General features: G+C 41.0%; 1 protein-coding gene across 2 annotated transcripts; it reads left to right on the top strand.

Annotated features, from left to right (window-relative positions):
* The first annotated feature begins 23453 nt into the window (after window positions 1-23453).
* F9 (coagulation factor IX) lies at window positions 23454-59916 on the top strand. Of its 2 annotated transcripts, XM_068962094.1 has the most exons (8): window positions 23454-23565; window positions 29804-29967; window positions 30166-30190; window positions 34354-34467; window positions 44026-44154; window positions 46622-46827; window positions 55495-55609; window positions 57738-59915. In XM_068962094.1, exons 1-8 carry the CDS (start codon window positions 23478-23480, stop codon window positions 58283-58285), a joined length of 1389 nt encoding a protein of 462 aa, XP_068818195.1. In that variant the 5' UTR covers window positions 23454-23477; the 3' UTR covers window positions 58286-59915. The 2 variants fall into 2 exon arrangements, with proteins under 2 accessions (XP_068818195.1, XP_068818196.1); XM_068962095.1 differs by lacking the exon at window positions 34354-34467 and having other exon boundaries at window positions 57738-59916.
* The last annotated feature ends 1032 nt before the right edge of the window (window positions 59917-60948 follow it).

Genomic DNA, 60948 nt, shown 5'->3' on the forward strand with positions numbered 1-60948 from the left:
GGCATCACCAACTCAATGGACATGAGTTTGAATAAACTCCAGGAGTTGGTGATGAACAGGGAGGCCTAGCATGCTGCAGTTCATGGGGTTGCAAAGAGTTGGACATGACTGAGCGACTGAACTGAACTGAACTGAACTGAACTGACATGCTGAGCCATGAGAAAAACCTCTACACGTTATAAAATATTAAAACCATTCAGAATGCTTTTTAACTAAAATAGAATGGAAATTAATAACAGAAATAAACTAATAATAAAAATCAAAAACAGGGAAAAAAAACTGAGTGGGAATTACATAATACAAACAAAATAACCATGGCCCATGCATGGTCTTTAAGCCTTGGCTCTGCTTCTTCGAGTCTGCTCTGTAACTACTGGTTCAGGAGTCAGCCTGAGACTTCCCTGGTGTTCATACACAGAAATAGGAGATCCCTTTCTCCAACTCTCCCCTCTGGCAATTACACCTCACATTCTAGTCATGATTGCCTGGATGTCTTTCTCTGGTTCTCTTGGGCAGAAAACAGAACCATTTCTATCAGAATGGAAGCTGCCTTTGCTGCCCTGCCTCAGGAAACAACTGAGTGCCTGCCCTTGGGGCAAAGCTATGAAGAAGGAAACAAATAGCACAAAACTCATGCCCAGGCATATTGCTTCTCTGAATTGCAGGTCTCCTCCACAGTTTGTCTACTTATATTTTTACATCAGAACCCTCAGGTAGCTTTTATATCTTGTCAAGTAAACAGTTACCCCTTTCAGAAGTTACTGGTCCCATACTGTGATTTTAATTTGCATTTATCTGATGACAAGGAAGCAGGATGACCAGAGATTTCTCATCAGAAAATATGAAGAATATAAGATGGTGGAACATGCTTAAAGTGATGGGAAGGAAGAAAGGCACCTAGAATTCTATGTCCAGTGAAAATATCCCTTAGGAATGAAGGCAAAATAAATAGAAAAAGGAGAACTAAGAGGATAGATTGCAGTGTTCTTTACACTAAAGGGAAACAGTACTGGGGGAAAACCTGGATCTTCAAGAACAAATGAAAAGCATTAGAAGTGGTTTACTTCTTAAATTCTTGAAGTCATACATGATTATTAAAAAAAGTATAACACTTTCTTGTCTGATTTTCAATGTAGGTAGATGTGATATATGGCAATTATAACATAAAGGATGAAGTGGGGATTAAAGGGATCTATATGGTTAAAAGGTTTCTACATTTACATTAAATGGCATCGTATTAATTCTAAATAGATTGGTAAAGCTTAGGAATGTATATTTTAATTGCTAGGACAATCACTAAAAACTAATATAAATTATTATAGCCAAAAAGACAATCGATAAAATAGAATACTAAAATATGTTCAAATAATAAACATGAAAGCGGAAAACAGGATACAAACAACAGCCAAAAAGAAACAAGAGTCAAACAGGGAACAACAAAATGGTAAGCCTGAATCCGATTCTCAAAATGGTTAAAAAAACAAAACTGAACTATACACTGCCAACAAGACACAAACTAAGAATAAAACTCTGACAGGTTAAAAGTAAATCACTGGGGAAAAAAATACTATGCAAACTGTATTAAGCATAAGATGACGGGAGAGAGAGAGAGGTACAGTGACCATATATATTCTGTTTGCTTGGGATAGTCGTACCTTAGGCCTGTTATGCCAGTTTAATAATTAATATCACCTCCTTTCACTCTAGGAAGAGTCCCGGCTGTGAGAAGATATCACATGGTCACCATAGGCAGAATAATGACACAAATTCTAAGATTCAAAAGGTCCAGTGAACTCCAAGCAGGCTACAGGAAAAGAAATTCATGCCTAGACACATAGTAATGAAACTATACAGAGACAGATTTGAGGTATGTGTGGTGTGGGAGGATGAATTTAAAAGTAGGATAAAATAGACAAGTCAACTTCAGAGGAATAACCAAATAGATAGCTGACCTCTCAAAACCAGCAACAGAAGCCAAAAGACAATAGGCTATTTCAATGTGTTGAACAAAATTTTTTTTTCCTTTCTGTCCATACGACATGGCTTGAAGGTGTTAGTTCTTGGACCAGGGATCCCACCTGGCCCCAGCAGTGAAAGGTCCTAACCACTAAACCACCAGGGAGTACCCCCAAATAACTATCCACCTAGAATTCTACAGGCTACAGAAATATTGTTTTTGAATCAATACAAAACACAGACAACTACAGGCAATAATAATAATAATATTAATAATAATAAGCATTCAGTTCAGTTCAGTTCAGTCGCTCAGTTGTGTCTGACTCTTTGTGACACAATGAACTGCAGCATGCCAAGCCTCCATGTCCATCACCAACTCCCAGAGTCCACCCAAACCCATGTCCATGTCCATCACCCATGGTGATGCCATCCAACCATCTCATCCTCTGTCATCGCCTTCTCCTGCCTCCTTCAATCTTTCCCAGCATCAGGGTCTTTTCAAATGAGACAGCTCTTCACATCAGGTGGCCAAAGTACTGGAGTTTCAACTTCAACATCAGTCCTTACAATGAACACCCAGGACTGATTTCCTTTAGGAGGGACAGGTTGGATATCCTTGCAGTCCAAGGGACTCTCAAGAGTCTTCTCCAACAACACAGTTCAAAAGCATCAATTCTTCGGCACTCAGCTTTCTTCACAGTCCAATTCTCACATCCATACATGACCACTGGAGAAACAATAGCCTTGACTAGATGGACCTTTGTTAGCAAAGTAATGTCTCTGCTTTTCAATATGCTATCTAGGTTGGTCATAACTTTCCTTCCAAGGAGTGTCTTTTAATTTCATGGCTGCAATCACCATCTGCAATGATTTTGGAGCCCAGAAAAATAAAGTCAGCCACTGTTTCCCCATCTATTTGCCATGAAGTGATGGGACCAGATGCCATGATCTTTGTATTCTGAATGTTGAGCTTTAAGCCAACCTTTTCACTCTCCTCTTTCACTTTCATCAAGAGGCTCTTTAGTTCCTCTTCACTTTCTGCCATAAGGGTGGTGTCATCTGCATATCTGAAGTTATTGATGTTTCTCCTGGCAATCTTGATTCCAGCTTGTGCTTCCTCCCACCCAGCGTTTCTCATGATGCACTCTGCATATAAGTTAAATAAGCAAGGTGACAATATACAGCCTCGATGTACTCCTTTTCCTATTTGGAACCAGTCTGTTGTTCCATGTCCAGTTCTAACTGTTGCTTGCTGACCTGCATACAGGTTTCTCAAGAGGCAGGTCAGGTAGTCTAATATTCCCATCTCTTTCAGAATTTTCCACAGTTTATTGTGATCCATACAGTCAAAGGTTTTGGCATAGTCAATAAAGCAGAAATAGATGTTTTGCTGGAACTCTCTTGCTTTCTCAACGATCCAACGAATGTTGGCAATTTGATCTCTGGTTCCTCTGCCTTTTCTAAAACCAGCTTGAACATCTGGAAGTTCACGGTTCACGTATTGCTGAAGCCTGGCTTGGAGAATTTTGAGCATTACTTTATTAGTGTGTAAGATGAGTGCAGTTGTGCGGTAGTTTGAGCATTCTTTGGCATTGCCTTTCTTAGGATTAGAATGAAAACTGACCTTTTCCAGTCCTATGGCCACTGCTGAGTTTTCCAAATTTGCTGGCATATTGAGTGCAGCACTTTCACAGCATCATCTTTCAGGATTTGAAATACCTCAACTGGAATTCCATCACCTCCACTAGCTTTGTTCATAATGATGCTTCCTAAGCCCCACTTGACTTCACATTCCAGGATGTCTGGCTCTAGGTAAGTGATCACACCATTGTGATTATCTGGGTCATGAAGATCTTTATTGTACAGTTCTTCTTTGTATTCTTGCCACCTCTTCTTAATATCTTCTGCTTCTGTTAGGTCCATACCATTTCTGTCCTTTATCGAGCCCATCTTTGCATGAAACGTTCCCTTGGTATCTCTAATTTTCTTGAAGAGATCTCTAGTCTTTCCCATTCTGCTGTTTTCCTCTATTTCTTTGCATTGATCACTGAGGAAGGTTTTTTTTTTTTAAATCTCTCCTTGCTATTCTTTGGAACTCTACATTCAAATGTGTATATCTTTCCTTTTCTCCTTTGCTTTTCACTTCCCTTCTTTTCACAGCTATTTGTAAGGCCTCCTCAGACAGCCATTTTGCTTTTTTGCATTTCTTTCACTTGGGGATGGTCTTCATTCCTGTCTCCTGTACAATGTCACAAACCTCCATCCATAGTTCATCAGGTACTCTGTCTGTCAGATCTACCATTAGTGTATACTTTTACTAAAAAGCATGTACTAATAAAGATTTATTTAAAGTCAAAAGAAAATATACCAGATGGAATATCTGAGGTGTAAAAAAGACTGAAAAATAAAATAATAAAAATTTGGGCAAATATAAATGAACATTAACTATAAAAGCAATAATAATAATGTCTAGTGGTATTAAAAACAAAAATGAAATGCAATAGATTTTAATACCAAAAAGTATATAAGCTTGAGGTGAGGAGGAGAGGACAATATATAAATGAGTTCCAAAATTCTTACAGTATCTGGGAGTAGGATAAAGGCTTAGACACACTTTAGAATTTGATGTTATTTATGCATGTTATAATTTACAAGCTAACATCTAAATAAATAGAGTATATAACTTTCTAAGTGGCAGAGGGAAAATAATAGAGTGATTAAAAATAATAAACTGAAAGAAAGGCACAGAAGAAAAGAATAATACTATAAAATAATAAGTTTAATCCTAAATATATTTGTAAATACATTAAATATAAGTGAGCTGAATGTTCCAATCAATAGACAAAAATGGTCGGATTGGGTCTTTAAAAAAAAATCAATCATTTGTGGGTGGTGTTATTGTGATGGAACTGAGATTCAAAAAGATCGATTAATTTGCCCAAGTTTACCCAACCATTAAGTAGCTAAGCTGAAATCTGAATTCAGGTTGTCTAAAGTCCATGTTCTTTTCACTACTACATGCTGCCTTCTCATATATGGATTTGGCTGTAATCAAATGTGTAATGTTCAATTTTCTATGCACTAAGCCACAGAGCCACAGCTTAATCTAAGATATAAACATCCATCAGTTGGTGGTCAGACTTTTTGGCCACTAGATGTCCTGATACCCTCATGCACATCTTCATATGTGAGAAACAGAACATAAAATTCTGGTCATAAAATTTCATAACTCACAAGGTTCACCTCTACAGGATAAAGAGTATGTCATGAAACATTTTCACATTCATTCTTTCAACACTATATATCATGAGATATATAACCATTATCACCCCCACTTGTTATAGATGAGGAAACTAGGATCCAGCAAGGTGGGGCATCATACCCAAGGTCCCATACAATAACAGATCTACAAACTCAAACCCATGTCTTCTGTCCCAACAGTATGCCTTGAGTTCACTAATACACCAAAAGTTACGAGACCTGTCACTACATGGCATGTGAAAGAGAAGCTGTTCCAACTCACACAAAAGGTGTAAGGAAAAAGGCAGTTGCTAGGTGTGAGTAGAAAAATCACTCTCTAACGGTTCTCTCCATGATAACACAACACCTTCATCACATCACAAAGATGGTTGAGTACTCGTCTATGTATCATGATCTATAAGCAGTACAAGTTCAGACAGGAGCCAAGAAGGACCACTGCAGTGAGCTAGTCGAGGGGAGAAGAGAGCTGTGAACAGGCAAAGGTCTAGTCTCTGAACAGAGTGGTGGACAGTCCACTACACATAGCCCAAAAGCTCATGTGGGGAGCTATGATTCTCAAGTGTGGCCAGCTTCCATAGGGTCAGCACCTGAGAAGTGGAAACTGAGCGGCTGAGATTGTAAGAGCCAGGTCCAGGCTCCAGAGAAAGAGTGGGTCAAGGATTATAGACTGGTAGAAGATGGTTTAGAGGAACATGGAGAACTGGTGGACCAGGTGGAGAAAAACAAGGCAACAACCCAGTCACACGGCCTGGTTGCATGGGTTCATCTCAAGCAAAGTGGATATAAGCGTGGCAATAAAAGTAGGTCCAGACCCCACCTGATGGTAGGGATGGAATGATTAATATCCTTTCTGCTTCATGGTGGATTGGGGCTGAGTCCATGGGCTAGAGACTGAAGTAGGCAGAGGCTGACAATCAGAGCTGTCTTTGGGCAGAAAGAATGCTCAGCAGTCTATTGAATAGAAGAAACTAATGTGGTTTCTCTACAGGGTTTGATATATGGGGTTGGAACAATTCTGTGAAATTCTTTTGAGCCCCTGTAACACAAACTGATCTCTAAAAACCAGTGCGATGACTTTTTAGACATCTCTCTATTGTTTCTTGTGGCTGCTTCTGTTCGAGAAACACAGGAGAGTGTTCTAGCAGATACAAACTTGGAGAGAATGCTGGAAGCTTTGTCTATGAGTGAGGCAAGACACCGAGAGAAGTAAAAAGGATGAGATGAAATTCTGCCAGCAAAGTCGCTGGAGAGCATCCTTGGCATGAGATTCTCTTGCCCAGCTGCATAGACTCGCTCTTTGGGCTTTCATCTTCCAAGTATACTGGTTTGTCTTGCTAACCAGGAGGCCATTTGACAACAATAATTATATCCCTGGTAGTTCAGATGGTAAAGAATCCACCTGCAATGCAGGAGACCTGGGTTCAATCCCTGGGTCAGGAAGACACTCTGGAGAAGGAAATGGCAACCCACTCTAGTATTCTTGCCTGGAGAATTCCATGGACAGAGGAGCATGACCAGTCCATGGGGTCACAAAAGAGTTGGACATGACTTAGTGACACTCTTTCACACGCTTGTTGTTCAGTTGCCCAGTCATGTCCAACTCTTTGTGACGTCAAGGACACACTTAGAGGCACCCGAATGTTCATAGCGGCACTATTTACAATAGCCAAAATGTAGAAGCAACCTAAATGTGCATCAACAGAGAAATGGATAAAAAAGATGTGATGTGTGTGTGTGTGTGTGTGTGTGTGTGTGTGTGCAATATTACTCAGCCATAAAAAAGAAAAATAATGCCATTTGCAGCATGGACTTAGAGATTATCATACTAAGTGAACTAAAACAAAGATCATATGATATCACTTATATGTGAATCTGAAGAAATGATACAAATCAACTTATTTACAAAATAGAAATATACTCTCAATAGACATAGAAAACAAACTTGTAGTTACCAAAAGGAAAAGAAGGGGATGAATAAATTAGGAGATTGGGATTAAAAGATACACATTACTATATATAAAGCAGATAAACAAGTACTACTTTATAGCATAGGAAGCTATTGCAAAAATATAAGAGAATATAAAAAAGAATATATATGTTTATATATGTATAATCGAATCACTTGTATAATTGTACATCTGAAACTGACACAGTATTGTAAATTAACTATATTTTTTAAAAAAGTTTTTTAAATACCAATTTAACAATGTTGTCAGGTGAAAAGAGAATAAAGGAGAAAACTTGGAAAAGGCTCTACTATATGGTTCACATTCAGTAAATGAGCATCACTATACAGTTAAAACTGTCTTACTTATGCACAGACCCTGCAGTGAGTTGTTCACACACCCTGTATTCCAGGGAACCTCAACTACATGGAAGGCAGAATAGTGGTGGTTGTAATGCTGGCGATAGCAGCTGCCCTTTATTGATCTATTTATGTATACTGCTCTGCTAAGTAGGTACCTTACATGTATTATCTTATTTAATCCTGACCACAATTTTAAGAAGTAGGCAACAACATAGAAGCCAACCAAAAGGGTTTTGAGATCAGAAAGTGCTGGATTTGAATTGTGGCTCCTCCACTTAATATCTGCATAAGCTTGAACAAGCCTATAGAACCTGTCTGTCATGGAGCATCAATTTCCCCATCTGTAAAACATATCATTCCTACTTCATGGATTGCAAGGATTTAGGGGGAATCACATATATGAAGTTCCTGGCATATGCAGGTGTGTAATGTTAGACTTTCTTCATTTAAATTTAATAAGAAAGGAGCAAATGAATGAATCTGTACATTACCTTATCACTCCTTAAATCTAAAAATGAAACCAAGATTTGTAGGAAGCAATTTAGTAGAGAAAAAAAGAATAAAAATCAAACCGTCTTGGAAGAAGTGTGCAGTGGGGCAGGGAATGGAAAGAAAGCTAAAAGGAGATTTTTATCTTAGCTTTTTCCAATACTAGTCCTGAAAATAGAGCTATTTTTATTTGAATGATGTGTTATTTCTCAATTTTACTCACTTGACAACTGCTTCAATAGTTCTTCGTGGAGGTCGTGGTTACTGGAAGAACGCATATTGTGACATTTGAATAAACCATTTTTAGCAGCTCTTTTTTGGCCAAATAGAGACAATGTAGGTGTCAGGCCCAGTCAGAAATCAATCCAGTGGCTAACTCCATCTTAATGGCAACAAGCCACAACTGCCAGTTCCCAGAAAGTTTCTAACTGGCCTTTTCCAGGAAGATACAAGGTGTAGGCCTGTATAGAACTTTAACAAGTGGCCCCTGAAACAATCTGCCAAGGGCCCAGTGGATACAAACTTATTTCTTCAACACTCCGCCCACCCCTCCTCCACTCCCTACCTTTTTCCCCACTCTGGCTTCTTTTATCCACTGGGCCCCAACCATTTCAAGTCACCCCTTCAACAGGACAGATAATCTAGTCCATCCAAACGTTCAGCCCCAGCTTCCCTCCTGGCCAAATGTTTCTATCATCTCCCCTTCTGGCTCAAGCTGGTAACTTATAGGGTAGTGCCCTTTGTGGACCAATCTGGCTCCATAGAAATACTCTGTCCACACAATGCCCCTGCACACAGCTTCCCAAACCTGTTCTGTCACAGCTGGTGTAGAGCCCTGGCCTGATAGGGATGATTAAGAGAGGGAACCCAAGAATGATTCCCAGCAACCCAAGAACCATCCCTGCAAAAAGTCTGAACTTGAGGACAAGTAGGATTCTCATGAAATAAATCTTTCTGCTAGGGCCTCTCCATCTCTGTTTCACCCTTCCTCCTGCATTGTACCCATTCTGCTGCTGCTGCTGCTAAGTCACTTCAGTCGTGTCCGACTCTGTGAGACCCCATAGACAGCAGCCCACGAGGCTCCCCCGTCCCTGGGATTCTCCAGGCAAGAACACTGGAGTGGGTTGCCATTTCCTTCTCCAATGCATGAAAGTGAAAAGTGAAAGAGAAGTCACTCAGTCGTGTCCAACTCTTAGCGACCTCATGGACTGCAGCCCACCAGGCTTCCTCCATCCACGGGATTTGCCAGGCAAGAGTGCTGGAGTGGGGTGCCATTGCCTTCTCCATGTACCCATTCTAGTTCCTCTTTAAGAGCAATCTCCACCACCTAAACCTCATGCCTCCTCTCTAACTCTTGCTAGCACCTAGCCATGTGGATTGGTATTCCCATCAGCCAACACAAGTGGCAGTCACAGAAGAACTATCTCTGAGTCATTACTGAACACACCAGTCTCTTCAGTGCATTCAAATGCTTCAGCACAACACCTATCCTTCCATTTAAGAAAAATGGCTCTTGGCTTCTATAGGCACAACTCAAAGGCTCACTCTGAGACTCCCATAGCATTCAAACCAATTATTGATATTTATACTCTTCCTTATTACCAACAGGATTTATATGATATGACTGATTTTTATTTATTTTATTTCATGATAAAATTGTAGGTAAAAAGAAGGTAAAAGGTCAGGAAATCAGAGCAAGGTGGGAAGAAAATGGTAGAAGGTAAAAACAGGGTCAGGAGTCAAGTTAATACACAAAACACCTATTGAAAGTCCAGAACACCTGGCAACAGCATGCCAGTCATAAAATCAGCCAGTGTGAAGGAAGAAAAGCAGCGACAAGATTTACAGTGCCTCCAAGAAATAAGCCAAACAAGAGAAGGACAGGTATTTCTGGTACTAAGACTAGACATTACATTACACAATCCATGAGCAACATGCTTCCTAGTACTGTTTCCTATAGGATCACTTGCTGTAGGCTGATGACTTCAGGTCAAAGCACTTCTAAGGGAGCCAGAGAGATGGGACCAGCTCTGCAAAGGTCTGGCTTACAAAGGCTTTAGAATTTCTTTAGGAATGGGTAGTTGACATAACTTATGGGCCATTTTCCGTAAATATGATACCAACAACTGAATTTTGGTTTTTGGCATCAGCAATTCCTAGCAAATGTTCCCTGACAAGTCACTGAAATGGAGCTCCTTTAGACAACCAGCCAAGCACATGCTTTAGTAGTGAGTCCAGCTATAGTAAGTCAAACACTCATGTTAGTTATTTTAAAAACATAAAATAATCATGAAATATCTAGTCTAGGACAGCATCAATTTCTGGTATACAGTTTAAAATAAATCACAAGTGTGGCTGATAAGTAAATCATAAGGTTTCCCATGATACCCTCCTCCTAGGGGCCACCTTCTTATATAATCCCTTTACCCTGAGTGTGGGCAGGACCAGGGCACAATACAAGCTTAAAGAAGTAAGTAGCCATATTGGGGAAACCCATAAAGCAAGAAACTGTGAGCAACCTCTAGCAGTGAGGGCAGCCAACATAGTGCCAGGGAACCCTCTGTCCTCACACCACCAAGGGAATGAACTCTGACCACCACCCAAGTGAGCCTGAAAGCAGATTCTTCCCCAGTTAAATAATTACACAGTCTGGCTGAGACTTTGACTGTAACCAGCTAAGACCCTAAACAGAGGATTCAGCTAAGGTATGTTCACACTTCTGACCCACAAAAACTGTGAGATAATAAATGTGTTATTTTTAAGCCATTAAATTTGTGTTAATTTGTGGTGCAGAAAAAGGTACTCAATATAAAGGTACTCAATATAAAAAGACAAACTTGTTTGAAAATGTGTGCCAAAACAGCAGTTCATTTCTTAATTATAAAACAGTTTAATGGTGGGGGCCACCTACCAAAGAGAAAAACCTTTGGCTTTAGAATAAAACAGAATATCTTTCTGGCTGCAAATAGATAGCAGAGTTACTTAATGATTAAAGTTTCTCCTGGTTTCTGCAAATACAGCCATTTTATCCACACTGGCCATGTCCTTGCTGTGTGCAAGCACTGTTACCAGACTCTGGGAGAGCAAGAACAGGAAGAAAAGCCAAGATCCCATGCCCACGAAAGCTCACAAGCCACTCTAGGACACCAAACATATACAAGGGAAATTACTTTCAGGCAAATGCAAAACAACAGGTCACTTGTACTAATGCAAATTAAAGATGTAGAGAATTCAATCAGACAAATAATAAGCATCGTTAAATGCATTTCCACTCAGCTTTGGGTGTTTGGGCGCTTACCTTTGATTGTGGATATCCCTGCTGTTCTGAGAGTTCACCTAAAATACAAAGCAGGGGTGCCACCACACTGTGCCCATTATCCCCCACTTCTTCCCCTGCACTCTGGATAAAGAACAGGCTCATTCATTCTGATCAATGATGCAAGCTCTGCCTTCCTTCCACTTGTCTTGGAACAGAGGAGATATTCAGGGTAAAAGCTAAAGTTTAATGGACTTTTCTCCTTCCTCAGTGCCACTGTATCTGAGTCCATAAGTGCTAGCAGTTTTCTTTTCTTTTTTTTTTCTTATTTAATAAAGTTAGGCAGAACGAGAGAAAATAATAGCAGATGAAACAACTGACAAAGGATTAATTTCCAAAATATACAAACAGCTTATGCAACTCAGTAACAAAAATAAACAGTCCAATCAAAAAGTGGGAAAAAGACCTAAACAGACATTTCTCCAAAGAAGACATACAGATGGCTAATAAACACATCAAAAGATGCTCAACATCATTCATTAATAGAGAAGTGGAAATCAAAACCACAATGAGATATCATCTCACACCAGTCAGAACGGCCATCATCAAAAAATTTACAAACAATAAATGTTCAAGAGGGTGTGGAGAAAAGGGTACCCTCTTGCACTGTTGGTGGGAATGTAAGTTGATACAGCCACTATGGAAGACAGCATGGAGATTTCTTTAAAAACTAGGAACTACCATATGACCCAACAATCCTACTAGTGGGCATATACCATGAGAAAGCCATAACTGAAAAAGACACATATACCCCAATGTTCATTGCAGCACTATTTACAATAGCTAGGACATGGAAGCAACCTAGATGTCCATCAACAGATGAATGGATAAAGAAGCTGTGGTATGTATACAATGGAATATTACACAGCCGTAAAAAGGAACACATTTGAGTCAGTGCTAATGAGGTGAATGAACCTAGAGCCGATTACACAGAGTGAAGTAAGTCAGAAAGAGAAAAATAAGTATTTTATATGAAAGCATATATTGGATTCTAAAAAGATAGCAAGAGAATTCCAGAAAAACATCTATTTCTACTTTATTGACTATGCCAAAGCCTTTGACTGCGTGGATCACAATAAACTGTGGAAAATTCTGAGAGAGATGGGAATACCAGACCATCTGACCTGCCTCTTGAGAAATCTGTATGCAGGTCAGGAAGTAACAGTTAGAACTGGACATGGAACAACAGACTGGTTCCAAATAGGAAAAGGAGTATGTCAAGGCTGTATATTGTCACCCTGCTTATTTAACTTCTATGCAGAGTACATCATGAGAAACGCTGGACTGGAAGAAACACAAGCTGGAATCAAGATTGCCGGGAGAAATATCAATAACCTCAGATATGCAGATGACACCACCCTTATGGCAGAAAGTGAAGAGGAACTAAAAAGCCTCTTGAAGAAAGTGAAAGAGGAGAGTGAAAAAGTTGGCTTAAAGCTCAACATTCAGAGAACGAAGATCATGGTGTCCGATCCCATCACTTTATGGGAAATAGATGGGGAAACAGTGGAAACAGTGTCAGACTTCATCTTCTTGGGCTCCAAAATCACTGCAGATGGTGACTGCAGCCATGAAATTAAAAGACGCTTACTCCTTGGGAGAAAAGTTATGACCAACCTAGATAGCATATTCAAAAGCAGAGACATTACTTTGCTAACAAAGGTCCGTCTAGTCAAGGCTATGGTTTTTCCAGTAGTCCTGTATGGATGTGAGAGTTGGACTGTGAAGAAAGCTGAGTGCTTAAGAATTGATGCTTTTGAACTGCAGTGTTGGAGAAGACTCTTGAGAGTCCCTTGGACTGCAAGGAGATCCAACCAGTCCATTCTGAAGGAGATCAGCCCTAGGATTTCTTTGGAATGAATGATGCTAAAGCTGAAACTCCAGTACTTTGGCCACCTGATGCGAAGAGTTGACTCATTGGAAAAGACCCTGATGTTGGGAGGGATTGGGGGCAGGAGGAGAAGGGGACGACAGAGGATGAGATGGCTGGATGGCATCATGGACTCGATGGACGTGAGTCTGAGTGAACTCTGGGAGTTGGTGATGGACAGGGAGGCCTGGCGTGCTGCGATTCATGGGGTTGCAAAGAGTCAGACACGACTGAGAGACTGAACTGAACTGAACTGAAAAAGATGTTACTGATGAACCTATTTGCAGGGCAGCAATGGAGATGCAGACAAAGAGCAGACTTATGGACGTGGGGGGCGGTAGGAAGGAGAGGGTGGGACGAATGGAGAGAGTAGAATGAAAACATATACACTAATACATGTAAAATAGATAGCCAGTAGGAATTTGCTATATGACTCAGGGAACTCAAACAGGGGCTCTGTGACAACCTACAGGGGTGGGATGGGGTGGGAGGTGGGAGGGAGGCTCAAGAGGGAGGAGACATATATATACCTATGGCTGATCCATGTTGATGAACGTCAGAGACCAACACAAAATTGTAATTACCCTTCAATTAAAAATAATTTTTTAAATAAAAAATAAATTTAGGAACTTCCCTGAAGGTTCAGTGGTTAAGACTCCAAGGAACTAAGATCTCACATGCTGCATGGTGCAGTCAAAAACTTTTTTTAAAAAATTACATGCTCATTCCAAATATATATATATATATATATATATATATATATATATATATATATATATATACACACACACACACATATATATAAACAAGGGAAAAAGGAAAATAAAAACCTGTAATCAAAAACCAGGAAAAAAAAACACTGAAAATTTTGGAGTAATCCACTTTGACTGTAAGTGTGCTTGTGTGTGTTAACATCATTTACACACACAAGAACACACATATGAATGCAATCACACTAACATGCTGCTTTTTCCTCAAGTGACAACTGAAAGCAACTGTCCATGTCAAACACACTTCCCCATTATGTTTTTCTGTTTATCTTTGGCTGTGCAGTGTGTGGTATCTTACTTCCCCTGACCAGGGACTGAATCCATGCCCGCTGCAGTCTTAACCACTGAACCAACAGGGAAGTCTTAATATGTTGCCTTTTATAACTGGCTTCTGTCAGTTAGCATAATGTTTCCAAGGCTTACCCATATTGTAGCATGTATGGATTCTTTCCTTTTTGTGGCTGAATAATCAGTTGTATGAACTTACCACATTTCTCTTAAATGTTCATCTGCTAATGGCACATTTTAGCTATTATGAATTAATGTTATTAACATTCATGTACAAATTTTTGCGTGGACATAAATTTTCATTTCTCCTGAGTAAATGAAATTCTACCTAGGAGTAGAATTCTTGGGTCACATGGTAATTCTGTGTTTAACTTTTTTGGGAACGAAAAAATTGTCTTCCATGGAGGCTATACCATATTACATTATGTAGAGAGCAATGTATGAGGGTTCCAGCTTCTCCACACCCTCACCAAACTTAGTTTGTTTTGCTGATTATAGCCATCTTATTGGGTTTGAAGTTGTCTCTAATTGTGAATTTAATTTGTATTTTCCTAATGACTAATGAAGCTGAGCATCTTTTCAAGTCCTTATTGGTCATTTGTATATCTTCAGAGAAACATCTACTTGGATTGTCTGCCAATGGGGGGGTCTTCTGCCAATTTTTAATTGGGTTATTTGCATTTTTTAATGCTGAGTTGTAAGAGTTCTTTATATATCCTACTAAAAAGTTTCTTATCAGATATATGATCAGCAAATTTTTTCTCCTATTCTGTGGGTTATATAAATACTTTTACTCTTTCAGTAGTGTCTTTTGATGCACAAACATTTTTAATTTTGATGAGATTCAATTTATCAATTTTTTTCCTTTGGTTGTTTGTGCTTTAGGTGTCATAGCTAAGAAACTATTGCCTAAACCAAGATCATGAAGATTTACATATGTTTTCTTCTAAGATTTTATAGTTTTAGTTCTATTGTCAATTTCTGAGTTAATTTTTGCATATGATATGAGGTAGGGATTAAACTTCATTCTTTTTTTCCAACTTCGCTCTTTTTTTTTCCAACTTCATTCTTTTTCACATGGGTATCCAGTTGTCCCAAAACTATTTGTTGAAAAGACTGTTACTTGCCCCCATCAAATTGTTTCAATACCCTTGTCAAAATCAATGACCATAAAATTGAGGATTTACCTAAGGACTCTCTAATCCATTGATATGTATGGTAGGCTTAATATTGGCCCCCAAATAACCACAGATCCTAATCCCCAGAAACTATGACTGTCTTGCCTTACTTCTGGCAAAAATAGAGACTGCAGATGTGATTACTAATAAGAATCTTAAGATGGAGAGATTTTCCAAGATTATTCCGTGAACTCAATGTAATTACAAGAACTCTTATAAGAGAGAGACAATAGGATCATAATCAGTAGGAGAAATAATGATGGAAGCAAGAGGTTGGAACAATATAAGGAAGCGATATAAGCCAGTAATTTAGGTGGCATCTGGAAGCTGAAAAAGACAGAGAAAAGGGACTGACTATTCTCTCTGAACTTCCAAAAATAACCAGCCCTGACAACACCTTGACTTTAGCTCACCGAGACTGATTTTGAATTTCCAACCCACTTCAGAAGCATAAGATAATAATTTATTTTAAGCCACCAAATTTGTAGCAACTTGTTACAGCAGTAATAGGAAACTAATCTGTCTATCCGTGTGTTACTACTACATTTTCTTTATTACTGTAGCTTTGTAGCAATTTTATTTATTATTTATTAGTACAGGCATAATGATCTACAGCAGAATTCTAGAACTTATTTTTCATGCATAACTGAAACTTTATACCCACTGAACAACAATTGCCCACTGTTTTTGCTATTCTGGCAAGCTGTGTCATGTCAGAGTTCAATATACCATTATTTAATTATTACAATTCTTATTGTTGAATATTTGGCTTATTTTCAGTATTTCACTATTATAATAACTTTAAAAATATAATTTGGAGGTAAATTTTTTGTTCATTTATAATCATCAGCTGAATTTCTATATCAAAAGAATGAATCTGTGAAGCTTTTGATAAGACCTAAATGACCTCCAAAACTCTGTATACCCCCCAACAGCAAATGCAAATACTCTTTCCCCACACCTTCATCAACTTTGTTATCAAATTTTAGACTTACAGATTATAGACTATAAACCTAGATGTGAAAAATAAAGCTATAAAGTTAGTATAAAAATATAAGAGAATATCTTTTTGACCAAGAGGCAGGGAAACAATACTCAAACAAAACTTTAAAATCACAGATTATAAAAGCAAAAACTGATTCATTTAATAAATTTAAACTGAGGACATCTATTCAAAAAAGTATAAGAAAATCAGAGTTACTTGACATAAGACAGAATGGGAAAAATTAAAATTATATATAATTTATATAATTATAAAACATTATAAACAATGTCTAAAACCGATAATGGATTATCTTAATTTCTAGAATTTTCATGGAAAGTCTTCAAATTAACCCCAGAAGAAAAATTGGCAACAGTCATTAGCAGGCAATTTACAAAAGGGGAAATTTAGAAGTCTGAAAAGTATACAGAGACATGTTCTAACTCATAATAATAAGGCAAACATCAATTAAAACAAGATTGTACTTTAATCCATTTGAATTATCAAAAATTTTGCAAGGCTAATCCCAAGAATTGGTATGAATGTGCAATATAGAAATCTATAAGCACTGCTGCTGGGGGTGTAGGTTGGTGCAGCCAATCTGGAGAGCAATCTGGCAGTTCTTAGACAAACCAGGAACAGGAATATCCTAAAACTCAGACATTCTGCTCCTAAATACATATCCTAAGTAAATGACCACATTATTCCATATGGGTACTCAAAAGAAGATGTGCACTGTGGCAATATTTGTGGAAACAGGATGTTTTAAGCAATCTAGATGCCAAACTACTGCTTTATTGACCATGCCAAAGACTTTGATTCTGTGGATCACAATAAACTGTGGAAAATTCTGAGAGAGATGGGAATACCAGACCACCTGACCTGCCTCCTGAGAAATGTGTATGCAGTTCAATAAGCAACAGTTAGAACTGGACATGGAACAACAGACTGGTTCCAAATCGGGAAAGGAGTACATCAAGGCTGTATATTGTCACCCTGCTCATTTAACTTATATGCAGAGTACATCATGAGAAACACTGGGCTGGATGAAGCACAAGCTGGAATCAAGATTGCCAGGAGAAACATCAATAACCTCAGTTATGCAGAAGACACCACACTTATGGCAGAAAGTGAAAAAAAAACTAAAGAGCTTCTTGATCAAAGTGAAAGAGAAAGAAAAGTTTGGCTTAAAACTCAACTTTCAGAAAACTAAGATCATGGCATCTGGTCCCATCACTTCATGGGAAATAAATGGGGAAACAGTGGAAACTGTGGCTGACTTTATTTGGCGGGGGGCGGGGGGGGGCTCCAAAATCACTGCAGATGGCGACTGCAGCCATGAAATTAAAAGACGTTGCTCCTTGGAAGAAAAGTTATGACCAACCTAGACAGCATATTGAAAAGCAGAGGTATTACTTTGCCAGCAAAGGTCCATCTAGTCAAAGCTATGGTTTTTCCAGTAGTCACGTATGAATGTGAGAGTTGGACTATAAAGAAAGCTGAGCACCTAAGAATTGATGCTTTTGAACTGCAGTGTTGGAGAAGACTCTTGAGAGTCCCTTGGACTGCAAAGAGATCCAACCAGTCCATCCTAAAGGAGATCAGTCCTGGGTGTTCATTGGAGGGACTAATGTTGAAGCTGAAACTCCAATACTTTGGCCACCTGATGCAAAGAGCTGACTCATTTGAGAAGACCCTGGTGCTGGGAAAGATTGAGGGCAGGAGGAGAAGGGGACGACAGAGTATGAGATGGTTGGATGGCATCACCAACTCAATGGACATGGGTTTGGGTGAACTCTGGGTGTTGGTGATGGACAGGGAGGCCTGGTGTGCTGCAGTCCATGGGGTCACAAAGAGTCAAACACGACTGAGCAACTGAAGTGAACTGAACTGAAATGGCAATCACTGGGGGTAAAGCTAGGGAAAAATATGATGTATATACATCAGGCAGCAGTTAGAAGCATCAGACTAGATGTGTGCAGAGCAATAAAAGTGGGTCTTTAACTTTTTTTTTTTCCTTTGGCTGTATCATGTGGGATGCAGGATCTTAGTTCCCCAACCAGGGATTGAACCCATGGCCACTGCAATGGAAGTATGAAGTCTTAACCACTGGACCACCAGGGAAGTCCCAAAAATGGATCTTAAAATGATGGATTTGAATTTAAAACTTTTACTATACTCTCATTCACATAAATTAAAATGTATACAAAATGAACAGAACAGAGAGTTCAGCAATAAACTCACATGAACAGAACTAATTGTTTTCTGACCAAGGCAGCAAGCTAAAATGAGGGGGAAAGAATAGTCTATCAATCAATAGTGCTGGAGCAATCCATATTCATAAAGAAAAAAAAATTAACCTCAAATATTAACCTCACTTCATATACAAGATTTATTTGAGATATATCACAGACTAAAACATAAAAGCTAAAACTATAAAGCTTTTTATAATCTCAAATTAATGTTCTCAAGATGGTATCTGTTTATCCTCCCAGAGGTACTAACAGTTCAAAAAGAACTTCAGGAAGAAAGCAATGTTTAGCACAAATGAAAATACTAATGATAAAGTGTTAGTTTTCTATTGCCACATAACATATTGCTAACATATCAGCTTAAAACAATACCCATTTATTATGTCACAGTTTAGTAAACAAAAGAGCAAGTGATCTCAAGTAAGATCTCAGCTTAGGATCTCCTAAGGCCTAAGTGAAGGTGTCAGCCAACTAGGCTCCAATCTGGAGGTTCTGGGGAATAACCCATTTTCAGACTCGTTAAGGTTGTTGACAGAACTGAATTCCATTTTGCTACAAGTCTGAGAGAAGGAAATGGCAACCCACTTCAGTATTCTTGCCTAGAGAACTCCATAGACAGGGGAGCCTGGTGGGCTACAGTCCACAGGGTCACAAAGAGTCAGAGATGACTAAGCAACTAACACACTTCATATAGGTCTGAAATCCCTGATTTCTTGCTGGCTCTCAGCTTGTAGAGACCACTCTTTGGTCTTTTCACACACCCTATCACCTCCCAGGCAACTTCAAAGCCACCAATGCTTCATCAAATCTGTCACATACTTTGAACATCTGTGACTTCTCCTTTTGCTATCAATTGGAGAAAGCTCTCTGTTTTGAAAGGATATAGCTGACTGAATCAGGCACATGCAGATAGCCTCCATATCATAATATTAACTGACTTGGAATTTTATTTACCAAAATAATCCCACAAAGGATCTCAAAGTTGAATTGGAATCACAGCCCAGAAAAATAGCCCATGACCTAGGTCATAGGTCAGAGTGACTGCCTGCTAAATAGGACCCAGCATCTACTAATGTAATAGGCAAAATGTCCAGAATACTATTGAAAGCCACTCATAATGCTAAAAACCAGGAAAATCATAATTTGAATGAGAAAAGATGATGAAGTGACACTAATACTGAAATGAATCAATGTTGGAATTATCTGAAAAGAATATTAAAGCTGGCATCATAAAAATGTTTCAACAATCTACTACAGTTTATCTCAGAAAGAATTTTAAAATAGAAAATCTCAGCAAAAGTAAAAAAGTTTATTTTTAAAAAAAGAAAATGAAAAATATAAAGCTGAAAAGTATAACTTAAAAAAAATCTCTCTGGAGAGGCTCAAAAATCAGATTGGAGATGACAGATCAACTCAGTAAACCTAAAAGAGGGCTCACCAGGAAGTGTTTTCACAGAATGTACTTAATAAGAGAGAAAATACAGACTAATAGAGACTGAGAGTCCTGTGGACCAATGAAATACATGCAACACTGGTGTCATTAGAATCCCATATGGAGAGGAAAAAGAAAGTGGAGCCAAAGATATAATAGCTGAAATTTTCCAAATTTTGGTAAAAAGACAAATTTATAGATTCAAGAAGCTGAGTGAACCCCAAACAGTATAATGCCAAAAGAATCCATAACAAAGCACATCATAACTAACCTGTGAAAACTAAAGACAAAGAAAAGAAAAGCTTGATAGCTGCTAGAGAACTCTGACACAATACCTGTAGAGGAGGACCAATTTGAATGACAGTAGATTTCTCATTTGAAAACATGGAAGCCAGAAGGAAATGGTACATTTTCAAGTACCAGAGGAAAAAAACAGTCCAGCACAAATCTGATATCCAGTAAAACTATCCTTCAAGCATCAAGGGGAAATAGAAGCATTTTCAGATTTATCTTAAAAGAATGGCTAAGGGACATTCTTCAATGAGAAGCAAATGATAAAAGAATTGGATAGGAAGATCTAGCAACAGAAAGAGCAGAGATATGAAATATATTTGGTAGACTACCCCTCTCCTCATGTGTTATGCTGTGCTTAGTTGCTCAGTCATGTCCAACTCTTTGCAACCCCCATGGACTGTAGCTCGCCAGGCTCCGCTGTCCCCGGGGATTCTCCAGGCAAGAATACTGGAGTGGGTTGCCATGCCCCCCATCCAGGGGATCTTCCCAACCCAGGGATTGAACCCAGGCCTCTCACATTGCAGGTGGATTCTTTATGATCTGAGCCACCAGGGAAGCTTTCATGAGTTTTATAAATGATATTTGATAATTAAAACAAAGATAGCATTATCTGCTTATCATGACAGTGATATTTAAAAGTAGAGAAGATTAATGGATGAAAGTAGGGTTTCATACTTAAGTGTTAAAATACTGATGCCAGGAAACTCTGATAAGTCACATGTGTATATTGTAACAGAGCAAAAGCTACAATAATTATACAATAAGATATACTTTTTTTAAACTTCTATAAATAAATCAAGATGGAATTCTAAAATTTTTTTCAAGTAACCCACAAAAAGGCATGTAAAGAGAATAGAGGAAAGAGAACAAGAAGGGAGAAAAAACAAGCAATAAAATGGCAGACTTAAGTACTAAATTATTAATAATTATCTTCAATATAAATGGTCTACACACCTATCAGAATGTCTAAAATAAAAAATGATAATACCAAATGCTTGCAAGTATGTAGAGAAACTGGATCACTCATCAATTGCTGGTTGGAATGTAAAGTGGTACTGCCATGTTGGAATACAGCTTGGCAGTTTATTTAAAAAACAAACATTCAACTCTCACATGACCCAGAAACTGCATTCCTACACGTTTATCCCAGAGAAATTTAAAAATTATGTCCACATAGAAACCTGTACATGGATGTCAAAAACACATTATTGCAATAGCAAAACATTAGAAACAATAAAAATGTCCCTAGTAAGTGAATAGTCAAGCAAATTGGCATATCTATATTCCTCAGCAATAAAAAACAACTACTAAAACATGCAACAATCTAGATGGATTTCAAAGACATTGTGCTGGATGAAAAGAGCCAATCTCAGAAGGTCACATACGCTATGATTCCATTTATACAACATTTTCACTATAGAGACTGAAAACTGATCAGTTGTGCCAGGGGTTAGGAATAATTGGAAGAAGGGGGAGGGGTGTGATCATAAAATAGGTAGCACAAAGGAGATGTTTGTGATGACAGAATTTTTCTTCTATACCTGTGATAAAATCACTTAGAATTATATACATAAAATAAACCACTCAATGTCCCCTACCTGGTTTTGATATTATACTACTATATATATATATATATATATATATATATTTATATATATATATATATATATTTATATTTATATTTATATTTATATAAGATATAAACATGGGGAAAGGTATATGGGACCTCTCTGTATTGATTTTGCAATTTCCTATAACTGTTTTTATTTTAAAACAAAATTTTGAAAAAATAAAGTACAAGAATTTTCCTAATTTTAATGCCACAAATCCAAGAACCTCAGTGAACCCCAAGAATACCTTGGCTCACTGTAGTCAAATTGCTAAAAATAAATGAGAAGGATATTCACTGCCTTATCATCAGAAACAATGCATGCCAGAATGCAATAGGATGACTTCTTTTTTAATATAAATTTATTTAATTGGAGGTTAATTACTTTATAATATTGTATTGGTTTTGCCATACATCAGCATGAATCGCCACAGGTATACACATGTTCCCCATCCTAAGATGACTTCTTTAATGTGCTGAAAAAAAGTTTCAACCTAGAATCGTATATGCAGCCAAATTTGAAACACGAAGGTAAAATGGAGATATTTTCAAATAAAGTTGAGAAAATTCATCATAAAATAGCCTATACTATCAAAATTATTAATGAAAATTTTTCATAATGATGAAAAATTGTAGCAGATTGAAATTTGGGTCTACCCAAAGAAATGAAGAATATCATAATGGTAAACATGTGACTAAATATATTTTTCCTCATTTTAAAATTTCTTTGAAAGACTGTTGACTGCTTAAAGCAGAATAATAAGATAATATAGGGTTTATAACATTTGGAAATAAAATGTATCACAACAAATAATGGCAGGTAAACATTGCTATACTATTATGAATTTTTTATATTACATGTGAAGTGGTATATAAATATGAACTATTATATAATAATATTTATACATTTATTTTCTATACATAAGTATACATGCATACATATATACACTCAAACATATATACATATGTTCTGAGACAGGGCCCATCTGCTTCACCATATCCATACACAGCACAATGAAGTTTATAAACTCCTCATTATGAGGAGGAAGATAAAAAAGATCCACCAGGTGACTCAACAGATATAAGCAGTGGAAACGTTTTAAGGTGGGTGACAAAATGACTTCATGCTTTCAATCTCTTTACCTTTCAACTATATGACATTAGTGTTCACTGACAAGATGGATCCTAAGATGAGTTCTGCTGCCACAGCAACAGCAGCCATTGTACCTTCCCCTGTTCTAACAATGGGTGAGTTCAAGCTTCAGTCTCAGGTCAGCCACAGTGACAGAAGCCCATGGAATCAGAGGTGAAGTTTAACGATGGCCACTGCCTCTTTTCATTTAATCCAAGAGGCCATTGGAAACAGCCCACTGAGGGAGATAGACGCTGTTTCCCAGAAGTAAATACAGCTCAGCTTGTACTTTGGAACAGTTGGTCAACCTTGCTACTTGCACAAGCTACTAACAAAGGTTATGTGGTGCCTGAACATGATCATGGCAGAATCATCGGGCCTCGTCACCATCTGCCTTTTAGGATATCTACTCAGTGCTGAATGTACAGGTTTGTTTCCTTTATAAAGTTATATTGAATGTGCTTGTATTTTAGATACAGAAACGTCTGGGGCTGTCTTCTTCATTAAATAATGATTACAGGATTTGACCACAAAATTTATGATTCTAGTAGTTAGCTTATGGGTTAGTAAGTACTAATTCTCTGGTAACTATGCCTTCTTCATTTAAAAAATTAAATAGATTTACAATATTTATAGTATGTTTTTTAAATGGACACTGTTGGGCTTATGATTTGACAATGTAATTCCTTAGACAACAGTTGTCTTCTTGGTTTAAAAAAAATTAAAAGGGGGAAAATGCTTTAACAAGGTAACAGCAGAATTTGGAGAAAAATTGTCATTTTGTGGGTTCTTTACTCATTACTTTGAAATCAAAATGAGAAACAGAGCAAAAACAATGGTTTTACTTACACAACGTTTGATTTTAAGACATATAACGTGATTCAAAATTTTAGAACTGTTTAATGAGTAAGACCTCTAATTTTTAAAGTTTATAAAATCATACACCTTCAACTGATAGTCTTAGAATACAAACAAACTTTCTAGTAATAAGTTGTTATTTATCACTAAAGTTTTCCACGGCTTAGAAAGAAATTATTTTTTCTGATTCTGAACATCTTGGAGTTGACACGGGGAAATTCAATGTTCACTTGAGCTCTTAGGACAGCAAAGCTAATCCAAGAATTGACATCAAGAGTACAAACTTAGTCAATGCAGTTTATATCACTTGTTTTTTTTCCACAACTTCAGTGACTTTATGTATTCCCCAAAGGCAGGCACACAGAGAAGAAACTACCCCATTTAGACAAACAGCATGTTCTCACAGGAAGCATTTATCACACTTACTTGTCAACCTATTATAATCAAATCTACAGTGCCAAGATCAGGGGTGCCAACCCGAAGCATCCCCAGAAAGCAGACTGGCCCTGTGGTTCCCACTCCAGACATGATGTCACACTGAAATGCAGAAATAACGACACATGAATGCAGAGGTTAAATTAAACCAGCAAACTGGACAGCATCAAGCAATAAAGAAATTTAGCTGGAACATTCACAAAGTAGAACATAAAGCTAAATCTTTATACACATCTCATCAGTGTGAGATCTAGGAGGACAAAGGATCCAACCTCTTCCTTCGAGATAAGTGGTGAGGTGATGGAGGTTTTAAGAAGGCTGCTGCCCCCTTGAAGACCTCAGATGTAGGAAAAAAGGACAGATTCAGAGAAAAATAAGGAGGACTAGGATTTCAGAAACTTGGTAAATAATGAAAAGAAGAGATAAGCTTGAAGAAGGGTTAAATATATGACCCTCTGACAATGGTGAGGAGAAAGGCAGTGGAGTCCTCATAGTCAGAGATATTAGGTCCCTGAGCAGAGCACCAGCGGTCTTTCCCTAAGGATAGACAGTGTCGGTGCAGTGCTCTCCTCTGCTGTTAAACTGTTACTGGCTTCTAAAAGCAGTTTCTATGAATGATTTTCACAGAGATGTTGCATTTTCATGGCTGCTGCCCTTAGGTATTACTGCATCAATTTAGAATTTTGCAATCAAAACTATTTTGTGCAACCAATTCAGTTTTGTAAAGTGTATGGACCCAAGCTGCCTTTCATTCAGAATGAATGAATTAAATAAAATGAAAGACAGCTTCAGTCCATAACACAGTGGCTAGTACGGTGCCAGGTACCATCACAAGGTACGAGGGGCTTGGGGATAAATCAGATTCCCTCTCTGATCTACAGTACCATGAGGCCAGCTGAGAGATTTCAATACAACGTGATAAGATGCATACCAGGCACTAAAGGAGCATAAAGAAAGGAACATATTAATTGGGGGACACTGACAGAGGGACAATATTTTGAGGTGGGTCTTAAAAAATGAGTAGGTTCATTCTACTAAAACGCCTGATTAAGGGCATTCTACACAGAGAGGAGCACTCATGTACAGAGATCCAGATTCACAACAAATGTGAGGTCTTTCAGCAACTCAGTATTCTTTCAATATTGAATATGACAGGTGAGGCAGGGTCAGGGCATCAGATAAGGAAGGCCCTAAACTATGGAGTTTGGACAAAAGAATGCAATTTGGAGTCATCAGAAGTGTAAACATGAATACCACTGACGGCTGACTTAGGCTGCTTGGCCTGGCAACATTCTCATGAACTGTGTGGGGAACAGGCGGCCAGACACAGGGAGACCAGTCTTGAGGCCACTGCAGTCATCGAGGGAAGGCATCAGAAGAGGGAAGGGAATTCAAGTGACACTATGGAAGTATTGACTAGAAATGACATGACTTAACCATCTGGGTATGAAAAGGGAAAGGGTTTAGAAGAAGTGGAAAGAACACATCCTTGAGCATCTAGGATATGGCCCAGTGCCTAAGAGCATGGACTGTGGGCAGTCTGACTGCCCACGACTAAATTCTGACAGTGGCACTTTAATGCGTTACTTGGGGCAAGTCACTTAACCTCTCTGAACCTTCGTTTTCTGATTTATAAAACTGAGATGACAGCACCTGTCTCATGGAACTGCCGTGAGGAGAGAATGAAATAATGGATGCAAACACTGAGTACATTGTCCATCCAGCAATACAGAAATATTAAGGAAACATCAGGTCTTACCAGCCACCTGGTGATGTACACTTTCAAGTTGGAAAGACAATCTGGAATTCCAAAGATCTATCTGACTTGAGGTGGATATTTGGAACTCACTGTCATATACATGGCAGTTACAACCACATGTGTGTGTAAGGACCCAGGGAGTGAACATGGATCTTGTGGCACCTAGTACAGTGCCTGGCAGGAGTAAGTGCACAGAAAATTGTGTTGAGTCAAGAAAGGACTCAGAGCCTCAGATGGTAAAGAATCTGCCTGTAATGCAGGAGACCGAGGTTCAATCCCTGAGTCAGGATGATCCCCTGGAGAAGGGAATAGCAACCCGCTCCAGTATTCTTGCCTGGAGAATCCCATGGACAGAGGAGTCTGGCAGGCTACACAGTCCATAGGGTCACAAAGAGGAGGACACAACTGAGTGACTAACATTTTAAGGCTGGACTAGGGTGAGGCAAGAAGGGCACGAAGGGCATACAAATACTTGCATACCCTGAGAAAGCATGCCTGCTTGGATTCTGTGTCCTGGGGGCCTTGTTCACCTCACCCAGTCCTGGCCCTGACAAAGATGTATGGATTGAGGAAGAACAAGGCTGAAACTGGTGGCTGGAGCCTGGGAGAACACTGAACCTCATGGGGCAGGCAGAAGAAGGGGAATGAATGGATGCAAGTCGTGGGTGAATAACAAGAGTCAGTGCACAATGAAGGAAACTATAAGCAAGGTGAAAAGACAGTCTTCAGAATGGGAGAAAATAATAGCAAATGAAACAACTGACAAAGAATTAATCTCCAAAATATACAGGCAGCTCATGCAGCTCAATACCAGAAAACCCAATCAAACTCAATACCAGAACAACCCAATCAAACAGTGGGCAAAAGAACTAAACAGACATTTCTCCAAAGATATACAGATGGCTAATAAGCATGAAACGATGCTCAACATCATTCATTATTAGAGAAATGCAAATCAAAACCACAATGAGGTATCATCTCACACTGGTCATAATGGCCACCATCAAAAAATCTACAAAGAATAAATGCTGGAGAGCATATGGAGAAAAGGGAACCCTCTTACACTGTTGGTGGGAATACAAACTGGTACAGCCATTATGGAGAACAGCGTAGAGATTTCATAAAAAACTGGGAATAGAACTGTTATCTGACCCAGAAGTCCTGCTGCTGGCCACACATCCCAAGGAAACCAGAATTGAAAGAGGCACAACACTATTTACAATAGTTAGAACATGGAACCAACCTAGATATCTATCAGCAGATGAATGGATTAGGAAGTTGTGGTTCATATACACAATGGTATATTACTCAGTTATAAAATGGAATGCATTTGAGTGAGTTCTAATGAGGCGAATGAACCTATAGCCTATATACAAAGTAAGGAAAGTCAGAAGACAAATACTGTATATTAATGCATATATATGGGATTTAGAAAGACTGTAATGACGATCCTACATGCAGGGCAGCAAAGGAGACACAGATGTGAAGAACAGACTTTTGGACTATGTGGGAAAAGGTGAGGGTGGAACGATATGAGAGAATAGCATTGAAACATGTACATTACCATATGTAAAATAGATGACCAGTGCAAGTTGGATGCATGAAGCAGGGCAGTCAAAGCTGGTGCTCTGGGACAACCCAGATTGATGCGGTGGGGAGGGAGTTGTGAGGGGGGCGGTTTCAGGATGGGGGGACACGTGCACCCATGGCTGATTCATGTCGATGTATGGCAAAAAACCACCACAGTACTGTAAAATAATTAGCCTCTCATTAAAATTAATTAATTTAAAAAAACCAAGAGTCAGTGCAAAGAGGAGAACCAGGAGAGAGTGATTTCATGGAAAGAGCACCCTGAGAAGGGAGAGATCAACAGTTAGGAGTGTTTCAGAGCAGGCAGCAAATAGAGAAGTTCAAAATTATCCTTTAGGAAGTCACTGCTGATCCTGACAGGAGTCATTTAATTATACAGATGGGGTAAAAAAGAGAAAGAGCCACAGAAAAGTGCATTAAGTAAAAAGGAAATTGAGAAGAGGAAGGCAGACCAGACACAGGAGTAGGAAGGAAGAGAGAGAACCACCACACACCAGCCTGCACAGGATCTCACTGATCCTGTCAGCAATGCTGGGAGGCAGACAGTCTGATGATACTCCTGTTTATACTTGACAAAGTTAAGCTGCAAAGATTATGTGACTTGCCTGAGGTCTCATAGCCAATAACTGGTAAGACATGTGATTCAAATCCAGGTGTGTCTGCTCTGCCTCCAAACCCCTATTTTTCCACTAGAACACACTGTAAATGGATACAGACACAGATGCTACTAGGAGTGCCCAGGGCCAAGCACAGGAACTAGCGAGCAGAGAGGAGGGCATGGTGGAGGCTGGGAGGCATCAATATGCCATGGCACCCATTGGCAGCTTGTGGCTTTCTCCCAGGGCACCTGGCTGTCTGACCTAGCAGTTGGGATTGTGGGGCATTAAGTACTGAAGAAGGGGTGAAGGGAATAGAGAAAGTTGACAAGGGAAGAGCTGAAGAGAAAAAGTCTAAGCTAAATTCGGGGGGAAAGTAAAGCCCAAGGGGACTTGAGGAGTGAGAGAAAAGGGAGAGACTGTCAAGGGATCAGCAGGCTCCATAAAGCGAACAGCTTCAATAAAAATAAAGGACTTTAGTTATTTCTTCTCCTTTCCTTTTTTCCCTCTTTGGCACTAACAAGAAAACAGTCCCAAAATGCCCTGGAAAGTTCATGTTATAAACATCTCGTCCTGTTGAGATGCTATCAGATGTTCTCTTAAGGAAAAGAATAACTCTAGGCAGCTTCTTGAGTTCCTGTCATTAATTATAAATATAGATACTATATCTATATCTCTCTATCTAGAGAAAGACACATGAACGGAGACAGAGAGTGAAACAGAAAGAAGAGACCGAGATTGGAGCAGGGTGGTGGGGGGAGGGGGTGGAGAATTAGGTTAGAGACCTTAATCCTCCAGTGTTCAGGAGTGTTCCTACAGGCTAGTCAGTCAAAGCTAAAATAAATCACATCCTGAATCCCAGAAAATGACATATGTCACTGGAATTCCTAGAATACATGCCAACTTAAGGGGCTGTGAGTTTGAAGTTTTAAAGAATAAAAAACATGAATGCAGGGGTTTCTCTTTAATATCTAGTGAGACACCAGGGTTGCCTTTAGGCCTGTGCTCTTCCAACAGAAACGTGCTGCCGAGTCATCTGGACAACTGCGCCCTGTAAACACAGCCCGGCCAGGGTGATGGATCACCTTGCAAGGATCTGCAACTAGCTATTTTCAAATGATGACAAAGTGTGAAGTTAACTGCTTACTTGAGAACTTTCTTTTTCATCCAGAGTAAATTCAAATACGAATGAAAATCTGACCTTTTATCACTGGAGCTCTCTTGACTAAAAGTAAAACTGAATTTTAATTCCTAAATCTCCATATGTATACAGTACCATGAGAACATCATAGATTTTGGCTCTATGCCCCAAAGATAAATTGGTTTGGGGATTACTTGGATTAAAAAACAAAGCCTTTCTTAAGAGATGTATTTAATTTTCATAATATTTTCTTTTCTCTAAAGCTAAAGAGTTCTTTTAAATTTCAGTTTTTCTTGACCATGAAAATGCCACCAAAATTCTCCATCGGCCAAAGAGGTACAATTCAGGTAAATTGGAAGAGTTTGTTCGAGGGAACCTTGAGAGAGAATGTAGAGAAGAAAAATGCAGTTTTGAAGAAGCACGAGAAGTTTTTGAAAACACTGAGAAAACTGTGAGTATTTCCACATAACATCCTTCAGATGCAGAACAAAGAATAGAAAAACCTTTTTGAAAAATAGGGAAAAAACCATATTTCCCTTTGGAATTTTAAAAATCTATACATGTATATATATATTATAAATACTATAATAGAGAAGGAATCAAAAACACTGTAAATAGTACCATTAACTTGTCTTCTTTTTCTTTATAGACTGAATTTTGGAAGCAATATGTTGGTAAGCAATTCATTTTATCCTCTCCCAGGTATATGAAACATTTGAGATTTACGTATTGCTTTCCTCTCTGTCAAAAGGGCTCAGAAAAATAAGTTAAATTGTTTTTACCCAACACTGAATGGTAACTATCCAAGATAATGGAGATATCTGCTGGCAGAAAAACTTACTCCTGCCTAGGGGTTCAAAAGGAACATGGTTCCACCTCAGGAATCCAGAAGGAAGAAACCAAAGAGAATTGTATCTGGGAGTGAATGAGAGTTTACAGTCCTCAGTAGAGAATCAGAAAATGCTGATTGACTTAAATGTTTACTGCTTAAAAGACTTCCTCCTTCTGGTGGCCTACAAGGCCCTCCCGATGGCCCTGCCCTGTGACCTCCACTCCTCCTGCTCGCCCCCTCACACTCAGGGCACCAGCCATCCTGGCCCTGCAGCTATTCCTTACACGTGCTACAACTGCTTCTGCTTTAGAGTCTTAGATCTGACTGTTCTTTGCATGTTGAAGATTCTTCAGCCAGGTTCCTGTAGGCTCACTCCCTCACCTCCTCTCAGGTCTTCACCCAAATATCACTCTCTCAATGATGCCTGACTTGATCATCTATTAATATGTCAACCTGCCTCCCCCCACAACCCCAACACTTTAGACACTGTATCCTGTTCTATTATTTCTCATAGCACTTTTCACCATCTGAGGTATCATATAATAGTCTTACTTATACTATTAATTTTTCCCACCTTGCTAGAATGAAAGCTTCATGTTGGCAGGTGTATTCAACTGTTTTGTTTATTGATGTAGTCCTAGTATCTCAAACAGTATCTGGTACAGAAGCACTGAGAAAATACTTGCTGAATGAATTGAAGAAGGAGGAAACATCACAACTTTAATGACAACCAAGTTTTAACACTAATTTAAAATCTAGCAGCAGGATTTTGAGGCAGTGTTAAGTTTCCCAGCTTGACTTACCTAAGACCATGTGCATGAACAGAAACTACCCTGGACAGCCAATTCACTGAATTCCATCAGTTCTGTTTTCCCAGATTCCATTCTGTGAGCACTAATGGACTTCTTCATTCATATTCTTGTGACTAATTATTTCTCCACTTTGTTTTTAAATCATGAGGGAAGAAGTCCACTCTGTTACATTTGCTTTATCTGCCTTTGTCCTTAATAATAAATGCCACTGTGCCAACTTTCTACTGAGGCATTCCACTACAGTTAGTCCAAACAAGACTTTTCATTCTCTATTTCTATTTAAAACTCTGAATGTTGTCTTTTCTAAAAGCAAATCAATTTCTACTTTTCCTCCCCATATATTCCAGGCTGCACTTAAAAAACTCTCTTGTCCCCTTTATTGCCCATCCCCTCCTCGGGTGGCCTCTCATCAGTACCTCTTTAACACCTTATTTTGAAGCTGGGCTCCTGCCTTCTAGGCCACAGGCTGTGTTGTTTACTGTAACTCGGGTAAAGAAATGTGGAAAACTTCAAGAGCATGATTTTGTTGTTGACCTGAAAGAAAAAGACTACAGCAAAGATGGGTTTATTCAGGATCGGCAGAGAATCATAATTCAGGGTCTTCAACCACTGGGAGCCATGCGCAAGTTCCTGCAGGACAGAGGGGCAGAGAACTCTTCTGAAGAGGGGAAAAGGAAGTGGGGAGGAAATGCGTGTTAAGTCATTTTAGTCGTGTCCTACTCTTCGTGACTCCATGGACTGTAGCCCACAGGCTCCTCTGTCCGTGGAATTCTTCAGGCAAGAATACTGGATTGGGTTGCCATATCCTCCTCCAGAGGATCTTCCTGACCCAGGGATCGAACCCACGTTTCCTGCATGTCCTGCATTGGCAAGTGGGTTCTTTACCACTAGTGCCACCTGGTACAGTAAACAAAGAGTCCCTGGCTTGTTATTGGCTGACTCCTTGCCAAGAAAGAGGTGGAGTCGGTCTTCTTCCTGTTGGGCTCTGCTATCATTGGGCGTGAGAGCTCTCCCTTCTGGTCTCTCAATTCTATTTAACTGAGGTTTCTGTTTATTAATTTTTTACACTGTCAATACTGCTTTGTCTACTAAAAACAAGACAAAAGCAAGAAGAAAAAGAAAACCTAATTCTATGCTTCTTTTCACTTTGCAGTTGAGATTCCCAAGCACCCCAAATAGCCTCTGCTGTTTTCTCTTGTGTGGGCCTCCTCACACAATGGGGATGCAGGTCCCTCATTCCTGCCCTACCCATTTCACCATGGGAAGAATTTGGCTGAAGGAGAAAAACTGCCCAACCACATTAACCAGAGTATGCCCAGCACTTTACAGTTTACAGACTGGCTGTCACTTTTAATCCTCACACCATCCCTGTGAGCAAAGCATTATGAACTTCATTTTACAGAAGAAACTGAGGTTTAGGGAGGTTAAATGACTTGCCAAAGGTCACGCAGCTGGGGAGTCATGGAGCCCAGAAGAGCAGCCAAATTCTTTACTGCCCAACCCCTACTCTCTATGACCCCTTCCAGCCTTCAAATCACAACATGGTTATTCATTAAACTACCACTGAGTAGCCTTAAACAGGAAGCTCTCACTTGGCAAGGTCTTCTCCCTTGCTGTCTTTGACCCCTATTGTCTGTGGCTTTGCCTCAGCCCAAAGTATACACAGACAAGCACCCAAAGGAGGACTAAATGCAGGATAAAATGACACTCATTTTAAAGATATGTCTCAGCAAATGAGTTGCTGTGTAGCTGGCTGCAGGCCCAGAGCTTTTCAGTGAAACATCCTAAATAATTCAGCTCTGTTCATCTGCAATATAAAGTGCAAATGTGGCTCGCTTTTTTAGACCAGTCCTGAACATCAATAATAATAAACCACAGATAACGTATTTTGTTTTCACAGAATTGGAACAAATTGAAGTATCTGTGCAAAAGCACATTGGATCAAGGGGCAGAGGGGACAAGGTCTAATTTTTACAACAAGCAGATTTTCCAGAGAGGGACTCTTCTTAAGAAAAGGTTATTAGCCCTCAGCCAGTGGGACCTGGATACTTGCTCCTGACAGCGAGCATGATAGACACACTACTGCTGTCCTACAGCAGTCAGGGCTCCAGTCAGGAATCTCGGCTCTAAAATATGAAATTAGAAATTCCTCTTGAATTGCCCCCTTTCCCCTCACTGTTTTATTCTTGTGTCATCTTTACCGCTTACTCTTTGGTTACTCACATATCAAGCCTTGCTGATCTCACTCCTGGCTTTCTTCAGGGCTCTTCATCTGCTCAGAGGATGCACCAGCCTCCATCCTGGTTCTCTTCACCCTTTTACCCTGAAGCTGCCTTAGAGTTACAAGTTGAGGCAGAGCTCTGAGAAATCCAACTGAAGCGTTCCCTTCTCATCCTAACCCTTCCCCTCTTACCTATTCCTTGCTCCTTTTTTCTGATGACCAGTGTCTTCAAAGGCTCTCCAGAATGCTGCGAATGTAGAAACTTCAGGAAAAATAGGAAGGAAACATAGCCAATCTATATAAAAACATGGCACATTTTCAGAAGCTTTTCTTTCTTAATTCTTTGTATTGAAAGCTGTTTGTCTCTTTACCGAACCATTTGGGACCTAATCATAGACAGTAGAATATCCTTCAGGATTCGAGCATCTTTGGGGCTGTTTGGAACCATCACTGGCTACTTAACAGTGAAATGATGAGATGAGGAAGTAGATGCATGTATGCCATGCCGAGGCTGCCAGTTCCCTGAGTGGAGTTGCTGTTACCTAGCTCAATTTGCTCTACAAGACATGCAATAGAACAAGCCAGGTATGACACGAAGATGATTGCTGAAGCAACATGGTTTGATTTAGAATTAACTCCATCATCATTCTATAAAGAAGGACTGAAAATTCCTCTCACCTTGTATATCTCTACACTCAGCCTTTCTTCTCCCTCATCTTCCTCCCTTCAGTTGCATAAACAATCCACATGCCTTCCTTAGGGCCATTCCCTAGAACAATGTTAGCCTAAAAACCTTTATTAGAATTTTTAGAAACTTAGGAAAACAGGAGCATCCCATAAGCAGCTGATGTCCAAGTCAGAAGTCCTGCTCTGACCCTAAAATTAGGCTCCCCTCTCCATGAGTTTGTGCAGAAAGTACTGGGAATTCTAACCAATGCATCTGCTAATTCATCTTGTTAATCTACGTTGAAGATGGAGATCAGTGTGAGTCCAATCCATGTTTAAATGGCGGCATGTGCAAGGATGACATTAATTCCTATGAATGTTGGTGTCAAGCTGGATTTGAAGGAAAGAACTGTGAATTAGGTAAGTAACTATCTTTGGATTACTGGTGGTTCCAAATTTCCCTTTGAAACCAGATGCAACTGGAAAATGCAATATGTATGTACCATAATTTTCTCTTAAATTATGGTAAAGAACCCTTTACATGAGATCTACACTCAACAAATTTTGAAGTATATGATAGCGTAATGCTAACTCTGTATAGCAGATGTCTCGACATTATTCCTCTTGCATAACTGAAACCTGGAGAATAGCAACACCTCACTTGCTCCTCCTCCAGCTCCTGGCAAGCATCATTGTATTCTCTGCTTCTATGTGTTGCACTATTTTTAGATACATCATATAAGTGGAATCATGTGGTATTTGTCCTTCTGTGACTGCCTTGTTTCATTTACCATAATGTCCTTCAGGCTCATCCACGTTGTTGCATATGACAGAATTTCCTTATTTTTGAAGGTTGAATAATATTCCATTGTATAGAACATACTTTTAAAGCTTGTAAAGAGGATCAATTCATTTTATCTGTGGTCATAGTTTCCAGGATGAGTTCAATAAACCATATGAAGAGCAACAGTAATATTTGCTAACTAGTAGGAAGTGGTCGGAGAAGGCAATGGCACCCCACTCCAGTACTCTTGCCTGGAAAACCCCATGGACAGAGGAGCCTGGAAGGCTGCTGTCCATGGGGTTGCTGAGGGTCGGACACGACTGAGCAACTTCACTTTCACTTTTCACTTTCATGCATTGGAGAAGGCAATGGCAACCCACTCCAGTGTTCTTGCCTGGAGAATCCCAGGGACAGGGGAGCCTGGTGTGCCATCTATGGGGTCACACAGAGTCAGACACAACTGAAGCAACTTAGCAGCAGCAGGAAGTGGTAGGTTCCCAGGTGGCACTAGTGGTAAACAACATGCCTGCCAATGTAGGAGACATAAGAAACCCAGGTTTAGTCCTGTGGTTGGGAAGATCCCCTGGAGAAGGAAATGGTAATCCACTCCAGTATTCTTACCTGGAGAATCTCACGGGCATAGGAGCCTGGTGGGCCACCGTCCATAGGGTCACAAAAAGTTGGACACAACTGAAGTGACTTAGCACACATGCATGCACAGAACTGGTAATAGTGTTCCACTATCTTATTCATCCTCAATACAACCATTAGTCTCCCCATTCTACACAGATGAGGAAAGTGCAGCTCAAACATTTCAAAATCACAGAAGCAGTAAACGGTTCAGCCAGGACCTGAACTCCAATTTATCTGACCAAAACCCATGCTTCTAACTGCTATCCACAAAACGCAAAGAAAACTGACCAATAAAACCATTTGAATTCATAACTAAAATATCAACAAAGAAGTGGAAGTCAACTAAGTATAGAATTGGGGTAGGGAAGGCCAAGTCTCCTTTATAATAGGTTCTTCTCCACCCCTAAGAACCACTTCACATGTGAAATTTATTGACAAAATTCAGAACTCATTCCTGAACTTGACTAAATTGATATACTGGCATTACATAGAAAATCTAGGGTCATTGTGCATCTTCTTTGCATAGCCTAGGCTTCTTTTTTTCTGAGACTTTGGCAGTTGGAACAGTAAACCCCAAAGTCCTTTACCTATTTGTTTATTACCTCTGGATGCAGGATTACTGGTACTGTGACTGTGAAAAGCATACAGTGCTAATGACAGATTCTCCTTATACTCTGAAACTCCAGAAGAACAGAGATGCAGTCCTAGGGAAAGAATTCAACATCACAGACTACATGACTAAGGGAAAAGAGTAGAAAATTAGCAGGACTCTATTTAAGCGTTATGGCAATCCACCTGACACAGATGAAAAGGGCATTAAAACAAAATGAAATGCAGCAGCTGCACTTGTCCTATAAAGAAGGGGGAAAGTTGTCTCTAATACGTGCAGAAATCGTTTCAGTGCTAAAGAGAAATCCATTGATCATCTTCCTTTGAGATCCAAAAGATTAAAAGGAAAAGAAGACAGGGAAAAGAAAAGGAAGCAGGGCAAGAACATTTTAAAAGAAAGAAAAAAAGGAGATGCAGGTGGGTGGACTGGTACCCTGAGCTTGGACTCCCACTCCCTCAGGCTTCACAGTGCGGGGACACTCCGATGCCTGGGTTCCCTTTCCTATGGGCATGTTCATTGGTTCAACATCTCCGAAGTGCTACTAGCATCTGAAAGGTTACAATTTCAAATTCAGATGGACCTAGATTAATCTGATCCTGCTGCTTGGAAGCTTACGGAAACTGATTGAATATCACCTTAAATAATATAATTATTAGAGCTGATGGAATGAAAGACTCAATTGGGCTCCATTAAGAACGAAGGGCATGTCATAGCAAAGTAAAACTGAAAATAATGTTTAATGTTAAATACTCCTAATTGTGAGAGTTGGACCATAAAGAAGGCTGAGCATCAAAGAACTGATGCTTTCAAACTGTGATGCTGGAGAAGATTCTTGAGAGTTCCTTGGGCAGCAAGGAGATCAAACCAGTCAATCCTAAAGGAAATCAATCCTGAATATTCATTGGAAGGACTGATGTTGAAATGCCAATACTTTGACCACCTGATGCAAAGAGCCAACTCATTGGAGAAGATCCTGATGCTGGGAAAGATTGAAGGCAGAAGTAAAAGGGGGTGACAGAGGATGAGATGGTTGGATGGCATCACCAACTCGATGAACATGTGAGCAAACTCCAGGACATAGTGAAGGACAGGGAAGCCTGGCATGCTGCTGTCCATGAGGTCACAAAATGTCAGACATGACTTAGCGACTGAACAACAAAATGTCTTTAGTTTAAACATAAAGACACTTTAAAAGAGGCAGAGAGCCCAGAGGAATGTAGTTATAAAAGCAGAAAACTGCTATGACAGGTTTTGCTATGTGCATGACACTATGGTCCACACAGCAAAAGCGCTAAGTCTACAGTGGGCACCTTTTCAGGCCCCTCAGGTTCGCCACATTTTGGTTTGGTCATGGTTCCGTGGAGACACTGCAGCCACCACCAACCCTAGCCTCTAGGATATCTTGAGCCCAGCTGACCAAGGTTTAGAAAAATCCTCCCAGCTTGCTTAGTTTAGAAACAAAGTGGGAATTCTTAAAAGACTCTACCTCAGACACTGCTGCTGCTGCTAAGTCACTTCAGTCGTGTCTGACTCTGTGCGACCCCAGAGATGGCAGCCCACCAGGCTCCCCCATCCCTGGGATTCTCCAGGCAAGAATACTGGAGTGGGTTGCCATTTCCTTCTCCAATGCATGAAAAAAAAGTGAAAGTGAAGTCGCTCAGTCATGTCTGACTGTTTGCGACCCCATGGACTGCAGCCTACCAGGCTCCCCCGTCCATGGGATTTTCCAGGCAAGAGTACTGGAGTGGGGTGCCATTGCCTTCTCCGACCTCAGACACTAGAGGAAAGCAAAAGCATATACAAACTCCCATTTAAGCTGTTGCTTCAAACTGAACTAAGGACTGATCTCAAAAGCCACTAGAAAAAAAGCACAGTTCATGGAGTATCTGTGCCCCAAGTCCCTGGCGTCACCGAGTGTCTGAAAGGGAAGGAGATTTCCATTGTTAAGACCTTGTTCTTTTTCCTCTTCTCTTGTTCATCAGGCTCCTCTCCAAGGAAGAGAGGTGCAAACATTCAGGGAATGCTTTCTAGTTAGAACAATTAACTGGTTACTGTGTCCCATTGGCTGGAATAAAGACTGCTGAGTGTCCCCAGATACACATCCCATCTGAGTCCTTTTCAGATAAATCAAAGTCTGTAAGAGTTCGGCCATTCCTGTCCCTTCTAAAGAGTACAAGAGGCATTTCCTCACAGTAAGAGAGAGGGAAAGAAAAACAAGCACAGAAACACTTTTTTTTTTTTTTTTTCGTTTTGGTAAATCACAGACACTACTAATATACTGTGTATTTCTGTGGAGTAGAAAAATAAAAAAGAACATACCTTGAGTTTAGTTGATAAACTTGTTAAAGAGAATATCTTTCATCCCAGTTTTGGTTCTCTCGTTTGTGAATATATCACAGCAGATGAAGGCAGAGTAAAATGAAGCAGAACACACTAACTTGTATAGTAGGCAGGAGGGGAGTTAGAGGTGTTTGTGCTAACATAGAGGAAAAAGAACAGACACGTGAGATGTCCATCCACAGATATTCTAGGGGCTTCCCTGGTGGCTCAAACAGTAAAGAATCTGCCTGCAATGCAGGAGACCTGGATTCAATCCCTGGGTTGGAAAGAAGCCTTGGAGAAGGAAATGACAACCCACTCCACTTTCTTGCCTGGGAAATCCCATGGACAGAGGAGCCTGGCAGGCTACAGTCCATGGGGGTTGCAAAAGTCAGACATGACTGAGTGACTAAACCAACCAACCAAAGGACCAGGGAGAATCTACACCCAACACGGGCCTAATGTCCAAGTGCTCCAGAAACAATTGATGACTGGGTCCCACAGTGACTGTCCCCGAGGTGCAGGACTAGAGATCTCTCCACTGAAACTCCTTCTGCTGTTATTTTATTTCCAGACTCTTAAGATCTTTACTTGAGGTCAAAAGACTGCTGGTCGGACAGCAGTATTTCCCACTGTGTGCACAAACCAAGCCACAAGACAGCAGCAGCAGCGACATACTAGGCCACAAAGAGCAGTGACAAATGGGGAAAAGGATAGAGTGGTCTAGTTACTTAGCCAAGGATGCAGAATCAGGAAATGCACCTCAACTTTACCCATTCCTATTGTGCATGGCCAGGTCCAAACTGGTCAGCACCTGCCACCCACTTCTGTGAACTCTGCACATTCTCATATTGACTGAACACTCCCTACAGGGGGTATTTGATTTGGCTGCACACTCTAGTATTGCTTTGCAGCAACAAAATGATTGCTAGTAACATGAGAGGAGCCAGCGATGTAATTACGTTAGTGAGGAGAAAGGTCTTTAATAAATAAATAAATAAAAAGGACCAAGTGCCATCGTTTTAGCTTCTACACTGAGTGGATTATTGGCAGCAAAGGGTAAAGCTTAGGCTGGTTCCTTTGTCTACCTGGTAACAGTTGATTTGCCTTCCCTCGTTTCCTGAAGATCAGTAAGGAACATGAACTAATCATTACTCTAGCCTATGCTACCTACGTAAAATGGAATTCAAAAATTTAGATCTGTCATTCACAAATCCATAATATACTCCCAGACCATACAGTCATTCTGTTAGCCTGAAATCTAAAGGTAAAAAAAAAAAAAGAGTCTGTGACACGAGTTTATGTGTTAAGGTGTGCAATTCTAGGTGGGCACGAGTAAGGGATGGGGGAGTGAGAAGTGAGGAAAGGAGAGCCAAGAGTAGGAGTCATCTCTCCTCACCTGCAACTGACTGCTTGATCTCTGGGGACTGTTTTCCAAGAAGCCACATGAGTTGGCCTCAGGAGAGTCAGTCTCAGAGGGGAAAAGAAGTAAAAGAATCTGTCCACCAGTATACATCTCTTGATGGTCAACAGTTCAGCCTGTGCCGCATTAACTCCCTGGCATCACCACGTTGTATGCACTGGGGCCCCGAGAGACCACGTGGCATCCCGGGCCTTAGCATCAACCTGGGAGCATCAAGAAAAGAGACCAGAGGCCCACGATACAGATCTTAGCCAGGCCATTCAAGGCAGCACCTAGATGAAGCCAAGGGAAGTCCACGCACAGCAAATCACCAACAGGGCTGGGACAGACGCGGGTGAAGCTGGGGGTGACTAAGGTGGCCCACAACAGGTGGCTAACACAGCCGCGCATATTCTAACTGCACTGACAAACAAGCACTTCTCTTGAAAGCTCTACTGCTGTTAAGCCTGTAGGTAACGGGAAGGTGCCTTCCATTCACTGTGTTCCTGCACTGCTCTAGAGACAGAAATCGGTCCTGGGGCAGAGCCTATTTCTCTTAATTCAGCAGATCTCAGCTAGCAAGCCCTGAACCCTGCTACTTCTTGTTATTGAGATGGCACTGGAGAAACAAAGGGAAAACATGGGAATTTGAAAATACAGAATAAGATGGCAGGAACAAGCCAAATATATCAGGAATCACAATTAATGTGAATTGGAGTTAATGACGATTTTCAGTCTGGAGTTAAAAATCTAACTATATGCTGCTGATCAAACAGATAACTAAAATAAAACTATATCAGGAGGATAAAATAAAGGGATATAAAAAGATTTGCCAGGTAAATGCTAACACAAAGAAACTGGCAAAGCCATCTTAATATCAGATAAAATAGAATTCTGACCAAAAGCATTACAAGAGACAAAGAAAGATATAATATATGAATAAGGGAGATTGTATAGGAGAATAAAGAAAATATGGGCCACTAAACTGCTTATCATTGTCAACACATAGTGTTTTTGGCATTTAGCTCCCTTCAGTTCAGTTCAGTTCAGTCGCTCAGTCGTGTTCGACTCTTTGCAACCCCATGAATCGCAGCACACCAGGCCTCCCTGTCCATCACCAACTCCCAGAGTTCACTCAGACTCATGTCCATCGAGTCAGTAATGCCATCCAGCCATCTCATCCTCTGTCGTCCCCTTCTCCTCCTGCCCCCAATCCCTCCCAGCATCACAGTCTTTTCCAATGAGTCAGCTCTTCGCATCAGGTGGCCAAAGTACTGGAGTTTCAGCTTTAGCATCATTCCTTCCAAAGAAATCCCAGGGCTGATCTCCTTCAGAATGGACTAGTTGCATCTCCTTGCAGTCCAAGGGACTCTCAAGAGTCTTCTCCAACACCACAGTTCAAAAGCATCAATTCTTTGGAGCTCAGCCTTCTTCACAGTCCAACTCTCACATCCATACATGACCACTGGAAAAACCATAGCCTTGACTAGATGGACCTTTGTTGGAAAAGTAATATCTCTGCTTTTGAATATGCTATCTAGGTTGCTCATAACTTTTCTTCCAAGGAGTAAGTGTCTTTTAATTTCATGGCTGTAATCACCATCTGCAGTGATTTTGGAGCCCCAAAACATAAAGTCTGACACTGTTTCCACTGTTTCCCCATCTATTTCCTATGAAGTGATGGGACCAGATGCCATGATCTTTGCTTTCTGAATGTTGAGCTTTAAGCCAACTTTTTCACTCTCCACTTTCACTTTCATCAGAGGCTTTTTAGTTCCTCTTCACTTTCTGCCATAAGGGTGGTGTCATCTGCATATCTGAGGTTATTGATATTTCTCCCGGCAATCTTGATTCCAACTTGTGCTTCTTCCAGCCCAGCGTTTCTCATGATGTACTCCGCATATAAGATCAATAAGCAGGGTGACAATATACAGCCTTGAAGTACTCCTTTTCCTATTTGGAACCAGTCTGTTGTTCCATGTCCAGTTCTAACTGTTGCCTCCTGACCTGCATACAGGTTTCTCAATAGGCAGGTCAGGTGGTCTGGTATTTTCATCTCTTTCAGAATTTTCCACAGTTTATTGTGATCCATAGAGTCAAAGGCTTTGGCATAGTCAATAAAGCAGAAATAGATGTTATTCTGGAACTCTCTTGCTTTTTCCATGATCCAGCGGATGTTGGCAATTTGATCTCTGGTTCCTCTGCCTTTTCTAAAACTGGCTTGACCATCTGGAAGTTCATGGTTCACGTATTGTTGAAGCCTGGCTTGGAGAATTTTGACCATTACTTTACTAGCATGTGAGATGAGTGCAATTGTGCAGTAGTTTGAGCATTCTTTGGCATTGCCTTTCTTTGGGATTGGAATGAAAACTGACCTTTTCCAGTCCTGTGGCCACTGCTGAGTTTTCCAAATTTGCTGGCATATTGAATGCAGCACTTTCACAGCATCATCTTTCAGGATTTCAAATAGCTCAACTGGAATTCCATCACCTCCACTAGCTTTGTTCATAGTGATGCTTTCTAAGGCCCACTTGACTTCACATTCCAGGATGTCTGGCTCTAGATGAGTGATCACACCATCGTGATTATCCAGGTCGTGAAGATCTTTTTTGTACAGTTTTTCTGTGTATTTTTGCCACCTCTTCTTAATATCTTCTGCTTCTGTTAGTCCATACCATTTCTGTCCTTTATCGAGCCCATCTTTGCATGAAATGTTCCCTTGGTATCTCTAATTTTCTTGAAGAGATCTCCAGTCTTCCCCATTCTGTTGTTTTCCTCTATTTCTTTGCATTGATCGCTGAGGAAGGCTTTCTTATCTCTTCTTGCTATTCTTTGGAACTCTGTATTCAGATGCTTATATCTTTCCTTTTCTCCTTTGCTTTTTGCTTCTCTTCAAGGACCTTATTTCATTCTCCTGTGTTGATGCATACCCACCAGGGCCAGCTTCAAGTTTGCTTTGAAAAACTGGATTATATTAATGGTGCATGCATGCATGCTAAGTCACTTCAGTTACGTCTGACCCTGTGGGACCTCATAGATAGCAGCCTACCAGGCTCCTTTGTCCCTGGGATTCTCCAGGCAAGAATACTGGAATGGGTTGCCATTTCCTTCTCCAATGCACGCATGCATGCTAAGTCGCTTCAGTCATGTCCGACTCTGTGCAACCCTATGGACAGCAGCCCATCAGGCTCCTCTATCCAGAGGATTCTCCAGGCAAGAATACTGGAGTGAGTTGCCATTTCCTTCTCCTATATTAACAGTAGGCACTTGTATTCAGCAAAATATACTATTGAGGGTGAAAAGGTAAGTCACAGAGTGGGAGAAGGTATCAACAATGCATACATCCAGCAACTAGAACTCTCATATGCTGATGGTGAGAATCTAAATTTGTATAATTATCTTAGAAAACTATTTGGCAATATCTACTAACCCTGAACATATGGTCCAATCATTGCACTCATGAGTACAGATCCAGTAAATCTGCACACATATGTTACCAAAAGATATGTACAAGAACGTTCATTACAGCATTAAATGTAAGAGCCAAAAACTCGAAACTCAACTCAAATATTCATCCACAGTAAAATGGTGAACAGAGGTAGTAATATTCATACAATGGAATGTATTACACAACATGTAGATGAACTCTGGCTATAAAAAACAACATGGATGAAGCTCACAGACAAAATGTTAACTGAGAAACACAGAAGAGTACATAATGGGAGCTTCTCCTTAGATAAAGTTCATGAACAGGTGAAACTAATTCCTTGTTAGAAGTCAGGGTATGGTAACTTTGGGAAGGAAGAAGTAGTGACCAGAAGGGGGAATTAGGAGAGCTTCTGGGCTGTTGATAATGTCCTCTGTACTGATCTGTTTACTGTTTAAACAAGTGAAGTCACCTTGTGAAAACTCATACCAAAGTTCTGGGTACTTTCTGGAATCTGTTATACTTTAATAAGCAGCTTTTTTTCACTGCAGTCTATGATTTTGTGAAAATAGCATATCTACACCTTCAGTTTTATACCAAATCACATATATTGCTGCCACCATTTTTATTCCATACTAAGAATTTTATCTTTTTTCCCCCCTACTCTTAGCTCAAGGCTCACAAACTTCTCTCCACGAATGCTCCCAGCTTATATTTGACCTTTGCCAGAGTTAGTGGTTTCATGTACTTTTTAGAATTGTATGTTACTTGATGTTATTGCTGTGGATTTTGCTTTCTTTCAGATGCAACATGCAGCATTAAGAATGGCAGATGCAAGCAGTTTTGTAAAAGGGACACAGATAACAAGGTGGTTTGTTCCTGTACTGCTGGATACCGACTTGCAAAAGACCAAAAGTCCTGCGAACCAGCAGGTCAAAATCTAAGTTGTTTCTTTTTTTTTTTTTTATTTCGGCAGATATGTTTTCCAAATCCATATTTGAACTTTTAGCACCCTACATAATTTCATTCCTTGTTTTTACTTCTTTTTGAAATCACAGAAAAGACTAGTAGCATGGGCAAATTAATTTTTCAAATTGCACCATCATTTTGAATAGAAATTCTGTAATTGTCTTCCGTCTTCTTTTCTGTACCCAATTTTCTCCTTTGACCTTTATATCATGAAGCAATTGATTTGTGTGATTTCTGTATGTATATCTATAATTCATGAAGTCAAATTAATGTAGTAATCCTGTAATAAAAAAAATAAAAGATACATATGTGGTTGACTGATAGGCTTCTAGTACAAGGCTGGTGAATTTTAAGCATGATCTGTCCGAGCATAGCTGGTTTACACTGAGAAAGTTATTTTCTATCCTTCATTCTCAGCCTCAGTTTACACGCTTGGCATCAGAATAGTTCTGACAACTATCTGTTATGAGTTGTGTCAGGCTGATCGGCACAGTCAATCTATACAGCAGTGGACAAAGCAATGCTTCCCAGTTATGTCAACCACGCCACCATATTGACAGCTGACTGGTGTGTGGAGATCATCTCCACTTTTCATGCTGCTCTTCTCTGGAAATGAAGGCAGCAAAAACTTGGAATTTTTTTTTTTTTAATGTAGGCTCCACAGGATCAATTATATTTGATAAATGAGGGGCTTTTTTGAAGCAAACTGTATATAATTTCTTTTGCATTTCCAAAGCCTGCTAGCAAAGTGAAAGTGAAAGTGAAGTCGCTCAGTTGTGTCCAACTCTTTGCAACCCCATGGACTGTAGCCTACCAGGCTTCTCCATTTCTCTGTAACTGGGTTCAACACCTATCTTAGCAATGAACCTGGCAGAGGAAATTAAAGAAAGAACCAGAAGACAAGAGTATATAGACTGCACTAAAATGAAGAGTCTAATGCTTCAAGGACCTGCCTGCCTCCCATCCTTCTATCTGGTTCTTGACATACACAGCTTCAAACTAGCCTACCTAGGGAGAAGTATGTGTGTACCTGTTTTTACCTTTGACACCTAACTTCCAGTGTAGACAGACAGCATAGTAGCTAAATCATTATAAGTCCTTTTCTGTTATAAGAAAGAGAAAAAAAAGAGAACCACCTCCAACTATGAAGTGTTATTCTGAATATAGTCTTAGTTTTAGCAGAATAAATAAGCTAAACCTAAAATAAACTTTTCTGCCTTTCAATAGTAATGGTCCCTTTTCTTGAGCCAATGTTGATGATTTATATTTATACATACGTATTTTGAACTAATTTCCTGTTTTCCCAACCACATGCTGTCTTCATGATACTTTGCCACAGCTGGTTGCTATAGAAATGTCTGTTATAAGGAATGTGGATAGAAGGAAAGTGAGAAATGCAATGTGAAGTGACTTTGCTTGACTACAAATTTCCATTCTGCTTGTCCCTAGTGTATCAGTAGATGACTTCTTTTCTTTAGGTTATTTCCAACCCAAGGTAAAAGGTAGGCAGTGCCCAGGTAGATGTGGTGGTTATAATCATATTAATAATTTATTTAGTTAATACTCAACAGCCAGGTAATTAAATCACAATGATCTCTCCCCAATGGATACCTAAATTCCACCTTGGAATCTTGAAGGCATTTTGGTCTACAAAAGAAGTCCTGGAAATTCCCTGGCAGTCCAGTGCTCAGGACTCTGCATTCTCACTGCCAGAGGCCTGGATTTGATCCCTGGTTAGGAAACTAAAATCCCAAAAGCCATGCAGTGTGGCCTCAAAAAAGAAAAAATGAAATCTCGTTAACAATAAGGAGCAGACATCCCATTTACCTAATTCTAAAATCAAGGTTATATGGCACCAATCCCCAGACTTCCATTCAAGGACAGTACCTGTAAATAACACTTTTTCCGTAAAGAAACAGGAAGTCATTGGACTTCATATAAGTGAAAGTGAAGTCACTCAGTCATGTCTGATTCTTTGTGACCCCATGGACTGTAGCCTACCAGGCTCCTCCATCCATGGGATTTTCCAGGCAAGAATACTGGAGTGGGTTGCCATTTCCTTCTCCAGGACATCTTCCCAACCCAGGGATTCAACCCAGGTCTCCCGCATTGTAGGCAGACACTTTACTGTCTGAGCCACCAGGGAAGATAAAGTCTTAGGAAATTTGATTTGGGAACACCTCTTCTGTTTCTGTAAAGATGACAGATTCCTAAGCCAAATGTCCTTTTCATGAAGCATTTGAAAACTTTCCATAGAAATAATGCAATTAACCTCTTCGTTTGAGACTATATTCATTGATTCAATTTTTTTTTTTTTAATATCAATGGGCTTGCTTCTCAGACATGACAGGATGGGCCTCACTCTGGACTTTTGTCTGCTAGACAATGAGAAATACCAGCATACTAATTTTTTTTTTTCCATTTGTCTAGTGCCATTTCCCTGTGGACGAGTCTCTGTCTTACATGCTTCTAAGAAGCTCACCCGTGCTGAGACTATTTTTTCCAATATGAACTATGAAAATTCTTCTGAAGCTGAAATAATTTGGGATAACGTCACTCAAAGCAATCAATCATTCGATGACTTCAATCGTGTGGTTGGTGGTGAAGATGCTGCAAGAGGTCAATTCCCTTGGCAGGTACTCGGTGTTGATGGTGTGTCAAAACTGGAACCCAGTGGAAAAGGGACAGGCCAGGTGGGAGGCTGAGACTAGACATCAGCCAGACCTATTGGGATGAGGGAAATGTTTAGGCAGGCACGTTTCAGCATAAAGTAGGATGAGGAAATCCCCATAGGTGAGGAGCTGCTGAGAGAGAAATCCAGGGACAGCTACCACACAAGGCCAAGGAGAGTTTGGCATCAAGGACATGGCATAACAGGATTTCCAACAAGCAACAAGGATATCTGGAAGCGAGGTCACCAGTACTGGGGCTCTGGGTACTACTTCATCTTCAGCCCCTGGGAGAACTGGACAGAGTCAGAAAGTCTCTAGGTCCAGAGAAACTGGAGTATTTCGAAGGCATTTTTAAAAGAACTCAGGAAGGATTAAGGCAAGAACTGGGGTACTGGACCTAGGCAGGGCATAGGAGGTAGGGGCTTGGTCCAAGGCTGTAGTTCTCAAGGTGTGATAGCATCAGATTCACCTGGGAACTTGTTGGGACTATACATTTTCATGCTGTGCCCCAGACCTACAGGAGTCAGCAACTCTAGGGGTAGAACCCAGCAATCTGAGCACAAGCAAGCCCTTCAGGTTATTCTGACACACTGTACAATTGGAAACTCACTGGTCCAAAGGAAACAAACTTGTTATAGCAGCTAGGGTGTGTGTGTGTTAGTGGCTCAGTCATGTCCGACTCTTTGCAGCCCCGTGGACATCAGCCCACCAGGCTCCTCTGTCCATGGGATTTCCCAGGCAAGAATACTGGAGTGGGTACCCATTCCCTTCTCCAGGGGATCTTCCTGACCCAGGGATCAAACTCAGGTCTCCCGCATTTCAAGCAGATTCTTTACCGTCTGAGCCACCAGGGAAGCCCAGCAGCTAGGGTCCAAAACACCAAATAGTGGACTTATGGTACCTAGTCCCACATTTCTCCAGGTGTGATCTGCAGACAACACACATGAGAATCACCTGTCCTTGTTTTTGAGGTAACCAAGGGCTAGATTTGAAACCCCTCATTATATATCTTTTCATGTCTTCCTTGAGTGAGTGAAGTCGCTCAGTTGTGTCTGACTCTTTGCGACCACATGGACTGTAGCCTACCAGGCTCCTCTGTCCATGGGGTTTTCCAGGCAATAGTACTGGAGTGGGTTGCCATTTCCTTCTCCAGGGGATCTTCCCAACCCAGGGATTGAACCCGGGTCTCCCGCATTGTAGACAGATGCTTTACCATCTGAGCCACCAGGGAAGTCTTCCCTGCTGCACACTTAATAGTGAGTGTACCTGTTGTCTCCTTCCTATCAGCCTAGATAGGGTCATCTGCAGTGTTCAAGATCACTCATCCCCACACACATTTACTCGCTATTTGATCCTTATGAAGTAAGATTACTGACTGCAGAGGTACCAAGCACCAGGTTTCAGTCTTGTCTTTTCCAAATGTGAAGAGCCATGCTACTCTCTAGGATACTCCAGAAAGACCCTGTCACACTTTCACACTGATTCCTTCCTCACCAGAGAAACTCTCTCTCCACACCCACTGTACCCAATTTCTCACAAAAGGTGACTGGGTTTCAAAAGCAGGAGATAAACTGAATATACAAGTCACTTTTAGGGACATCCCTGGTGGTCCAGTGATTAAGAACTCACAGTCCTAATGCAGGGGGCCCAGGTTCAATCCCTGGTCAGGAAACTAGATCCCACATGACTCAGCTGAAGATTCTGTATGCTGCAACTAAGACCCAGCACAGCCAAATGGAAATTTTTTTTTAAAAAAAGTTTAAACTCACTTTTAGACACAACAAAACAGGAAAACAAAACAAAACAAAACAGAATCTCTCCCCATTTATGGATGAGTCAACTGCCACCATTTCACAGTTAATCTGCAAGGTAGAAATACCTGATTTGATTGCAGACCCGACTGCAACACCTCTGCTGAAGGCCAAGCATCAAGAGAAAGTGAGCAACTGCTATAGTTGCAACACCACCTAGAAAAGATTCAAAATGCTGCTGTGTCAGTAAAAGGGGATGGGGAATCACACGACCACGTGGGTGAAGCAATCTAGCAAAGAGGCCCAGATGGAGTTCAGTTTCCTATGGAGTAACGAATAATTTGAACGAACTGGAAACGTCTAACCTGTTCAAGAAAAGGGATCGGTAAGCTGTTGGCTGGCGAGAGCTGAAGGCCACAAGTGCAAGGGGACGATGACTTTTTCTTGGAGGATTTACGGATGAAAGTTCCAGGCAGGCAGGTGGACCCTGTTCCCGGTGAAAAAAGGCCGTTCCGGCCACTTGGGTCAGTCACGGGAGCTGGGCAGCTTGGGGAGCAGATCCGGTCGAGCAGATGCTCGTGGAATTGTTGACTTGAGGCACTGCTCTGTCCTGAAAACCGCAGTAGCAGGACAAGGCCATCCCAGACCGTTGAGGGCCCGGGCTTACCTGGTGGGAGATGAGACGGGGCAGGCTAGGGACCACGGCCACCGCGCCCCGCTCGAGACCCTAAGAAGCGAGCTCACCATTTGCGCGGCTGTCAGCGGCCGCGTGCATGCTTACCTTATTCTAGGGCTTTCAGTTCAACTTCCCCGCTGGAGGCAAAGCCGCTGCAGCCGTAGTGGGTTGGCCACAGGCCCTTCCCAGAACCCCCTGCATTTCCGGCTGCTCCGACCTCTGACCCCCAAGGTCAAAGGCACAGGCAGACTTGACCAATCTCTGACCTCTAATCCTGCATCATGGTAACAGAGGGCCCGAGAGATAAGTGGAGGCGTGAGGCCAGTTACCTGCATTTTCCTTCCAGATGCCCAGCTCTGGGTTCAGGGCCCCTGGAGAACTCGGGTAGTCTGCAGAGCCACTCAGGAGCCGAGAGAGGAAGCTAGAGGGTTGACTAGAGTCAGTATATCCTTGGCGGGGTGAGCGACTAAAACAGAACTCAAATTTCATACAGCTACAAAGGGAAGCGATGAAATATGTGAACATTAGAGAAAACAGGGAAATCGCAACACCTATATTATTAGACTACCTTCATCAACAGCTTAAAAGTCAGAAATTGGAGGAAGCAGCACTGAGTTTCAGCTTTCTAAACCTCTCACTTGCTTTTGGTCCTATTCGCTTGACCCTGCCAGCCAACAGTTCTGAGCATGTGCGAACCTGCCCACAAGAGCTCCACCCTCCTCTTCTGCTTTGACTTAGGATCTGTCTGGCCCTGGATGGGACGTGCCTGGTCTTTCTCTTTGGGTTTATCATGGGCCTCAGGTTCCATATTAGCCATAAGTATTGTATGTTTAATCTGAGCTACATGGCCTAGATGGTAAAGAATGTGCCTGCAATGCAGGAGACCTGTGTTCGATCTCTGGGTGGGGAAGATTCCCTGGAGAAGGGAATGGCTACCCACTCAAGTATTCTTGTGTAGAGAATCCCATGGACAGAGGAGCCTGGCAGGCTACAGTCCATGGGGTCTCAAAGAGTTAGACACAACTGAGAAACTCACACTTTCACTTTTCATTGTACATTTAATCGTTTGAAGATCATTCTAGGAGACTGAGAAAGCCAGAATACAATGGAAACTCAGTGGTTCAGTTTAGTTTAGTTCAGTTCAGTTCAGTTCAGTCGCTCAGCCGTGTCCAACTCTTTGTGACCCCATGAATCACAGAGTGCCAGGCCTCCCTGTCCATCACCAACTCCCAGAGTTCACCCAAACTCTGTCCATCGAGTCGGTGATGCCATCCAGCCATCTCATCCTCTGTTGTCCTCTTCTCCTCCTGCCCCCACTCCCTCCCAGCATCACAGTCTTTTCCAATGAGTCAACTCTTCACATGAGGTGGCCAAAGTACTGGAGTTTCAGCTTTAGCATCAGTCCTTCCAAAGAACACCCAGGACTGATCTCCTTTAGAATGGACTGGTTGGATCTCCTTGCAGTCCAAGGGACTCTCAAGAGTCTTCTCCAACACCACAGTTCAAAAGCATCAATTCTTCGGAGCTCAGCTTTCTTCACAAGTGGTTAAGCTTTCTTTAATCCTTTATATTGTTTTTGTTTAGTTATTCAATTGTGTCCAACTCTTACGACCCCGTGGACTGTAACTCGCCAGGATCCTCTGTCCATGGGATTCTCCAGGCAAGAATACTGGAGTGGGTTGTGCCTACACAGACCCAATTCTTTCCATTTGATTAGGACACACCCCCATGGCAGACAACAAGTAGTTACCATCTGTATACACTGGAACTTTCTCTTTCTTCTGGTGGATGGGTGAGTGGGGGTGGATATTGGGAGGAAGATAAGATATTACATGAACTTCCTAAGACTATAGATATATATTCACTTGAAAAGATAATCTATTTTTCTTAGCTCAGATTATACAGTTCCAATTAGCACAAATGAAAACATGACATATGTAATCTCATCTGGCCCCACAAAACTATTTTGGACTGAACATTTAGAGAATTCTTCTCTAGGATGGTTTGATGAAGTCTATTTCAATGACTGGGTTTCCCTGGTGGCTCAGATGGTAAAGTATCTGCCTGCAATGCAGATGTCAATACTAGTCTAGTTAACCATTAAAAGCTAAAAGTGATCCTCCCCTCTGTGCTCAGAAAAATGAACGAGGGCCAAGGGCTGGGTGAATCACATCTGTAGGCTTAATAAGCCATACATCATGTAGAAATGATTTAGCTCTTTATACGTAAGAGAACAAGTATGCAAAGAAAAATTGTTAGGAGGTGGCTAGGTAGGGAGAGTAAGAGTTTACTGAAACGACAGAGAAAGGTCAAGTTTGAGTTAAAAGGTTAAAAAAGGAACAACAGGGGAGAAGCTATTACTCTAGGCTGGCATTGTCAGTGAAGAACATCAAAATAGATATGTGAATGTGTATTTTGCAGATGTATGTGGGTGTGTTTGGTGTATATCTGTGTGTGTGTGAAAGGGAAAATGCGCTCCTGTTAGGATATGACAAACATTAAAATGTTTGACAGATCAGCACTCAGACACCTTTTTCAGAACATATGCTTTCCCATTTTTCTGATCGTTCTCCAAAGTGATGTCATACAAGAACCTGTCCTTGGCCATGCAGACAGTTCATCCCCAAACAGCTAACGTTTAGATAGCTGTGATCCTGAAGTAGTCAAGTAAACATTCCAAAACCAAGTCACTTGAAATATTTTTCAATGCAAATATATTTTAGGGCTTTTTCTTGGCAAAGATGTCCACCAAAATTTCTAATACTAATCAGGAATGGGAAAAAAAAAAAAAACACCACTCTTCAGGCTTGAAAGGACACAACTGTATTTCTCAGCCATCCACCAGAACAGCATAGGAGCTCCAGGCAGCAAGTCTTTGGCAGGAATCAGACTAGCTACAACATAGTCTCTGTGCCCGAGGCTGTGGCTATAATTCACTCTGGCCTAACTAGCCCATTAAGCTGAGAGATGTCCAAGTTGCCTCTCATATAGAGGGTAAGCACCATTATATCATTGTATATGAATGTTTAACTCCTGTTACTTGAGCAGATGTATTCAGTTGTAGTCATGAGGCCCAGTAAAGAACAGTGTTGTGCAAATTCGCCTGGTGAGGATACTCACCTGAGGTCTGGCCCAGTTTCAAGAACTGGCAACCAGTGCAGTTGCAGGGCCCTGTCTTCCAAATGGTCCCACATTTGTAGTTCAACGCTTTGCATTTGTGGGGTTTTTTTTTTTTAATTTTTATTTTACTTTACAATACTGTATTGGTTTTGCCATACATTGACATGAATCTGCCACGGGGGTACATGAGTTCCCAATCCTGAACCCCCCTCCCACCTCTCTCCCCATATCATCTCTCTGGGTCATCCCAGTGCACCAGCCTCAAGCATCCTGTATCCTGTATTGAACCTAGACTGGCGATTTGTTTCTTACATGATAGTGTACGTTTCAATGCCATTCTCCCAAATCATCCCACCCTCTCTCTCTCCCACAGAGTCCAAAAGTCTATTCTATACATCTGTGTCTCTTTTACTGTCTCACATACAGGGTTATCATTACCATCTTTCTAAATTCCATATTTATGTGTTAATATACTGTATTGGTGTTTTTCTTTCTGGCTTACTTCACTCTGTATAATCAGCTCCAGTTTCATCCACCTCATTAGAATGGATTCAAATGTATTCTTTTTGCATTTGTGTTTTATAACTCATGTTCAATGAGACAATGGAGCATGTGAGCGCTGGTAACCTGGAACCTCAAGTCACTGCAGGTTCACCTCTCAGTACCATGCAGGGGTGGATTCTTGATCTCCCTCTCCCCTGTCCCCTGGTGCCTTGGCTAGCTCTCTCTCCCCTTTCCCCAGCCGCCCAATGACCACTGCCACCGCCAACCCTTGGCACACTGGCATATGCCCCCTCCTCACTGCCAACAGCTACTGTTGTCATCCTCCTCTAGCATAGGCACGCAGAGACTTGAAGCTGGGTGCCCAGACTCTATGCCATTTGAGGAAGGGGCATGGCCACATGGCATCTCACATGGTCAGAAATGTGTCCTAGCACATTTTGAGGGGGAGTAATGGGGGCAAACCTCTTGCCTCCCTTCATTCCAGGAACTGAACATATCCTGACATGCAAGGTGAAATCCCCTGGGAGTCACCATTGGCTATTGATTGCTTCAGTGGACCAGTGGGAAGGGAAGATGGCATGAAGGCACCAGCACAGGGCTGGTGGGAGAGGGGACCTGGCAACTGACAGCTGCATTTGTGAGTGCCTGTTCTGTGCCCCTGGGCACCTGTGAGTGCCTGCGCTCACCCAGTGGCTATGCCCCACACATGAGGGAGCCCAACTTTAAACAGTAAATTCACAACACCATGATAGGTTGTGAGAGACCACAGAAAAAAAGCAAAACTGTTTTATTTTAGTATCTTCCATGACAATTTTTCCTAGCTTGAACAAGGGGACCTGCATTTTCATTTTGCAACAAGCCCTGCAAATTATGTAGCCAGCTCCTCCTGGAGCAATCACTTTTAAAACATAAAGGTCACCAAGCCATGGAAATTCTGAAACAGAATTTCTCGAATTTAATTATGCATAAGGATATTCTGGAGATCTGCATTTTCTCCCATCCCATGCAGCAAATATTCTGATGAAATCTTAGTGGGCTCCCAAAGCTGCATTTTATAAATCCCCCAGATGCAATTGGTCCACCAAGCACACTAGGAGAAATACTGGGTGCTTAGAAGCCTCACCACTAACTAATCTTAACTAACTGCATATCTAAACCTCTGTTTGCTCGTCTGTATGGATGTGCCACTCCACAAAGTGTTGTGAGTATTAAATGTACATGAAACACTTAGCACAATGATTTGTCCATAGTGAGCAATACAGATTCAAAAAAAAATTAAGATCATTGTTGAGTCTGGACAGTGGGTGAACTGGTGTTTATTATGTTGTGTGAGTTTTCCTATTTTTTTTTTTTCAACATGAAAACGACAGCTAGAATGAGAGGGAAACCTGTGTTTAGAAAAGAGTGTCAGAGGCTTGCAGTGAGTCAGCTCCATAGGTCTCCATGTGGGAGGCTAGTGCTTTAGTGTCTAGGATTAGCCAGGGTTCAGTAAATAGAATTCAGGACAAAAAGAATCTTCACTAGAATATGCCCCCAAGGACCTTCTCAGACTCACACCAGAAAGGAGTGACCACCCCCTTTTCCTAGTTTATTATGAATGGGCTTATGCCTGAGGCTGTATGTGCTTCAGTAAAAGGGCAGCAGTGCCCACAAAGGGTTTACCAAATGTTGAGTGTGCCCTCTAGTGTTCACACTTCCCAGCTTTCTTCCTGAAGAGGTGGACCAAGGCCCTTGCATACACAGGAAGTGAAAATTCTCCAAGTTGATCTAGACATTGAGGTGGTAAAAATATCCATAGTCCACTCTGGTTATATGATGAATGTATAGATGAAAGAATGGATTTGCCTCGTATCTAATCACAGCCAGGCTCAAGATAGTGCTTAAACATCTCTGTCCCCAAATCAAACATAGCTTAGCAGATCTTTTAGGACAGGGCAGCTTACAGATCCAGTGAGGGGAGGTGGAGACGGTAGGGGGGAGACCGGAAGGAGTGCACAAGTTTGGCTGTTGCTCCCTGCCTGAATGGGCATAGCACAGCCATTAAGTCTCCTTTCATATCATTCTTGTTGAGAAAGGGCTTGAAAAGATCTCCTGGAAAAGTCAGTAGTTTTTCTTTCAAATGCTCTATGGCAAGCAGATTTCCTCGTGCATGGACAGGAGACTCAGTAATCACTTGATCTCCAGGAGTCAAGTCAGTGCCTTTCTGAATATACCAGCCATATCCCCAAGAAGCAATTTATGCTATCAGAGAACCTGACTTGCCTGGAAAAGAAATCCAAGGACCCCACATCATACAAAGAAGCTATTTCCTCCTAGTTGCCTCATCTAGCACTCCCCCTGGCTATCACTGCTCATTCTCTTCAAGACAGTTTCAGAAATGGCTTTTTTGATTGTGCTCCAAGAATACTAAGACGTCTTCAAAACTGACACTTGCCAGAACCACTACACTTCAGCCAGCACCTAGAAGCCAACTTTTTGCTCACTCCTCTAAACAGCACACGTGTTTTTGTTGTTGTTGTTGTTGTTGTTGTTGTAGATCAAATATATTATGTAGTAAGATTCATCATTCTGTTTCCACAGGTCCTTTTGCATGGTGAAATTGCTGCTTTCTGTGGAGGGTCCATCGTTAATGAAAAATGGGTTGTAACTGCAGCCCACTGCATCAAGCCTGGTGTTAAAATTACTGTTGTTGCAGGTAAATAAACAAGGGATGGTAATTGTTTGCAACAGCCTAGATCTTCTATATGACTGCTATATCATTTGGGTATTGGTTTAGTCGCTAAGTCATGTCCAACTCTTGCGACCCATGGACTGTAGCCTGCCAGGCTCCTCTGTCCACGGAATTTCCCAGGCAAGAATACTAGAGTGGGTTGCCATTTCCTTCTCTAGGGGATCTTCCTGACCCAGGGATTGAATCCCCGTCTCCGGCACTGCAGGCAGATTCTTTACCGACTAAGCCACCAGGGAAGCCCATATCATATTTTACTAGAGTCTATTAAGATCATTGCTAAATAAGTGGAACTAGTGGTAGAGAGGCCATCTTTTCCAAATCCAACTTATTCCATCCTTATTTTTTATTATTGTTTTCTGGCCACACCACACAGCATGTGGGATCTTAGTTCCCTAGTTCAGTTCAGTTCAGTTCATTTCCGTCACTCAGTCATGTCCGACTCTTTGCGACCCCATGAATCACAGTACGCCAGGCCTCCCTGTCCATCACCAACTCCCGGCGTTCACTCAAACTCATGTCCATCGAGGCGGTGATGCCATCCAGCCATCTCATCCTCTGTCATCCCCTTCTGCTCCCGCCTCCAATCCCTCCCAGCATCAGGGTCTTTTCCAATGAGTCAACTCTTCGCCTGAGGTGGCCAAAGTACTGGAGTTTCAGCTTCAGCACCAGTCCTTCCAGCGAACACCCAGGACTGATCTCCTTTAGGATGGACTGGTTGGATCTCCTTGCAGTCCAAGGGACTCTCAAGAGTCTTCTCCAACACCACATATGTAGATGACACCACTCTTATGGTAGAAAGTGAAGAGGAACTAAAAAGCCTCTGATGAAAGTGAAAGAGGAGAGTGAAAAAGTTGGCTTAAAGCTCAACATTCAGAAAACTAAGATCATGGCATCTGGTCCCATCACTTCATGGGAAATAGATGAGGAAACAGTGTCAGACTTTATTTTTGGGGGCTCCAAAATCACTGCAGATGGTGATTGCAGCCATGAAATTAAAAGACGCTTACTCCTTGGAAGGAAAGTTATGACCAGCCTAGATAGTTCCCCGCCCAGGCATCAAACTTGAGCCCCCTGCGTTGGAAGGTGGACTCTTGACCACTGGACCACCAGGGAAATCCCTCTGCATCATTCTTTTGGCAGACCTTAACTAGCACTCATCTCAGTGCAAATATACTTATCTATTGATGTGTCTATTTCCCCACCAGACTGAGCCTTTGCAAAAGCCATGTCATATCACTGATGCTTGTATCCTTACCCCTGGCACAAGCTGTAACCCGCCCTCAATTGACATTTGAATGAATGACCAAATGAATGTATTATCTGTACTCAAAAAAGTGGTCAAAATCCTTGAAATTGGGAATGAGTTTGAGCAAGCTCCAGGAGTTGGTGATAGACAGGAAAGCCTGATGTGCTGCAGTCCATGGGGTCACAAACAGTCGGACATGACTGAGTGACTGAACTGAACTGAGGATAATTCATAACAAGTCAGTTCATTATCACCTGTGAACAGGATGAGACTCGTAAACAGCATGGGTGAACAGATCCATCTATCTGATGGTCCTGAATGACTTTTTGCTCTGAAAAGTATGCATTGGCCCTCAACTAAGTTTCACCAAAATCATAACAATACAAAAATAAAATATTTGACACTTGATTGGCAGGTAATTCAATGGTGCCAAGTGGACACTTGGAGAATCTGCTTCTTTATGTGAAAGGTGATATGTGACTGAAGAGAAATTTATTTCAGTGGGTGAATATAAGCTGCCAGCTAAGGATAGGGGCTTCCCTGGTGGCTCAGTCAGTAAAGAATCCACCTGCAATGCAGGAGATCGCCTGTAGTGCAGGAGACTGGGGTTCTATCCCTGGGTCAGGAAGATCCCCTGGAGAAGGAAATGACAACCCATTACAGTATTCTTGCCTGGGAAGTCCCATGTACAGAGGAGCCTGGTGGTCTCTAGCCCATGGGGTCACAAGAGTCAGACACAACTGAGCGACTAAAACCACTACAAAGAAGTGATGCTAGATGGACACTTGGAAAACGTGTTTCTTTGTGGGAGAGACTGTGGCTCAAAAAGACATTTCTTTTCTATAGGTGAGCATAACACCGAGAAGCCAGAACCTACAGAGCAAAAGCGAAATGTGATCCGTGCTATTCCTTACCACGGCTACAATGCATCTATTAATAAGTACAGCCACGACATTGCTCTCCTGGAGCTGGATGAACCCTTAGAGCTAAATAGCTATGTAACCCCTATTTGCATTGCTGACAGGGAATACACAAACATCTTCCTCAAATTTGGTTACGGTTATGTGAGTGGCTGGGGCAAAGTCTTCAACAGAGGGAGGTCAGCCTCAATTCTTCAGTACCTGAAAGTTCCACTTGTTGACCGAGCCACGTGTCTTCGATCCACAAAGTTCACCATCTACAATCACATGTTCTGTGCCGGCTACCATGAGGGAGGTAAAGATTCATGCCAAGGAGACAGTGGGGGACCCCATGTTACTGAAGTGGAAGGTACCAGTTTCTTAACTGGAATTATTAGCTGGGGTGAAGAGTGTGCAATGAAAGGAAAATATGGCATATATACCAAGGTGTCCCGGTATGTCAACTGGATTAAGGAAAAAACAAAGCTCACATAAAGAAAAATGCATTTCCAAGGCTGACATATTTGGAATTGAACATGGACAAGGCCCTTTACTAACTAATCACTTTCCCATCTCTTTAGATTTGAGTGTATACCTTCTATGAATATTCCTTTTTCTCTTTTTGGGGAGAAGTCTAGCTAGACTTCATATTTTACTAGAATAAGTAGATAAGAAAATGTAATCACTAGAGAAACATACTGTGGTGGGAAATTGTGGTCATGCCTTCAGGTCCAGCCCTTGACCAAATTGTGAAGTTAAGTTCTTCATCCTGCCCATCAGGCGTTGTAGTTCTCCACTGGAGCAACTCACTGCTTCTCTGTCCTTAGCAGCATTCCACATGCCAGATCTTTCTTACATCCCCGCACCAAGTTAAAATTTATTGTATCTGTATCCAGGATATTTGGTCTAGTCCATCATAAGGCCAGCCCCACATTCATCCAGGAAGAACATAGGAGCAGCTGAGAGATTAAAAGTCATGGGAAACACTACTTCTTTTTCAATATCCTTATTTCTGCATCCTTTATCCTTTCCACCTCCTAATGCCCAAATCACCTTTTCTCTTTCTCTCCCCTTTTCCCTACATAGGCATTAAAGGAGGGAAAGGAAGCATTGTACTGTTTCACTGCTGTGCAGTTTACTGCTGTGCACCTATCAAACCCAGACTTGCTCTCAGTTTGGTCTTGAACCACCTTTTCATCACACAGAGATAAAGTAAGGTGCCTGATCTTGGAGGAAAAGTTCCTCTCAGACAGTCACATTATTAAAATAATACATAATGAAAGGAATGACCCATAAGAGTAGTTTCCTATGGACTTGTAATTGTGTTGTTAAGGAGGTTTGACTAGACATGGTTCCATGAAGGCAAACGGGCATGTCATTATAACCAAGAAAACTGACATATAGCCAGGTGAGTTGACAGCTTGCAAGTAGAGTGAATAGTGTATTCAAGAAAACTCATTGGTGTGTCTCCAGTGTTGTTCGTGGCTAAGGAAGAAATTGCTCAGACCAGAAAACATGAGCATCATGCCTCCTAGACTGGCATATTGCTACAGTGGAGAGGGCTGCACCAGGCTTACAGACATGTATCATTCCCATGAGCCAGTAAACTCCCTTTTGCTGGTTCCATGCTCACCAGACCACTTTTTTTATTATTATTATAATTAGGCCTTCTATATTATATTCTCTAGAGGGTTATTGACCAACCAATATATCAATCAATCACATCAATATTGTGATCTATTAGACTATTTCCCTTTGTGAATTAAACTGATGTTCTGATTCACACCTTAGCTTTTCATTAATTTGGTTGATGTGAATAATTTACCCTGCATGTGATCACATGTGGAACTACTGACAACACCATGTTTTGGATGACTTTGACCCAACAAAGCTGCTGCTGCCCCTGCCCTCATGTTTGTGAGGCCCCCATCCAGGCCTCACACTTGCTCATTTCTTTCAACTTACTTTCATTAATCCCTTTTTTCCTTGAGTTTTTCAAATACAAGTATCAATAAATGTAGTTTTCAATTCCTCAAAAAGTGTTTTTTGTTGAATCATTCAAAGAGAGGGCTCCCAAATACTACATTTGGCAGGACACTCAAAAGAATGCATCCAACTGCCATATGACACAGCAGAGATTTGATGCTCTGTTGTCATGCAGCTTTCATGGGAGACAGTGTGTGCTGTGTCCTGGTGAGGACAGTGGTCTGGATCCACACAGAACAGAATTGAGTCTAAATATTTGTGAATATGGCTTTGGATAAGTCACTCCACATTTTAAAAAGAGATTTTTATTTACTTGGCTGTGCCAGGTCTTAGTTGCAGCATGTGAAGTCTTACTCCCTGACCAGGGATCAAACCCAGGTCTCCTGCATTGGGAGCACAGAGTCTTAGCCACTAGACCACCAGGGAAGTCCTAGTCACTCTACATTTTGTGCCTTGACTTCTGCATCGTGTAATGATAGAGTTTGACAGAATGGTCTCCAAGGGCCCTTTTTGACCTTGTGATAGTCAGTGAGTTCACGTTCTTCCACTCTTTTATTCAACAAATATTCAAGGAGTGATTACTGTATGCCAGCCTCCAATAGTGTTTATTACATTTGAGTTCACATTTGTATAGTTTGTGAGTTAACTAAAATAATGTATGTGAATTGCCTTGTTGTCGCCTACTATGCTACTACACAATAGTTGCTCAGTAAATGTTAGCTAAATCTGAATCCATGTTTATCCCACAATAGGAATTACTCTTGTATCAAGTTATCAGGAGAAGAGGCCAAACTTAAATAAAAACAATGCCTAGCATTGAGGTTTCATGAACAAACAAAAGAAATCAATTTGGCTATTGTTGGCTAAAGGCGAGAGGAGACACTGTGATTATCCACCTTAGGTTTGAGTAGGACACTGATTCATGTATGGAAACGCGTTGCTTCACATTTGAACGACGCAAGGTCTGTAGCCCCAGCGCTCTGAGATTGGTAAAAGGGAGCCGGCCTTGTTGCCATGGTGACCACCCTTTACAAAGAGAGCAATAGGGGCGTGGTCTTACACTTCCTGTGATTGGTCTTCCCTGCGGCAGAGGGAGGAGCTCCTGGGCCCACCAGTCTCGAGCCACAGTCTTTTAGCCCATGAGTTCAAAAATGACTGCATTCTTTAAGAGC

The sequence above is a fragment of the Capricornis sumatraensis genome, chromosome X (genome assembly GCF_032405125.1).
Source record: "Capricornis sumatraensis isolate serow.1 chromosome X, serow.2, whole genome shotgun sequence".
Lineage (NCBI taxonomy): Eukaryota > Metazoa > Chordata > Mammalia > Artiodactyla > Bovidae > Capricornis > Capricornis sumatraensis.

Bases quoted from the DNA above. Each gene is read 5' to 3' on its own strand.
- F9 (XM_068962094.1), top strand. From the start codon at position 23,478: ATGTGGTGCCTGAACATGATCATGGCAGAATCATCGGGCCTCGTCACC. The intron at 23,566-29,803 runs GTTTGTTTCCTT...TTTAAATTTCAG, and splicing joins ACTCAGTGCTGAATGTACAG to TTTTTCTTGACCATGAAAAT. The intron at 55,610-57,737 runs GTAAATAAACAA...TCTTTTCTATAG, and splicing joins TAAAATTACTGTTGTTGCAG to GTGAGCATAACACCGAGAAG.